This window comes from Macrotis lagotis, chromosome 4 (assembly GCF_037893015.1).
Source record: "Macrotis lagotis isolate mMagLag1 chromosome 4, bilby.v1.9.chrom.fasta, whole genome shotgun sequence".
Taxonomy (NCBI): domain Eukaryota; kingdom Metazoa; phylum Chordata; class Mammalia; order Peramelemorphia; family Peramelidae; genus Macrotis; species Macrotis lagotis.
This window is the reverse complement of record NC_133661.1, coordinates 259442449-259514537: the sequence shown is the minus strand read 5'-3', so window position 1 is coordinate 259514537 and position 72089 is coordinate 259442449. Positions and strand designations below refer to the sequence as shown.

General features: G+C 35.7%; 1 protein-coding gene and 1 pseudogene across 1 annotated transcript; both read right to left on the bottom strand.

Annotated features, from left to right (window-relative positions):
- Nucleotides 1-17130: 17130 nt before the first annotated feature.
- Nucleotides 17131-18191, bottom strand: LOC141520389 (AP-1 complex subunit sigma-1A pseudogene; annotated as a pseudogene).
- An 18181-nt stretch (nucleotides 18192-36372) lies between these two features.
- Nucleotides 36373-65978, bottom strand: LOC141522435 (AP-5 complex subunit mu-1-like). The gene is made up of 8 exons (XM_074235891.1): nucleotides 65250-65978; nucleotides 61802-62441; nucleotides 59284-59511; nucleotides 43349-43488; nucleotides 41522-41607; nucleotides 41314-41432; nucleotides 38677-38773; nucleotides 36373-36514 (listed from the first exon to the last, which is right to left on the bottom strand). Exons 1-8 carry the CDS (start codon nucleotides 65321-65323, stop codon nucleotides 36435-36437), a joined length of 1464 nt encoding a protein of 487 aa, XP_074091992.1. The 5' UTR covers nucleotides 65324-65978; the 3' UTR covers nucleotides 36373-36434.
- Between the last annotated feature and the right edge of the window lie 6111 nt (nucleotides 65979-72089).

Here is a 72089-nt window from a genome sequence, read left to right as displayed (position 1 = left end):
TTTTCACTCTTTAGTTTTTTTCCTATATTTTTTCCTTTGATCTGTTTCTTCTTTTACAACTGTGACTAATATGGAAATATGTGTTGTGGTATAGTACATGTATATTCTATATTAAATTGCTTACCATTTTTGAAAAAGGGAAGAGAGGGAGAGAGAAAAATTTGGAACTTAAAATCTTGTAAAACTGCTAAAATTGTCTTGACATGTAAGTGGAGAAAAATTCAATTAAAATAAAATTAAGAAATAAAAATGATAGATCATCTGGATAATAATATAAGTTAGCTAAATTTGTTTTGGTTCTAACTAGCTTTGAGCTTCTGGATAAAATTAAATTTGATCCCTTTTTTTTAATATTAAACTCTTGAACTTTACCTTATCTTTCCTCTCCTGAAGTTTCATCATGGCATGGAACTGATCCCTTGTCAAATGAAAAACTGCCGGGCAGCTAGGTGGCACAGTGGATAGAGCACTGGCCCTGGAGTCAGGAGTACCTGAGTTCAAATCTGACCCCAGACACTTAATAATTACCTAGTTGTGTGGCCTTGGGCAAGCCACTTTACCCTGTTTGCCTTGCAAAAACCTAAAAAACAAAACAAAAAAACTGCCTTTGAGGTACAAACCTTCCTCTTGGAAGTCCTACCAAGAGGGAAAGACTTTGAATAGGGGCCCAGTGGTGATGTTTGTTGTCAGACTAACTTTACTGAATGATAGGGCTCATCACCAGAGGCTTAACCATGAAATCACTCAGTTAATACATATATGCTAGCCATTTTGCTAAACACTGTTGATACAAAAAGTGTTAAAAAAACAAAGGACAAGAAAAACCATGACTCCTATCTTGATAAAGCTTTATATTTTTTAGTAATAGAAGGTTACCTCAGAAGAAAATCAATAGGATGATAGTGGAAAACTGAGAAAGATTTCCAATAGAAAGTATGGTATAAGCAAAATCTTGAAGGAAGCTGGCAAAGTTAGTAGGCAAAAGTGAGAAGTGAGAACATTCCAGGTAAGAATTAAAAGCCAATTAAAAGGCACAGTCATGAAGTGGACTATTTAGAATCTGTGAAGGGGAGAAAGTATAAGACAACTTGAAAAGGTAGAAAGGTGTCAAATTGTGAAGAGTTTTAAAATTCAAACAGAGAATTTAATGATTGATCTTGAAGTTAAGGGGAATCCACTGGAATTCATTGAGTAAGGTAAGATATGACATGGTCAGACTTATGATTTAGGAAAGTCATTTTGGCATCCCAGGGTATTCCAGTGGGAAGAGATTTGAGGGAGAGATACCAGTCCAAAAGCTTTTAAAATCTAATTGATATGATGTGAGCTCATACTAGGCTGTTGGCTATGTAAGTCCAAGGAAGTGAACAAATAGGAAAGATGTTGTAAAGATGGAAAAGACATAAGTTAAAAAGTTTGAATATCATCAATCAATAATATCATCAATTAAGTGACTAATGAGTTTCAGGCATTATATTAAGCATTGGGGGGGTATAAAGAAAGGCTCCTTGCTCTCATGGGGCTCATAACCTATAGAGGAATATATAAATATATATATATGTATATAAACTATGCACACACAAGCTACATGCAGCATAAATAGGAAATAATAAATAGAAGAAAGGCACTACGATTAAGAAGAATTGAGAAAGACTTCCTATAAAAGGTAGGATTTTAACTGGGACTTAAAAGAAGTCTGGAGGTGGAGATGAAGAGAGAGAGCATTTCATATGTGAGAGATAGTCAGTGAAAATGCCTGGAATCAGAAGTTGGAATGTCTTGTTTGGAGAATAGGAAAAAAGACCAGTGACACTGTATTAATATAGGCCAGGACTCTGTTCAATCTTACTTTTTAAAGTTTTTATTGAAACAATAGACAATATATTTTTATTTGCCATTTAGTGAGAGCTCTGTGCTAGCTTGGCTTTGTTTATTAAAACTCATAGACTGGCACATGAAATCACTCTGCAGAACACAACCCTGACATTGTAGGCAATAGGGTAAAAGCTATAAGAAGGCTAGAAAGGTTGGGGATGGGTTGGTCATGAAGGGTTTTGAATGCTAAAAGTGATAGGGAGCCACTAGACTTTAGTGACCAGAAAGGTGTGGCATAGAAAAATATTTTTTTACAGATGAGTGGAAGATAGACTGCAATGAGGAGATTCTTGTAGCAGACAAAAGCATCAGAAGAAAGGGGTCATCCTTGCTTTACTCCAACATTTTTGTGGAAAGTGGGTTAAGAGCAACTTATTTTCTTTGTAGGTTCGACTAATTTTGTAACACCTACCAAGCCATAGAAAACAAGACTAGTTTTACCTAGGGGAAAAATAAACAAACACACAGCTAGGTAATTATTGTCTGAAGCCAAATTTGAACTCAGGTACTCCTGACTCCAGGGCCAGTGCTCTATCCACTGCACCACCTAACTGCCCAAAATCATTCTCAAGACTTAATTATTCCAGGGGAATAAGACTTAAACCTTTGATGCAGCTTTCTGGTTGCTTAAGGCATAATAATTCTAGTGCATTTAAAATGAGGGTTCCTAAGGCTTGATAAACTCATGGCTACTTTGCTAGTCAATATACTTCTGTGATTTACCACTGGAAATTAATCTGCATGAACCAATGGTTTATCTTTCCATGGCTAGTGTTAACTTCTTTATGCTAAATGTTGGATGTTCTATGACTATCTTGTTTTCTTCTATTCTGAATAACTCAACTGCTCTAAATGATCAAGTGGCTTAAGAAGCCTGACCTCTCATAAAGCAAATTCTTTCAATGGGACAATAAGGAGTCTCTCATTGAACTAGAAGGAATACTCTAATGGGTATTTAAGGATGTTAACATGAAGAATAAATATATTCATTGGGTTCAAATTCATTGACTTCTAGGTCAAATAGCTAGAAAAGTTAAATAATGGGACTAAGGGGAAATGAAAATAAAGACAGCAACTAGAGAAAGTTGTAAATATGCTCTTTGTTTTTAAGGATGAGGCCCAGAAAATAGTGTGGCCATCACAGCAGATTGAGCAGGAGCAAAAATCACAAGATAAGGAGGGCTGGAATTTGGATTCATTTGAGAATTATCTTCTCCAACCCAAATGTCATGCCTCAAACAACAGAAATGCAGAAAGAATGAATAAATGTAGCAGGCTAGGACAGCAATGGCAACAAAGTTACCATTATGTCAGTTACCAATATGACTTCTTTTTAAAGCCATACAAGGAGACAAGGGTAAGGTGGAAATCTGATAGAGATAGCAGGGAAGAGAGGCAAACAGGGATCATTCTGTCAGAAGATGATGATAACTTGCCTACACAGAAATCAATGTATTCTTTTGTTTTGCTTTGGGTTTTTTGAACCACATTACCAACATAGAAGAGAATATCAAAGCAGGGATGAGAACAGGAGGATAGAGAGGATGTGTGTGTGTGTGTGTGTGTGTGTGTGTGTGTGTGTGTGTGTGTGTGTGTGGTGTGTGTGTGTGTGTGTGTGTGTGTGTGTGTGTGTGTGTGTGTGTGTGTGTGATGGTCTGGTCAAATCAAGGAGTAGCAATGTCTCAGAAAGGGAAGAACCTACAGAGGAGTGGTTAAAATGAAGAGGAAAGAAAAGAGGTCTTAATTTTCCTAAGGGTAAAGAGAGATTGTCTTAGAAACAGATGGAAATCTTACTATATTGGGAGAAAGAGAGTTTGGACCTTTGGGAGCAATTAGTATCTAAAAGAGTGGGAGAACGTGAACCCAGGGAAGAGAATTTAAAGCAAATATGTGAAAACTGGTAAGAGGAAAGTATAGATCAGTGACAGGCTGCATATTCAGGGATGTGGTAAAGAAGGGACCACACCATAGAGAATTTTCCTCTATGACACTTGCAATAATTGACATTGTTTTGAGAGGGAGGCAAAGTGGAAAAGGGGAATTCATGAGGTGGACCCTACAAGGCAGTGGCAGAAACCATCTAGGAGGGAAAACCTAGAATGGATACCTTGGAAATTTTCATTACATAAGGAATACAGAGAAGAGAGTTCAGATAATTATTGGGGTCACGAATCAGAGAATAAAATCTAAAATAGGAAGAAAGAGAAAAGGGATAATGAAGATAATGGAACCAATCTCTTTTGGAAAAGGGGGACAAAAACTAATGAATAGGACTAGTTGAAATGGAGGAGAGAAAGGTAGAAAAGAGAGAATACATTTATTTAATTGTGAGTAAAAAGCATGAATGGAGGAAAGAATTATATAACCAGGGAAAAAAGTAGGAGAGAAAAAGGAAACAAATAAAAAAAAGAGGGGAAGAGGTAACATGAGAAGAGGGGATTATGGGTGACAGATAGTCAATGGGAATAAGGTCAACATTTTAAAAAATAAGTAAAGTAACTGAAAGGACATAGTATAGGATCCCTATGGAGAAGGGGGGGAGGAGGAATCATAACTTGGAAAAAGCTGCAGTATTTGAGATGGAGGAAAATGTAACTTTAAATATGAATGGGGCCAGCTAGGTGGTACAAAGGATAGAGCACAGGCCCAGCAGTCAGGAGGACCTGAGTTCAAATCCTAATTGCCTAGCTGTGTGACTTTGGGCAAGTCACTTAACTCCATTGCCTTAAAATAAAAAAAATTAAAATGTGAATGGATGATACAATCAAATAAAAGGAAAAAGAGTAACTGATTAGATAAAAAAGCAAAACTCTAAAATTTGTTGCTTACCTAAAACAAACTTAAAGTTATACATAAAATAAAACTGAGATGGGAAAGGAATTACCATGAATAAAAAAAATCAAGAATTGTCATCATGCTAGCAAAAACAAACATTCAAAAAATTAAAGGGGACAAACAAGAAAAATTACATTATGCTGAAAAGAACCATAGACAACAAATCAAGATCAATAATGAACTTATACATTCCAAATAACTTAGCACTCAAATTCATAAAAGGAAACATCATCGAAGATTCAGGAAAAAATGGATAGCACAATATGACTTTAATAGCCTCTCTCAGTTTTAGATGTCTAATAGAAAGATAAACAAAATGTAAAATATAAACCTGAATAAACTGCTGGAGAAACTAGATTTTTAAAGACTTACATAATCTCCTAAATGGGCCAGCAAAAGAATATACCAATTTCTCAGCACATAGAACTTTTACAAAAATTAACCATGTACTTGGACACAGAAATATTGCAAATAAATGCAAAATAGTAGAAATAATTAATATACCCTTTACAGACTATAAGCAATAAAAATAAAATTGGTTTAGGGACCACAAACAGATAATACAAATCCAAATAGAGACTTAATGAAATCTTCGATAATGAATGGGCCAAAGAACAAATCATAGAAACAATTAACAATTATATAGAAGAAAATTGTCATGTTGTAACAACAGACTAAAATTTTTGGATGAAAGGAAAGCAGTCCTCATAGGGGAAATCATATCTTGACAAATATATATTAACAAAATAGAAAAAGAGAAGATTAATAAGTTGAAATATGCACTTTAAAAATCACAGACTCAACAAATAAACAAAATAATCCCCAAAGAAAATTTCTTAAAAGTTAAAATTGCTACATGATATAATAGGAATAATAAGTGAAACTAAAAGCTGATGCTTTGAAAAGACTAGTAAGTAAATCCTTAGCTAGATTTTTTAAAAAGAGAGAGCAGAAAAATCATATCAATAAAACAGCAAATGAGCAAAAGGTGATACCATAGGAAAAACCAGAAAAATTAAAAGAATAATCAGAAAAATTACACATAATTGTATGAAACAAAACTGAGAACATAGAAAAGAGAAATGCCTTTGAAAATATAAAATATATCAACTATCAGAAGATTTTATATATATATATATATTTATTTATAAATATTACATAATCCTATCTCAGAAAAGGAATTAACCTTGATTGTAAAGGAACCATCAAAGGAGGAAACCCCCACACACACACATCCTAGACCTGATGGATTCATGGGAGAATGCTATTAAAGTTTTAAATAATAGTTAATTCCCATGCTTCCCAAATTACTTTCAAAAATTGAGGAAGAAAGCATCCTACTAGAATCTTTTTGCGTGACAAATATGGTCTTAGTAACTAAGCATGGAAAAAGAAAACAGGAAAAAAACTGTAGGTCAATTTCATTAAAAGAGCAGTGACTCAAAAATTAAAAGAAAATATTATCAAACAGATTACAATGATTTATCCAAAAAATTAATCATTATTATCAAGTGTGATTCATAACAGGAATTCAAGGATTATTCAACATGAGGAAAATAATCAACATGATTAATCATATTAAAAGCCCCAAACATCCAAAACCACATGATCCTCTCAATAGATGTAGAAGAAGCCTTTAACAAAGTGCAGTTCCTGTCATGTGTCAGAGAATCTGGTGCTGATACTATTCCAACTGTTCTCTACAAGCTGGGGGTCTATTGCTTATCCAAAAACTGACTGAAATTTTCCAGGTTTTATGGCATGAAGAGGTTATCCCCCCAATATTTCAAGGATGACTCCACTGTCTATCTCTATAAAGGTAAAGGGAATAGATTGTCCTGTGACAATCACAGGGGTATTTCTCTTTTAGTTATTGTTGGTAAGATTCTTGCCAGAGTACTTCTGAATGACTTACCCTTCACCTGGAAGTTGGTCACCTTCCTGAGAGCCTTTGTAGCTTCAGAAAGGGCTGAGGAACAGTTGATATGGTGATTGCTGTCTGACAACTCCAGAGAAAATTCCAGGAACAGAACAGAGGTCTGTATACAACATTTGTAGATCTGACCTAGACATTTGATACCATCAGTCACAAGGGTTTATGGAAAATTATGGCAAAACTTAGTTGTCTGGAGAAGTTCATCAGAGTTATATGTCAGTTCCATGACAGTGTGCATGCCCAGGCTCTGGATAGTGGACGATGCTCTTTGGATTCCCAAGTCACCAATGGAGTGAAACAAGGCTGTGTCCTTGCTTCCATTCTTTTTAAGAGTATGACATTTCCAGCCATGTTAACAAATGCCTTCACAGAGGATGAACATGGCCTCCAGGTCAACTACCACACTGATGGTAAATTCTTCAACTTGAAAAGGCTACAAGCCAGGACCAAAGTGGAGGGAATGTTGCTGCATGATCTTCTGTTTATAGATGATTATGCACTCAATTCAGCCTCTGAAGCTGAGATGCAGCCAAGTATGGCTTGAATCTCTGCTGCCTGTTGCTCATTTTGGTATAACAATGAACACCTAGAACGTGTTGCATCAGACAGCACCACACCACACCATCCATATTACATCAATTTATTACATCAACCATCAATTACAGCAAATGGAGAAGTTTTGAGCACTGTTGGACAAGTTGACTTACCTTGGCAGTGTCCTTTCCAGGAAGGTACACATTGACAATGAGGTTGACACTTGCATTGCCAGAGCTAGCTCAGTATTTGGGAGGTTCTGAAAGAAAGTATGGGAGAGAAGAGATATTAGACTGACCACCAAACTGAAGGTCTACAGAGCCATGTGCTAACCTCATTGCTATATGTGAAACCTGTTCTACCAGCACCATGTCAGGAAACTGAATCACTTCCATTTAAATTGTCTTGGGAAGATTCTGGAGATCACCTGGCAGGAGAGGATACCACATACCAAGGTCCTTTCTCTAGCTAAACTACCTAGCACTCCAACATAACTACAGAGAGTGCAACTAGATGGACTAGACACATTGTTAGAATGCCAGACATATGCTTGTCAAAAAAATTATTTTAGGGGCAGCTAGGTGGTGCAGTGGATAGAGCACTGGCCCTGGAGTCAAGAGTACCTGAGTTCAAATCTGGCCTCAGACACTTAATAATTACCTAGCTGTGTGGCCTTGGGCAAGCCACTTAACACCATTGCCTTGCAAAAACCTGAAAAAAATTAAAAAAAAACTATTTTATGGAGAATTCGCACAGGGCAAATGCTCACAAGGGGTCGAAAGAAGCAATACTGAGAAATGCTGAAGTTCTTACTGAAGAACTTTAGAATTGATTGCACAACATGGGAGACACTGGTACAGGACCACCCAGCATGGTGTGCCCTCATCCATGAGGCTATTATACTCCATGAGGAAGCTAGAACTGAAGCAGTCAAAGGAAATGTGACATTCCTAAGTTGAGAGTTCCCACCCCAGGTGTTCACATGGATTATTTGTGCCCAACCTTTGGCAGAGAATTCTGAGCTCATATTGGTCTAATCAACCATCGTAGGACACACTGTAATTTGTCAGAAATATAGTGATTTCCTTTTGTCTATAATGAAAGACAAGAACCAAACAAACAAATAAGCCCCATTAAGTATAGGCGCATCTAGTTTGAATATGAATTTACCTGGAAGAAAAGAATTCCTTAGATGACAATATCAGTCCTAAAATATCTGAATAAAGATGGGGAATAGTCCTCACCAGACTCCCTTGTAGAATGGGGCAGTCACTGGGAAATCTCTAAAATATCTTCTCCCCTAGTGAATTGTGATACTTTAACTAGTATAATACTAGTTATGGGATTCCCAGGACGATGAGGTTCTTTTTGTTGGACCAAGGAATATTTAGTAGTTGGCAATATGGGATAAGTCTTGGGATCTACTTTGGCTCTTAAAAAGCTGTACTTTACATTGGAATCAAGCTTTATTATTACTTGCCAAATGGAACAGATTAAAGTTTTTCCAAAGTGGGGAGGTATAAATTTATTCCCTTTCCATAGATCTAATAGATAGAGTATTTCTTGGTCTATTAAGTTATCTATGGAGTCACACTTTATGTCTAAATCCTGTATCCATTTTGACCTTATTTTGGTATAGGGTGTGAGAAGTGGGTCTATGCCTAGCTTTTGCCATACTATTTTCCAATTTTCCCAACACTTTTTGTCAAATAGTGAGTGCTTATTCCTTTGGGTTTGTCAAACAGTAGATTACTGTAGTCATTTACTACTGTTTCTTTTGAACTTATCCTAATCTACAGGCAGTTTTGATGCCTGCTGCTTTATGGTATAGTTTTAGATCTGATAGAGTTAGATGACCTTCCTTTACATTTTTTTCATCAGATCCCTTGGAATTCTTGACCTTTTATTGCTCCAGCTGAATTTTGTTACTATTTTCTGTAGCTCAGTAAAATAGGTATTTCATGGTTTGATTGGTATGGTCCTGAATAAGTAGTTTAATTTGGGAAGAATTATCATTTTTTTATATTAACTCAACCTAACCATGAGCAATTGGTATTTTTCCAATTATTAAATCTGACTTTTTTTTTGGGTGAGAAGTGCTTTGTAATTGTGTTCATTCAGTTTCTGGGTTTGTCTTGGGAGGTAGATTCCCAAGTATTTAGTATTGTTTACAGTTACTTTAAATGGAATTTCTCTTTCTATCTCTTACCCTTGAGTTTTGTTGTTCATATATAGAAATACTGATGATTTATGTGGGCTTATTTTATAACCTGCTAACTTTGCTGAATTTGTTAATTGCTTCAAGTAGTTTATTAGATGATTTTCTCAAGTTCTCTAAGTATGCCATCATGTCATTTGCAAAAAGTGAAAGCTTTGCTTCCTCATTGCCTAGTCTGATTCCTTCAAGTTCTTTTTCTTCTCTTTTTACTAAAGCAATGCTGTCAAAATGAGAAGGAAAGTAGAAAGCTGGGAAACAATCTTCATAACTAGTAGTTCTAATAAAGGTCTCATTTCTAAAATAGATAGAGAATTATACCAAATTAATAAGGTTACAGTTCATTCCCCAATTGATAAAGAATATGAACAGTTTTCAAATGAAGAAATTAAAACTATATATAATTATATGAAAAAATACTCCCATTATTGATTAAAGAAATGCAAATTAAAGCAACAATGAGGTATTACATCACACCTATCAGACTGGCTAAGATGACAAAAAGGAAAAATGATCAATGTTGGAGAGGTTGTGGGAAGATTGGGACATTGGGTATTGCTGACACAGTTGTGAACTGATCCAACCAATTAAGGAGAGTAATATGGAATTATGCCTAAAGAACAATAAAATTGACTATACCCTTTGATCCAGCAATTCCAATTCTAAGCCTATATCCAGAAGAAATAATAAAAAATGGGAAAAAGTCCCATATGTCCCAAAATATTCATAGCAATGGTTTTTGTAGTGACAAAAAATTGGAAATTGAGGGAATGCCCATCAACTGGGGAATGGTTGAACAAGTTATGGGATATGAATCTTATAGAATACTATTGTTCTATAAGAAACTATAAATGATTGTAACATTTTTACAATAACAACAGCATTGCGAATAGATCAACCTTGATTAACTACTCTCAGCAGTTCAGAGAGCTAGGGCAACCCTAATTAGATTGGCTATTGACAATGCTATCCCCATCCAGAGGGGAAAAAATAAAACAAAACAAAACAAAATTCAGAATCTGAATAACACTACATTTACTTTTTAAATATTTTTTTATTTTTCTTTAATTTATTTACACATTTCTAAAATATTCTTGTTTAAGAGTAAACATAATACCCCCTTCCTTTGCAAAAATATAAAACCTCATGAGAAATAAAGAAAAAGAAAGAGAATAAAATGTGTTTCAATCTGTGTTCTGATACCATCAGCTCTGTCTCGGGTAGATCATTTTCTTTATCATAAGTCCACCATAGAAGTTACTTCCATATTTTTCCACAGTTGCTATTGCTGATTGTGATTCCCTCCATCCATTCCTCCCTACTACCATCTATTATATTTTCTCTCTCCTTTCACCCTGTCCCTCTTCAAAACTGTGCTGTGGGGCAACTGAGTGGTGCAGCAGAAAGAGTACTTGCCCTGGGATCAGGAGGCCCCAAGTCTACATCTAACCCCAGAGACCCAGCAACCACTTGGCCCTGTGGCCCAGACAGACCACCCAATCCCAGCATCTTGCCAAAAGTAAAAAAACAAAATGTATTATACCTGACTATCCTCTTCTATGACCTACCCTCTCCTCTATCACCTACGTCCCTCCTACCCTCCCCCGTCCCTCTTCTCTCCTTTTTCTTCTAGATGTTTATACTCTATTGAGTATGCATTCTGTTTCCTCTCTGAGTCATTTCTGTTGAGAATGAAGGCTCCCTAATTCCCCCTCACTTCCCCCCCCCTTCCATACCACTGCAAAAGCTACATGAAATACCTTTTATATGAAATAGCTTAGCCTATTCTATCTCTCCTTTCTCTTTCTCCCAGTATATTTCCCTTTCACCCATTGACTCCATTTTTACAATATATTGTATCTTCATATTCAGCTCTCTCCTGTTCCTCATCTATAAAAGCTCCTTCTAATTGCTCTATTAAATGAGAAGGTTCATATGAGTATTATCAGTATTATCTTTCCATGCAGGAATACATGCAGTTCATCATCATTAAGTCCCTCATAATTAACTTTCGTGTCCACCCTCTCTATGCTTCACCTGAGTCCTGTACTTGGTCAAACTTCCTATTCGGCTCTGGTCATTTCAATATGAACATATGAAATTCCCCTGTTTCATTGAAAGTCCATCTTTTCCCCTGAAAGAGGATGTTCATTTTTGCTGGGTAGTTGATTCTAGGTTGCATTACAAGCTCTTTTACCTTCTGGAATATTATATTCCCAAGCCCTACAAGCCCTTAATGTAGTTGCTGCTAAGTCCTGTGTGATCCTGACTCGAGCTCCAAGATATTTGAATTGTGTCCTTTTGGCTGCTTGTAATATTTTCTCTTTGATTTGGGAGTTCTGGAACTTGGCTATAATATTCCTGAGGGTTAGGGATTTTTTTTTTATCTCTTTCCAGGGGAGATTGGTGGATTTTCTCAATTTTTAGTTTACCCTTTGCTTCTAGGATCTCAGTTCAATTTTCCTGTAGAAATTTTTTTAAAATGAGGTCAAGGCTCTTTTCCTGATCATGACTTTCAGGGAGCCCAATAATTTTAAAATTATCTTTCCTACTTCTGTTTTCTAGATCAGTTGTTTTTTCAATGAAATGTTTTACATTTTCTTCTAATTTTTCATTCTTTTGATGTTGAACTATTGTATTTTGATTTCTCACAAAGTCATCAGCTTCCTTTAGCTCCATTCTACATCTGAAGGATTTGTTTTCCTCAAAGAGTTTTTCTGAAGGATTTGTTTTCCTCAGAGAGTTTTTTTTTTTTATCTCCTTTTCCATCTGGCCAATGCTGCCTTCTAAAGCATTCTTCTCAATAATGTTTTGAACTGTTTTATTCATTTGACCTAAGCTGATTTTTTAATATGTTATTTTCTTCAGCATTTTTTTGAATCTCCTTGACTAAGCTGCTGACTTTATTTTCATGGTTTTTTTCTGCATCTCATTTCTTTTCCCAATTTTTCTCCTATCTCCCTTACTTGATTTTCAAAATCTTTTTTGAGCTCTCTCATAGCCTGAGACCAACTTCTATATTTCTTGGAGTCTTTATATGCAGAAGCTTGGACTTTCTCATCTTCAGATTTAGTATTTTGGTCCTCCATAGGACCAAAGTAATTGTCAATGTTCAGGTTCCTTTTCTTTTCCTGTTTACTCATTTCCCCATCGTGTGCCTGGTTTGGGGGTGCTTCCTGGCTTTTGGGTATTATTGGAACACCGCCCCCCCAACCAACAACCTTAGTGTGTGAGGCTCTGATGCTCTCCTGATCTGTGAATGACCACAAGTGCATACCTCTGCCCCAGGACTATGAGAGGGTCCCTGCTCTATGGGGAGCCTAGACTGTGACCAGGGTCTGAGTGTAGTCAAAGCCCGAGTCCTGTTCCAGGGACAGAGGACAGACCTTGGCAATCTCCCTCCACTCCCTTACTTTCGGTGGACTGAGCACTCAGGGCTCAAGCTGCCTGAAGGCTTCTGCTGGGAGGTTCCTGCTGGGCAGCTCCATGGACCTGCTTCTGTTTCCTAGGATCTGGGCTGCTACAGCTGAGCTGGGCTAAGTGCCATGGCCATGCTGAGGTGTGGGCTTTGTGCTCCCTCAGGCAGAGGTCTCCCTGCTGATCTTCCAAATTGTGCTTGGTGCTCCCTGGGGTGCAGGTTAGGAAACTGCTTCTGCTGCCAAAAACCAGCACTCCTAGGCATGGGGCAGTTTCTGGGAGGCTGAAGTTCCTTCACTCAGCATGGTGCCACCCCTCCAACCCCATGGAACATAGTTTTCCCACTACTTTCCAGGTTAGCTTTGGCTGGAGAATTGCCTAAATGGATTTCTGTGGGTTCTCTCTCTTGAAAATTTAGTTAGAGGGGGCAGAGCCAAGATGGCGACAAGAAGGGATCCAGTCTTAGGCGCTCTGTGATAAAACTTGAAACTAAGGACTCTAACTAAACTTTCGAGAGACAGAACCCACAAAGGGACACATTGAGGCAGTTCTCCTACTCCAGGTAACCTGCAAAAGAGCAGAAAGGCTCTGTTCCCCCTGGTCTGAGGGGCAGCCCACCAGAGGGGTGGCCGGCCAGAGCGAAAGAACTTCAGCCTCCTGGAGGCAGCCCCAGGGTGCTGGGAGTCACAGCTCACAGCAGCAAGGGAGTCTCCTGAGCTGCACCCCAGGGAGCACTGGGCACAAAGTGGGGGAACAGCGGGGGACCTCTGCCAGAGCAAGCACTTGGAGCCCAGCCCTCAGGGCACACAGGGAGCAGCTTAGTCTTTCAGCAGCCCTGATCCAGGAAACAGAAGCAAGCAGAGCCAGTAAGCAGGAGCCCCAGGGCATGAGCCCATTTTGCTGAGGGAGGGGAGTGAAGAGAGACTGCAGAGCTCTGTCCTCTTCCCCTGGAACAGGACTCTGGGATTCTGACTACATTAAGATCCTGATCCCAGCCTAGGCCCCCCCCATAGAACAGCAGGGCTGCCCCAGCCCCATGGCAGAGGGGGGCGCTTCTGGTCATTCACAGACCAGGAGGGAGGACAGAGCCTCACACACTGAAACCCTTGTGGGAGTGTCCCAAAAGCTCAGGAAGCACCCCAAAACCAGGCCCAGGCTGGGAAAATGAGCAAGCAAAGAAACAAGAGGAAGACCATTGAGAAATATTTTGCAAATGAGCCCAAGAAGGATCAAAATACTCAGTCTGAAGATGAGGAAGCACAAGCTCCTGCATCTAAAGACTCCAAGAAAAAGAGAAATTGGGCTCAGGCTATGACAGAGCTCAAAAAAGACTTTGAAAATCAAATGAGGGAGTTGAAAGAAAAATTGGGAAAAGAAAGGAGAGAGATGCAGGAAAAACATGAAAATGAAGTCAGCAGCTTAGTCAAGGAAATCCAAAAAAAATGCTGAAGAAAATAGCATACTAAAAACCAGCTTAGGTCAAATGGATAAAACAGTTCAAAAAGTTATTGAGGAGAAGAATGCCTTAAAAAGCAAAATTGGCCAGATGGAAAAAGAGATAAGAAAACTCTCTGAGGAGAACAAATCCTTCAGACAAAGAATAGAATTCAGGGAGATTGATGAATTTACCAGAAATCAGGAATCAATACTTCAAAACCAAAAAAATGAAAAATTAGAAGAAAATGTGAAATATCTCATTGAAAAAACAACTGATATGGAAAACAGACTTAGGAAAGATAATTTAAAAATTATTGGAATACCTGGAAGTTATGATCAGGAAAAGAGCCTTGACATCATTTTCAAAGAATTACTACAGGAAAATTGCCCTGATATTCTAGGAGCAGAGGGCAAAATAGAAATGGAAAGAATCCAACAATCCCCCCAAGAAAGAGATCCCAAAAAACCAACCCCTAGGAATATTATAGCCAAGTTCCAGAACTCCCAAGTCAAAGAGAAAATATTACAAGCAGCCAGAAAGACACAGTTCAAATATAATGGAGCTGCAGTCAGGATCACACAGGACTTAGCAGCAACTACATTGGAAGCTCACAAGGCTTGGAATATAATATACCAGAAGGCAAAAGAGCTTAGAATGCAGCCAAGAATGAACTACCCAGCAAGGCTGAATGTCCTCTTCCAGGGGAAAAAGATGGACTTTCAATGAACCAGAGGAATTTCAAAGGTTCCTTTTGGAATGAACAGAGCTGAACAGAAGGTTTGATCTTCAGATACAGGATTCAGGTGAAGCATGGAGATTGGAGGAGAGGGGGAAAATATGAGGGACTTAATGATGATGAACTGCATGTATTCCTGCATAGAAAAATGACACTGATAAAACTCATATGAACCTTCTCAGTTAATAGAGCAGGTAGAAGGAGCTTTTATAGTTTAAGCACATGAGGAAGCTGAATTCGAAGATAAAACATGGTGTAAAAATGGAGTCAATAGAACAAAAGGGAAACGTAATGGGAGAAAGAAAAAGGAGAGGGGGAATAGGCCAAGATATTTCATATAATAAGTTTTTTTTTTAATACAATGAGTTATTGCAATGATATGGACGGGGGAGGCAAGGGGGAATGAGCGAACCTTTGATCTCATCAGAGGTAACTAGGAGAGGAAACAGCATATATACTCAATGGGGTATAGACATCTGGAGTAAGAAGGAGGGGGGAGCAGGGGGAAGGGGTGGGGATGTGAATAAAGGAGGAGAGGATGGACCATGGGGGGAGAGTGGTCAGATATAACACATTTTCTTTTTTACTTCTTGCAAGGGGCTGGGATTGGAAGGCCTGTCCACGACCATAGGGCCAGGTGGATTCTGGGCCTAAGAGGTGGTATGGGGGCTCAGGGCTTCTTGGCCCCAGGACCAGGGATCTGTCTGCTGCGCCACTCAGCGACCCTACAGCAGAGTCAGAGTGAAAGGAGAGAGAAAATATAGTACATGGCAGTGGAGAAATAAGAAAGGAGGGAGTTGCGATCAGCAATGGCAACATTGGAAAAATATGGAAGCAACTTTTGCGATGGACTTACCATAAAGAATGCGATCCACCCATGACAGAATTGTTGGTGTTGGAACAAAGACTGAAGCACATTTTTTATTATTATTATTTGGGGGAGGGTGCAGGGCAAATGGGGCTGAGTGGCCTGCCTGGGGCAACATAGCAGGGTGATCTTTGGGTGTCTGAGGCTACATTTGGACCCGGGTACTCCTGGCTCAAGGGCCAATGCTCTGTCTACCACCCAGCCACCCCTACTATTATTATTATTTTATTTTATTTTGGGTCTTTTTTTTCTTCTTTTTGTTTTTTGCAGGGAAGTGGGGATCGGGTGGCTTGCATGTCATGCAGTTGGGTGATTGTTGGGTCTACAGGGCTGGATGTGGGCTCCAGTGCTCATGGCTCCAGGGCTGGTGCTTTGTCCATTGTGCCACCTGGCCATACCTACAATTATTACTATTATTTTTTTTAATTTTAATTTTTTTCTCTCCCCTTTACTTTATCGCCCAAGCAAGTCTATATTCATGGGGGGAGGGGTATTTGGTTTACTCTTAAACAAGAATATTTTATTAATGTAAAAAAAAATTTGTACAAAACGAGAATTAAAAAAATAATTTAAAAATTTGCAAAAAAAAAGAAAATTTAGTTAGAGTCATAATTTTTAAGGTTTTTGAAATATTTTGGAGAGAGCTCCTAAGAGAAGTTGTACTCCTGCCATTATCTTGGCTCCACCCCTTATATTGACTTTTTACAAAAAATCTCTTATGTACATCTTTCCCACAATCCTAATTCCTCATACCGAAAATGCTTAATCTGTAAACATGTTTCACACAAATGTGTTATGTATAAAATTAACCTGAGTGTTTGCAACTGAGGGGAAGGGGGAAAAGAAGGGGAAAGGAAATTTTGTAACTTAAAAATATACATATGCATATGGATGAATATTGAAAAACTTTCATAACATGTATTTGGAAAAATAAAATATAAAAAAAACCCCAAAATAAAGTGGGGTGGTAAAGCCTGGATTTTATGGTCTTCACTTTCACCATATTCACTCACCTTGGTATTGTATTTTTTTTTCCAGAAATAATATTCTTTTTATTTTAGAAGGATACAGAAACAGATAAACACCCTTTTCCCCTCCCTACCTTAAATAAGAGCATTTGGAGTTCCACTAAGTTCCCAACAGGTCCAAGCCTTCCTATTTCCCTTTCCTCAGAGTCATAAGATTTTTAAAATTATCTATATTCTTCCCTACAGCTCAAACCCAATCTGGGGGGGGGGGTAGGGATGAGAGAGCAAGAAAAGGAAAATGTGGGCCCTCCTTAATATACTAGATATTCCTTTCCCAAGAAAAGGATGAAGGCTCAGCTGATTGGAGTAGATAAATGGAAGGGAGGAAATGGAGATTTTTTTTTTCTTTGGGTAGGTGGAGGGCTAAAAACAACTTCCCTTTAACCTTACATATTTATATATTTACAGTATATATGAGAACAAAGGTTTGAGTGAAGTCAGTTCTCATGATGGGGAGGATAAAAGAGAGGGAAACAGACACACACACACACACAGAGAGAGAGAGAGAGAGAGAGAGAGAGAGAGAGAGAGAGAGAGAGAGAGAGAGAGATACATTATCAAATCTCTCTTCTTGGTCATAGTCTTTCTCTAGCCATCCAATTTTTCAAGTATCAACTAGAAAAAGTGAAGGATTAGGAAGTGATGAGAGTTGGAGAAAGAAGGAATGTTTGAAGGATTTCAGCCCATAGTTCTCTCCAAGAGAAAACTGAGAGAACAGGGGAAGGGTATTCCACAGGGAAAAGGGATCTGAATGTTTGTGGACTTTGAAGCAACCAGCCATGCCTGCCAAAGCATGGCAACCCTGCAATGCATCTCCCATTGGGGTGGGAAGCTATGCCAAACCCATCTCCTCCAGGACACTTCGAGGTGACTCACCTTCCTCCTGTAATAGATCTGCTTGTTCTATGGCTTTTAGCACACTTTTCTTAGAAGTATCCTGGACATCACCACCCATCAGAAATTCATCCAAGATGAAGTAGGCCTTCTCAGAGTTGAAGTTGATGTCGAGTTCACATACACTGCCAAAATATTTGTCCAGGAGTTCCACATATCGGTGGATCAGTTCCAGTGTGATAAGCTCATTATCTTGGCCCTCAATGGCACAGCAGAAGTAGAGACTTGAATATCTTTTATAGACTACTTTGAGATCCCTCCACTCCAGAAAGCTGCACATCTTCGGCTTTCTGGCCAAGACGACCTGCATAAGCTCTCGAACCATCTTTTTCCTCTCCTTGTCTGACATAGCCAAATACCATTTCTGTAGCCGAAGCTTCCCTTGCCGGCTGAACAGCAGCATGAACTGCATCATCCTGCAGCCTCGGTCGCGGCGCGACCCTCCTCCGGTATTGTATTTCTTCAGAAGATTGTTCCAGTTCTTGTCTTCCCTTCTGCCCCCTCCCTGCTTTATTCCCTAAACTATAATATGCCAGGCTTCTGTTTTTTTTAGGTTTTTTCAAGGTAATGGGGTTAAGTGACTTGCCCAAGGCCACACAGCCAGGTAATGATTAAGTGTCTGAGACTGGATTTGAACCCAGGTACTCCTGACTCTGGGGCTGGTGCTTTATCCACTGTGCCACCTACCCGCCCCCAACTTCTATTCTTGACTTCAAGGTTATTTGTAATAGTCTTAAGGTCATTTCAGTGATCAAAGTTCCTCTAGAAAACATTTACTAGTTTTCTGTCAATGGGTGGGAATTTATAGGGGCCATATTTACACTATATAGGTTTGGTTGGTTTTGTAACATTTACGAAGCCGCAAAAACTAGATTAGTTTTTCCTTCAAAGTGAAATGAAATTGTCTGGAAACATAAGTGGTTCAGACGAACTAAGGCTTGAACCATTGATGTAGCTTCCCAATTGCCTAAAGCATAAAAAGACCAGCTTACAAGGAGAATGAGCTCTTTGGGCTTAATGGCCTCCCTGCTGCCATATGAGTCAATGTTTTCTTCAGATGGGGCAAGCTGCCATGGCAAATGAAATCATGAGGGGATTCATCCACCTGTATCAATACTGTATCATTGAAAAATACTTTCTTCTTGTTAAATGTTAGATGGAATATATATGTGTGCATGTGGTGTGTGTGTGTGTGTGTGTGTGTGTGTGTGTGTGTGTGTGTGTGTATAAATTACATTCCAATCCTAAACTTGATCCAACAGATCAGCATGAGTCAGGTCTAGATCTGAGCACAAAGCTTTTAATGTTGCTTTGTTCCATATAAACCTATCTTTTAATTTTAAATAAAAACTTTTTTAGTAAATTAAAAATCTCCCTATATCTGTATTTTGTATGGTTTTAAATTATAAATGAGCATTGACCTTATTTTAAAATGTTTTTGGCATCTATTCATATAATTATGTGGGTTTTGGATACTTTTGTTTTTAATGTGATATTGTTGTCCTAATGTTGAACTATTCTTATATACTTGAAATAAATGTAATGTAATTATGAGGAAATATTTTGGGGTAAATTCCTGATCTCCATGCCATATTTGTAGTTAAATTGTGTGAATCATTTTCATTAACTATCTTGGTCAATAGTTCCTTTCATTGTTCTGTCTTTCCTTGTTTTATATTTTAAAACTGAATTTATCTCATAGGAGGTATTTTTTTAAAATTAAATTTTGAAAATAATTTGTAGGTATGGGTATTGTTTTTATAAAAAAGTTGGATTAGGTTCAATTTCACTTCCCCTGCTTGAAACTGAATTATTTAAAATTCCTATTTGAGTTTTGTTAATTTTGGTCTTTTGTATTTTTAATTTAATTCTCTTTAAAATTCTCTATTTTATTGGCATATAACTGTGTATGGTAGTTATAATAATTCTTTTTATTTCTTCTCTGTTATGACTTTACCTTGTAAATTTGATTTTGCTCCATCTTTAATCAAGTTGACTAAACTTATATCAATTTTTAAATTTATTTTTCTTGTGATTTTAAATAGAAAATAATGAGCATATCTCTATACTTAATAGAAAAACAATAAAAAAATTGTATATGAAAGCTTGACTGATTCATCTTGTTTTTATATATGTATGTACATAAAGAGTATATAAAGCAATATAATAATATAATAACTATATATAAATACATACATATAATAAATTCCTCATGTTACTTTCAAAACTGTCCTACTTGTCTATGCTTGTTTCTAAACTTCCGCTTGATCTCTTCTGTTCATTTAAAAAAAAGTTTCAGTGGCTCCTTTTTGGGGGGATCATTCTCTTCTCCCCTCAACCTTTACTTTCAATTAAAAATAGAGAAAAAGAACCACCCTTAGGCCAAATGAATAAAACAAAATGAAGCATAAGTGGAGATGCAATTGATCATTAAATTGATCACAATTCTTATGTCTTTCAAAGTTGTTTTTCTTTATAGTATTGTTGTCCTCATATAAATTGCTCTCCTGATTCCGCTCACTTTACTTCATAACTGTTCATGCTAGCCAAGATTCCCCCCCTCAGTTTTTTTTTAGTAGTTTCGTGCTGAGCAAAAATATTCCATTCAAATTTTTTTTAGTTATTCCCCAACTATTGTTTCATCCTTAGATTTTAGTTTTTTTCTTTCTTTCCCCTCTCAACTCCACTTCCCCTCTTACACCTCTACTTTGGTTGGTATTAATCAGGAAGTTTGTTTTGCTTGCAATTAAACACTTTTTGGTATTTTTCTCCCTAGAAACTGCCTTTTGTCGATTTCAGATAAGGGTGAGTTTCACATTATCCCTTCTTCCATATTTGTATGCTCTTCTTCCTACACATACCTCAATTATGATAAATAGATAATTTTACACACACACTCTTTTCTACTAGTGTACCATATTCATCTTATACTTCCTTTTCTTTTCCCTCTTCAAAACTTCAGAGCAGAACCCATCCATTCTCAGGTAATATCCTTTGAAGATATTAATATTATAAAACAAAACTCTAAGTCAATTTTGACAGATGTGCCACAACCTACAAGCTAAGAATGTTTATTTTGTTTTAGTTATAGTTTTCCAAAACTAGGGGACAGGCAAGATCTGGCCCATAGGACATAATTTGCTAACTTATATTCTAGAGAGAAATTTGTATCTCCCCCCATATTAGAATGTTAGCACTATGTCATAATACTATTATTTAATTTGATTTGATTTTGTGTAATGTGGAAGCTCTGGATTTTGACCATGACATTCTCAAAGCTTTTCCTTTTGGGTTTCTTTCTAAAGAACATTGATGAATTCTTATTATTTTATTTTGTCCTCTGGTTCTAATAGATCAGGGCAATTTTCAGTTAAAAGTTTTTGAAATGTGTTGTCCAGGATTTTTTTTTTTGAGACTAAATCTCCCTGAGGTTCAATGGCAATTCAGGGACCCAATCTCAATACTAATCAGCATGAAAGCTTTAATCTGCTCTCTCATTCTGACCTAGGCCAATTTGGCCCTCCACTCCCATGAGCCCATCATCAGTGCCTTAGTCCACATACCTGATAAGTTTTAGTCTTACTGCAGCTCAGCACTCCCCAACTTAAGCACACTGCCAACCTTAGCCCCTTTAGACTCCCTTCTCCCCACCTCCCCACAACTTGCATGCTTTTTGGCATAGTTCTGAGCCTGAAAGAAATACTTTAGTTTCTTATTGGTTTGGTGTAATTTTCAGATTTTTGCTGGAATTTTGGGAAATGAGTAGTCTTCTTTTAATCAGATAACCATTTTAGGGAAATTAGTTTATCAATTTATTTTGGGTTTTGTTTTGTTCTTTAAATTTTATTTAAGGCAGTGGAGTTAAGTGACTTGCCCAAGGTCACACAGCTGGGCAATCATTAAGCATCTGAGGCCAAATTCGAACTCAGGTACTCCTGACTTCAGTTCTAGGACTCTATCCATTGCACCACCTAGTTGCCCCCTTATTTTATTTTATTTTTTAAAAATCAGATTTTAGTTTTATCTATTATGGTTTTATCTATTTTATCTATTATGTTTTGTTCTAATTTATATATGTCTCTTCTAATTTCCAAGATTTCCTCTTGTGGTTATTTTTTTATTTTAAAAAATTGTACATATTCAGTTTATATCCTGCTTCTATTTTGTTATAGATGTTCTCAGGGATATGATTTTTCTTTTTTTAAAATTTTATTTAAGGCAGTGGGGTTAAAGTGATTTACTCAAGGTCACACAGCTAGGCAATAATTAAGTATCTGTGGTCAGATTTGAACTTAGGTTCTTCTGACTCCAGAGTTGGTGCTCCAACCACTGTGCCACCTATCTGCCACAAGGGACATGATTTTTCCTTTGAGGATTGCTTTAGAAGAAATTTTGGTATTTGATTCATCATTATCATTTACATAGCTATTAATGTTTCTATGATTTGTTCTTTGATCCTTTCATTGTCAGAATGCTCTTATAAAATCTCCATTTAGTTTTGTGCCTTTTGTTCATATTACATGCGTCTGCTTTTTTTCTTCTTCTTCTTGATGCTATAGTCTGTTCCTATTCAGATAGCAGTAAAAATTTTTGATTTCTGAATTTTTCCATAATTTGCTTAGTTCTATATTCTTCCTCATTAATTTCCTATTTTGAGAGGAAGATATCATCTCAATTATTGTTATGTTTTACAATTCAGTCTAATTTGCTTTTATGAATTTGGATGTGATGTCATTATAATTCAGGCAAATATTTTACATTGTGATTGATTCATTGTCTATGGTTACTTTAAGCATAACATAATTTCCTTTATTGCTATTAAATATTTTTACATTTTCTTTGATATGAAAACATGCTTATAACTTGTTTTTTGGAATTTGTTTCATGAATAATTAATTTGAAATTTCTAATGAAACTCACAGGTCTTTTAAAAAAAATACATACATATTATTTATTTATTTTTCCAAATACATGGAAAGATAGTTTTCAAAAATCATTTTTGCAGGATTTTGAGTTTTACATTTTTGTTCCTCCTTCATTCCCTCCCTTCTCCCCCGTCAGAAAGCAATCTAATGCAAATCATACATGTATAATTATATTAGGTTTAGTGTTTAAAGATGGGTTTAAACCTTTCATGTAATCTTCAAAAGTGAACTTCAATATTTCTTACTGCTGATCCAATCATACTTCAATATAGTATACAAATTAATTATTATATTTTTATTATTACTAAATATAATCTTCTGAGTTTCAAAACATGCAATGGAGAGTATTTTGAAAGAATTAGCTTTTGTGCCTGACACTTAACTCAGTTAAATTGATAATAGATACCATAATATGGAGTTTATCTTGTTGACTGCTTCCCACATTCAGTAGTCATAAATTTTACATGAAAGAGGTTAGTTGCAAAATAATGGAAAGAGACTTTTTAGGGGTTAATTGTGCTATATAAGTGAAGTGCAGTGATATCAGCATCTATTCAATGCCCCTGTATATATAAATTATATTTTCATTAATTCCCACTTTTGGCAGAAAAATACCTAAAAACTGCCTCTTGTGTGTATTTTTAGCCTTCTCTGTTATCTCTCCCTCCCCCATAATGATGAATCAGCAAACTATTACAAAATCTCTAAGTTCATTTAGCTACTTCTTATTAAAGCTTCCTTTGAAATATATTCTGCTAGTCTTTTCTGCAATATAGCAATGAATTCCAAATCAAGAGCAGAGGGACTAACCTTAATTTTTTTTTTTTTGATATCTTATTTTCCAGTTACATGCTTTGTTGTTTTTTAGCATTCATCCACTTGCAAATTTATAAGATACACATTTTTTAATCACCTTCCCTTCCCTCTCCCTTCCCCTTGGTAGAGAACAGTCTGCTAGTCCTAATTTCTGTAAAATTAATTAGTTGGATGATAATTTTTCTACTATGTATTTACTTATCTTCTAATCTGTATTATAATTATTGGCATATAGAAATTGTGGTTCACATGGAAGGAACAATGGTCTTAGAGTAAGAAGCTGTGAACTCAAGTACTCATTAAGATATTTACAGACTATGTGACTTTGGCCAAATTAATTAATCTCTCAGCCTCTTTCTTTATTTGCTAAGTAAGAAAAAAGATGTATTACATACCACACAGGGATGTTGTGAGGAAGGCATTTTATAAAATTTAACATGGAACACAAATATTATTTTTTCCTCTACCATATTAAATATTTTCCATCTCCAAAACTCCAAGTCTAGAATAATATTTTAGGCCTAGAATACTATTTTGTGCATAGAATGTATTTAAATAATTAGTGGTTAAATTGCATTAAATCTGGCCTTTTTGAAGTTCACTTTTCAAATTTATAGAATGAAAGGATCAGTCTATGACTATGTATTTGTTTAATTCTAAAATTTGATTACTCTTGAATTGTATTTTCAAGAAAAAATCTTCCCATGAATTAGAATGATTAAATTTTTTCACTTTGAGGGTTTTGGACATCTGGGCATGTATCCCTTCCAAGTAAAAAAAAAGGTTATCAATGAAAGTTATAAAAATGATGGAGCCAAACTAACAACAATGCAGGGTCATTTTGGACATTCTGTGATGAATGGACAATAAAAGTATACCTGCATCACTGTTGAATAATGACCTGACTGGAGTAACCAAAAGGAGACAGGGCAGGAGAAATGCTGTAAGGATTCACTGAAGCATAACCTCAAGCAATGTGGTATAACTGTGGTTGGCTGGGAAAGAATGTAACCAACAAACCAGGCAGTACAGCCATAATGAACTGAGCCAAGATTTTGGGCTCACAATAAGCCTGAGAGACAGTGTCACAATAGTGCTCTTCAAATAGTGCTATAGATGCTAATCAAAGGACACATTTCACATGTGCTGAGTATGGAAAGAAACCTTAGTCTCATATACACATGTCATAATTGCTAAAACTTAACTAGTTTGAAGTGAAACACCATTCTAAAATATAAAATCTTAAAAACTTTTTTGCTTATTTCTATTTTATTATGTTCAGGTATTATAGTTAATTAGAACTATGGCAACAAAGTATTACCTAGTAGATTTTCTTAGAACTATTTAAATATATTTGTAATCATCACATCAAATGATTGCAGATGATGCTTCTAAACAGCTCAAAGATTGTGATCCTTTAAATAATTTCTCTGCTATGTATTTTTTTATTTTCTTGATATGCTCATCAAATTTAAACTTCAATTACAAACTTTCTAGCCCTATGACCAAATGGATATAAATTCTAAATTTGGCAGTAGAAACAATGAAGTTGGAATTTCTGTAGATATGTTCGTATTTGCACTTAGATATTTGTAGAAATGAGATTTAGCACAACCTAAAAGACAGAATATCAGTTTAGCAGTCCTAAAGAGCCATGTTCAAGTATTGCCTCTGAAACATATTAGCCATGTGATTCTTGGAAAGAACTAACCTCTTGGTTTCTCAGATAATTCTCTAATATTATATGAATTACAGAGTAAATGCTGACCTACATGGTATCATGCAATACTTTAGAAATAACAATTTTTCTGTGAGTTTTTTTGATACATTATAGTCAAACCTTCAAAGTTGGAGAAAACTAATACACCCTTATAGATCTATTCTCTGTCTCCCTTTGTCTTTCCTCATCACTCCAAACTATCCCCCACCCCACCCCCAATGCAGCACTTTAGGATCTGGCTTTTGTTACTTTTCCATTCTACTTACAAATTATCCCCTTCATATTCTTTATGGTTTAACCATATTGATTTGCCTATTTTTCCTCACCTATGACCCATTATCTTCCATTTCTTTTGCTCTGTCTCTCAGTTCTTAGATCATGTACATTTTGTCCTTTTTGCTTCAAGTTTATCCATAGGCTGTAACCCTATTTCCAAGTATGCATCATGGAAGGTTCTGCTATAATTTCAGGACTCCCACAGGTATTTAACGTTTTCTGTCAACCTGCTATATGGAGGGGAAAAGTCTAAAAGTCTTCTAGCTATCTGCTTAGACAAAACTGAGAGGGCATATAAAATGTCTGAAGAGATTATCTCTTGCACTCTTGTGCTTTCAGGTGAGAATTGCTTTGAGAAGCAAGGGTAGGGGCAAAAGCAGACTCTTCTTCCATCAGACTGACATATGTCTGTGAACACATGGTAACCCTATTTCATTTGTTTCTCTTGTGCTTATTCTTTCCTGGTCATAGATGAAGGAGTATCTTGATATGGAAGCACTCAGGTGACCAGTGAAAATAAGAACCCTGTCAAAACTATTTGAAGTTAGGGCGGCTAGGTGGTGCAGTGGATAGAGCATCGGCCCTGGAGTCAGGAGTACCTGAGTTCAAATCCGACCTCAGACACTTAATAATTACCTAGCTGTGTGGCCTTGGGCAAGCCACTTATCCCCATTGCCTTGCAAAAATTAAACCTAAAAAAAAACTGTTTGGTCTTACAATCAGAATGCCAGAGTTGGTAGCTGCACCAGGCATCTGAGACAACTCAATGAGGCAGTGATTCACCCACTGGTTATGCCATACCCATATTCTAAGAATCCCAATGTCATCAAGTGGACTGAGTGAGGGAGCTATTTTGTTCCAACTACTGAGTCCCCCTCTCTCCAGGAGAATACTTGTATTCAGGGGAGATAGTGTGTTTCCTTGTCTGGGAGGATCTCCCTAGATAAAAAGCTAATTGAAATAAAGTGGCCATTTGATATTGGGGAGATCTACAGTTACTAATCAACATAAAAAGAAATGTGTCATGGGAACTTGTAAGTCTCCTAGAAACTTCAATCCTTCAGGGTTACCAACTAAGGGTTGGGGAGGGCCTACACACCTGGAATACTCTCCCTCCTCATCTCTGCTTTGGGACTTCTTGGTTTTATTCAAGACTTGGATCATGTACCACCCACCTTGAGAAAACTTTTCTGGTCCCTCTCAGCTACTAAAGTTTTCTCCTTCAAGGTCATTTTACATTTATCTTACATATATCTATATCTATATTTATATATGTCTGTTGTCTCTCCCATTAAAATATAAGTTTCTGGATTGGAGGGACTGATTTTCTTTTTCCTTTTTAGGCTTCTAATGGTATATTTCTCAAAATAGATAAATAAAAGGATCTTTTAATAAGAACTAGAATTTATGCAGTTTTTTTAAAAATATAGTTCAATTAATTTTCACAACCTTTATAAGATAGGTTCTTCCCATTTTACAGCTGAGAAAACTAAGACAGACAAAGATTACTTGTCCAAGGTCACAGAGCTAAGAGTCTGAGCCAGGATTTGAACTTATGTTTTCTGACCAAAGGGTCATTTCTTAAGTTCTTTGTCCACTGTACCACCTAGCAGCCAAACTTGCACTTAGTGTGAACTCCTCAGAACTCCAGTGAGGTAGGATATCATACAATCTCACATCTAATACTATTATTTGCTGTACTTGGAGAGAAATGGATAAACATACCAATAAAGGAGATGATCTTTTTCATTTTATTATGAAATTCTTATATAATTAGATGAATTCACATTTTATGTTTGTCTTTTTAGGGAATAGAGCACTGGTCCTATAATCAAGAGGAGCTGAGTTCAAATCTAGCCTCAGATATCCACTTTTGTGATCCTTGGCAAGTCACTTAACCCTCTTTATCTCAGTATCCTTATCTGTAAAATGAACTGGATCAGGAAATGGCAAACCACACTATTATCTTTTTTAAGCAAATCCCAAATAGGGTCATGGAGACTTAGACTGATAAAACTCAATTAGTTAACTTAACTTTGGAACAACTGTTTTTGAATCCCAGTTCTAACACTTACTAGATGACCCTGGTCAGATCATTTTGTTTTTCTGGATCTGATTCTTTATTTGTAAAATGAGAGGTTTGGATCAGATAACTTTTCAGCTCTAAAATATGAAGATTTACATTGGTTAAAGATAGTTTCCCCAACTATCCAGGAAATGTGGACTGATATTTTTAAAAGTAGTATTTTTATAGACCACCTCTTTACCAGAAATGAACAGCAAGGGTTTATAGAAAAATGATTCTTTTTTTTTTTGGCAAGGCAATGGGTTTAGGTGACTTGTCCAAGGTCACGCAGCTAGGTAATTATTATGTGTCTGTGGGTGGATTTGAACTCAGGTACTCCTGATTCCAGGGACAGTGTTCAATTCACTGCACCACTTAGATGCCCCAGAAAAATGATTCTCAAGGAATATTCAAGACAGAATGCCCCTTAATTTGAATGTAACATTATTTCATATAAAAGAATTGCATAATTTTAACATAATTTATCCTGATATTATATTTTTATATATCATAATGTACCTATGTAATTGTATGTGATTTATGACATAAAATATTATGTATGATGTTTTAATATAAAATTATCCTGAATACAGTTTGATAAGTATAATACAAAATTAATAGATCTTGTCTATTATAAAATGTAGCAGACCTTGAACTTTGAAATAATTCAGCATTATTAAAGAGAGCCTGAAATGGCCAGGGACTCAAGACTCTTCCAGAGTGTTGCTAAATTAAATATTCAACATAACAAAATCCCATACATTGAAGAATATTAGGCCCTGAGCATTTAAAAAAATTGAGTAAGCTGGTTTAGAATTCACCAATTTTCATTTGACTAAATTTTGACCAATTAAAGTTAAAAACATTGACTTTCCATATAATGAAGTCAGAAATCTCTTTAAGATAATGTTGCTTATAAAATATTCAATTTTTATCAATCCATTAATATACAATTTTAACTCAGTCTATATCATTTAAAACTTTTCTTCTGATTTGAAATTTTAATTTTTGAGTAATTACATAGAACTCCACCATCCACAAAATAATTAATTCATAAATCTTTAGAAACCATTTTCATTACCCTCCCCGGGATTGCTTAAATTATTTGCAAATGTAAAAGTGCTACTTAAATGTAAATTCAATTCAACCAATATTTATTAAGTATCTATTAAGGGAAATGCATGACAGAACTGCATGATAAATAAAAATATATTTCAATAGGACTTCTCTAATGTGCTTGTACATCCTTCATCTCAATCCTATCCCATCCCCCCGAAGAAGTAGCTTCTCTGACATGCTGTAATGTTGAAATGGGCTCTCCAGAGTGGCAGGTTAGATATTATTACACTTTTTTACAGGTGCATAAACTACTTCTAAATAGAGTAGAATTTGCTCACATGACTAGTAAATAAGGGAGTCAACACTTAAATATGGATCTTCTCATTATTCATCTAGTGTTCTTTCCACTGCATCATGATTATTAGGTGGAGAAGGGACAGAAGGGAATGAATATCTATAAGCACCAGTAATTATACTAAGCACTTAAAAAAATTATCTCATTTTATCCTCATAGCCATCTTGTGAGATAAGTCCCCTATTGCAATTGAAGAAAGTGAGGCAAATAGTAGTTAAGTGATTTGCCTAGGATTACATAACCAGTATTTATCTAAGTCTGAATTTGAACTCATCTGGATAGAAACAGAATCAAGAGAAAGTGCTCTTTGCAAGTAGACATTATATAAAAAGTATGCCTGCAGAACATTTGATTCCAATTGACTACCATGGATGAGTCTTTTCCCCCTGAATTTTAGTTTGCTATTTGATTTTTTTCATTTAAAAGGAGCATTTAAACCTTTTAAATGATTAGACCTACATACAAATTTGCACAACTGCAGCTTGTAGTGCTTTCATTGCTGGGTTTCATAAAAAAAAAAGCAGTTTCAGCTAAATCTTAACTTTAAAATAAAATTATTATTCCAAGAGATTGTTTCGATATGCTATCCATATTTTCCCAACGTACAGTTTGCATATTAAAAATCCACCTAAGCAACATTCACACATTTTTTAAGTTTGATGTATCATTTTCAATCGATTTAATTTTCTTTGCATTTCAATTCCCCAAATGAAAGTTATATAAAGCACTTTGAATGTTTTTTTTAAAATTCATTTGAATCTTGTTATTTTGAAAAAAGGATTTTTAAACTAAAGAATTTTTTTCTCATTGGAAACGCCTTTCTAAAATCCTTTTTAAATGAAAATTTTAAATAAGCCTTAATGACTTTTCTGTTAATAAGAGCAAGAAGACATTCAGTTTTATAGGCCAATTGCATATATAAGTTATTTTGATCATTGCTACATTGGATTGTTGCCTGAAGAACAGTAAATTCACTTGAGATGGCAGCTAATATTCTTTGAACACTTGAATAAATAGATGTAAATGTTAGCTTTAACGTTCTCTTTGTTAATGTTTTTTTTTTCCCCAAAAAAACCTCTGACTGAGCACCAGCAAGCTGAGTAGCAACATCACAGTGCTGAAAGAATTTTTCAACAGCAATTTGCTTGTTCTAATTTGCTTTTCAAGGTTGGTGAACAGGATCATTATGAAGTCTGAAAAAAGATCTATTTCTATTAATTTGGTCCAGTAATTTCTCTTATTCTAATCATATTTAGTGTATTTGGAATTTCCCTTGGAAAAATTAATTGAATCAAAAATGCTACCAGCAACCTATGTAGTTCCAAATTAAAAACAAAAATCCAGAAAGATACGTTGCATCTCAGCTATACCTGCTGAGGAAGTAAGGAAATATTAAAATGAAAAACCAGTATTATGAAAGTCAGCTTTGTTTTTTTGAAAGAATAAAATAATATTTCTAATTATTTGGTTCATGCAACACAATGCCAAATTATTTATACAATCATGATAAAAACGTTGATCAAAGTTTGATTTTGAACACAGAGATAATTCTTATTTTCTTAATTAGGAACTGTGCATATTCTAAAAGGAAAAAAGACCCTGGACAGTTACTTCATGTTTTAGAAATATGTCAAAAAAGCAAATTTTATAGTATTTTGAAAAGTACTTTAAGAAAAAATATATACTGCATTAACTTATCCCATTGTTCTCTAAATTCTCAATATTTTTTAAAAATCCTAATATTCCTTTCTTCCTTCTGTGGAAAAAATTATATGTATTTCTTCCCAGATCAAATTTTTAAATGGCTTATTTTAGTGAAGCTTTCTCTTGGTCTGCAAAGCTAAATGATGCTACAACTGTTCTCACTAAATGATATACTAAACTAGAAACACCCACATAGATCCTCAGCAAAGCAATAGAGATGTCTATAAATAAAATGGACCAAACCTTCCCTTAAAATGGCAATAACATACAGTTAAAGTAATTATATGGAAATAGAAATGTAGTCCGAGTCTTGTCTTCAGTCATTTTTCTTTTAACCAGCAGAGGGCAGAAAAGTTCTTTATAGAAAAAAAGGCTTTTTTGCCCTAAGAATCATAATTCTTATTAAATATATATTATTTTAAATGACTATTATTAAAAATACGTCAAGCATTCTGATTCTCCAGGGAAAGCTACATAAAATGTTTGGATCTAATGCAATTTGACTTTTAAAATGGGGTTGTTTTAAATAGGTCATCCTCTAGAAAATATTCTATGACCTACATATGAAGGAAAATTCATTAAAGGCATCTTCATCTGAAGCACCTCTTCCCTAAATCTGTATGTGGATATGCATCACATATTAAAAACAAGGCATAATTCAATCATGTAGATTAGACAGTGCCTACTGGTTTAGCATTTGGAAAAAAGTTAGGTATAAAAGCAATATCATTATAAGGATAGTAATAACTGAAATACCTCTGGAAGTGTATTTCTCTCAGCTATTGCTGCTCACTGCAATTGCTCATAGACATGACATTAGTCAGTTGAAACAGCTGGTGAACATTTTTAAGCCAAGCTAAAATTGTCAGTTGATTTAATAAAATCCAAATTGTATGACTATAATAATTTGATTAGTAATGGTTTCGTTTAAGAAGTTTGAAATCTCAAGATGGATTGGCACCCTGGCATTTTTTGGCTGTTCAATTAAGGAAATGAAATCTTTAACTTAAAAATATTTAGTTTCTTTACTTCTCTGAAATGACATAAAATGTGGATGCTTTATCTCATATAAATACTCTCTCTTGAATTAAAGTAGCATATTGACAGATACTGTAGGTACTTTGGGTATTTACAAATATACAGCAGTTAGATAATAGAACTTTTTGCAATTAAATTTTAAATCTATGGCATATATCTTTAAAGTCTTTTTTAACATATACATGCAATTATGTATCTTAACAGGTTTTTTAAACTTATTCTGCAATGTTATTCAAATGACTTGCTATTAGGAGCATATAGCCATGCTTAATAATTAAACATTAGAAAAAAGTTGGGAAAATCCAATCAATTTGCCAAATAAAAATATGTAATTAAGCAGGGACTGTCTTTTGCCTTTCTTTGTATCCCTAGAGCATTAGTAGAGTGCTTGCAGTGCTTAATAAATGCTTGATTTACTGAAAGAAAAGACACAAAATAATTACATTTCTAAGTATCTACATCCTATACAGCAAACTGGTTAGTTTATTAATAAATGATGATGAAGTACTTAAAGATTAAATGTAATATAATTAAGAATTGTTAACCAATATTTAGACTTTAAAATTGATTTTTGGGTAAAAAACAAATGCTAGCTTTAAAAAAGTTTACTACTCTAAAATGGGAGTTTAACTAGAAGTAGAATAGTGATTTTATTTTGAGAAGATACCCTCTGAAAAATGAGAATTTTATATTGCAAATAATGAAATTGGTTATTTTTAACAAAAAATGAAATTATTTTATATTTATCAAGAAAGTTCTCCCAATATTCTGAAATATGAAATAATTCAGAGTATATATGAATAAAGTTTGAGACCAAATTAATCATCAAAAGGAAGAACTGTTTTAGGGAAAACTGAAAAAAAGTATTTGTAGAAGTTGATTTTTTTAGAAACATTTTGCATTCTAAAATTTATTGCCTTGTTTATAGATTCAATTTATGTAATCATTCTTAGCACTGGACATATAGCTTGGGGAAAACTTCCCCTTTCTCCTTCCCCAAGATAAAATGAAATCCAGTAAATATTAAGGTGGGTAATTTTATACTATAAATATTTCTTTCCAAGCTACATCTCCTGACAACATATCACGTGTTACTAATCTGCAAGAAAAGAAATGACAGTGCAACTTCTCTAAAGAGAAGCATTTTCCTCATCTAAAGTAATGGTTCATTCCTTTGATTCTTTGGGGGTCCCATTCTTCATATGTATATGTAAAACAACATTTTAAATTGTATTTGGAATATCTTTTTAAGAATTTACACTTCCAGCAAAGGGAAATGTTTATTCCATTGAGTAAGAAATAAACTTCATTTGGTATTCAATTGACTTTCCAACTTAGTAGACAGGACTTTACAACTTCAAATACGGAAAATAAATTGCATTCTTGGCCCTTGCTTTAAAAGGTTATGAAGAATAAACGCACACCCTGGTAGTGTTCTAGTGATCTCCCTAATCTCAGTTGCACTTTGTCAGAATGAGGTAACTGGTAGTTAAGTGAAATACCCTAGATCAAAGGGGGATTAATCACCAACTGAATCCTTGCTGAATAAACCTGTCATTCAAGAAAATTATTTCCACCGAACTTAGCAGAGGATTGAAGGTATTTGCATAACAGGGACCACGTACTTCAGCCAGGTTAAAAGGTTCAGAATTCATCCCATGTTTAGCTTTTTGCCTCCTTTTCCTTTCAGCAACCCTGTACAATAGTTTCTAATCTGATAATACAGCTAACTATCTAAATGATGTCAGAACAGGAAAGTATTGCAAAGTTTGGATGAGGGATGGATCAATTTCACTTTCAGTAGTAACTCCTAAATCTGATTTGTTGGAATTTAAGATGTAATCCTTAAAAAAGTCCCTTAAACCTGAGGACTGTTTATTAACACCCCCTCTTTGACCTTTGTCTTAGAAACAACTGTTGTGTTCTGGCAGCAGTCCCTGCAAGCTCTTCATGATCATCCTACTTATCTACCTTCCCCCTAAAAGGTGAGGTTCTATGGCTGTCTATAAAGCACTATGAGGTCTTTAATTGAAAAAAAATAGGAGAAGTATAAACTTTACTTTGAAATTTTATTTGAAAACATAGGAAACCACAACTATTATAAACAGCTTTAAAATTTTAAGACTGTCTGGCATCTATAATAATGGAATTATAATAATGTTTCAACAGGCATTATCTGGAAATAATTCTCATAAGGTTCTTTGACAAAGTTGCCTACAACAGGTGAAGAAGATAATCATATTAGATATTAAAAGACCAAAATATACATTAGTTGATGCATTCATCTGCCCAAGGTTGGAACATATATTAGCCTAAGAAATTTTTAAAAAAATATATTTTGAGATTAAAAAGACAAGTTAAATGATCAATGTCCTATTTTTTTCAAATGGACATTTTCTTAACTGTTAGGTACCCTGAAGAAACTAACTATATAATATAGCACATATCAGATTTCATATTCATATTTTAACACTAAAAGTAATTTAGTTACTTTTATATCTAGACTAGGTCCAATATGATTCAGTCTTTCATTGAAAGCAATTCTTGTATTCATTGGAAATCCAAAGCATCTTTCAAGTTTAAAAAAAAATGCAAAGAATAGTTATCAAAGAAAATGAATAAAATCCATATTGAGATAATTTTTTAGAAAATGATTGAAGTTTTAACCCAAGAAAGGACTCTTAGAGCCTCTTATAGCTTAGAATAAGAACATGTCAATCACGATTAAGCTTCTAGAATCGGAATCCCTTTGAAATGCAGCTGTTTCTTCTTTAATTGTGGAAGGGACTCTAAAGAAAAGAAAGGTCCAGCCTTAAAGATGAGTAAGGAATACAAAATAGCTCAGGATTAGTTGTGGAGTTCAAAGGTCGCTAATTACACTAAGGAGTTCCCAGACACAGGGAAAACATTAAACAGGTTACCTACAAAATGGGAAATAGACTTTGTCTTCAGAAATTATCCTGAAGTGACAAGTTTCTAGACAAAATCAAACGTATCAGTGTACTCAGCTGATCTCAATGGGATGAAAATAGGAATTGGTTTAGTTCTGTAGTGTTAGGAAAGACAATTGATAGTATCACATTTCCTTCCTCACATATTTTTAATATTCTTTATATTTTCATTTAGGTTTCTAGAATTGGTTTCAAACTAGAAAATCATGGTTTCTATTTAAAGTTTTCTAAAAAGAGACTGATTATATAAAAATTTCTCACCAATGTGTTTGAATCTCATTTAACTCTCTTTACTGAACTTATAAAATTGGGTAGTTGAATGAAAACCAGTAAAGCCTTTTAGATGGTTTAGTTTTTGATGCTGATCATAGTTGGTCTTAATTTGGAGATGATCTAAACAATGATATTCCTTCAGTGTAAGAGAATTCAAACTTATTGTATGGAAAATGCTGCTTTTTCTCTTCTAAAAAGGCCCGTAGGTGTCACTGCTAATGGGGTAATATCAGTGACAATACTGAAGAAATAGTTATTTTAAATCTTGAGGTTCCCTTCTACCCTCAAGCCATTCCACTCCTCTTCTTCAAAAGAGGTAGATTTTTTCAAGTTTATTAGTCTTCGAAAAGCAAAGCATCATAAATGTTTGGAATTAGTAATCTGTTGTTTTAAAAGCAGTATTATGCTATTTTTGAAATTCAGCTTTAAAAAAGACATAAACATAAAAAATACTTAAGACTTAAGCTAAATTCTCACCTAAAGTCAGCAATACTATTAGTTGCCAAGAAAATGGAAGTTGACAGAGAACAGAGAAAGAAAAATCATGGGAAGAACAGAAATGGTGGATTCTGAAAAAAAAAAAGATCCATGAAAATCTTAGAAAAAGATTTAAAAATATGCAATATATAACTGAAATGTTAAATGATACTTTATGTATAGAGTATGCTTTTTAACTTTTTCGCATGAATTCATTCATAACTAAATTCTTGAATGTAGTAAAATACATAAAAGAAACACGTTAAAATTCATTTTTAAAAATTAAGACAGAAAAGCAGCAGGTTATCAAGGCCTTTTTATAAAGAGGGCCTTTTATTGTCCTTTAAATATACTTAATGTTATTCTAAAGAATAAACTGTTAGAAGATAGCACACTTAAACAGTAGTCATAGAGAACAAAGATAACATCTTCAATCGAATTATGCAGTTTCTTATAAGTTGGAAAGTTCTGACTAATATCAAAAATTTCACATTAAAACAATTCCCTTATTTCCAAGTCTAGATTTTTAGGAAAGTCATTGTTTCTTATGCAGCCACTTCTACTAACATTAGTTTACATTTACTAAAAGGCTGTGTAAGGTACTAAAATATACAGCCTAAAAATCACTGCTATAGACATTTGAGTCCAACTTTCAGAGAGAAATTAAGTGACTTGTCCAATGTCCTATTTGTAGCAGAGTTGTTGGGATTTGTACCCTGGCTTTCTGGCTTTAAAACTCAGGCTCTTTCTATTAAATCATATTCTTTTCCATTGTGTGCTTTAATTTGCTCAAGGAAACTATGAAAAGGCAACAGAGTAGAAAATCAGCTTTTAAAATGTTTTCTTTTAAAACACATAAGACTAATCACATTGCCATTTTAAAAAGAAATAGATCCACGATTCATTCCCACTGTATACATTAAAAAGAGACAATAACTTTATTTTAACCACAGTATATTACCCTGACTGAAATTTTTCTCTTTTTTAAATATTAGAAAATTACAGAAATGATTTATATGCTACTGGTGCAGGAGCTTTGGAATTCCAGATGTAGTAATCAGATGAAATCAATTCACGGCCTAAAAAGGAAACAAGAGTAAAGTTATACATTTTTTTTTTTAAAGCACAAGTTCTTTTATGAAGTTTTGACTTTAAAAATGATATCTGTAGCATTTGAAAGTAATTTCAACAATATTCATGCATATGAATTTCATTTTTCAATATCAATAAGCAATAGAAGTTTTAACCAATTTTAATACCCACTGATTAATTTGCTTATTTTTACTTTATAATATAAAGTATAATTCAAATATTCCCTACATTAGCTATGCCAAATTCTGCCACTTTCTTTAGCATATATATTCTACTTCTAGTCCTTTTCCCTTATAGCAAAATACTTACACTTGAATCATTTCTATTTCTATACAGCAACTTCTTGATTAGTATCCTTTATTCTGACCTTGATACTTTCTTGTTCACTTAAAATATTCCAGTGAAAATAATCTCTCCTGATTACTTGTCATAAAGTTACTCATATGGGTTCCCTTTGCTGGTTCCCTAGTAAAATTTAAATTTAATCCTTCTACAATTAACTTAGAACACTGTTCTTCATTCCCTCTAAAAGGAGAACACCACAGTTTGGAACATTGTAAAAAAGAGTACTGCTCTCCTAACTATGTTGTAATTTTTGAATATTCTAATATGGCTGAATATAGCCCATAATGGTCAAAGAATGAATAATAACTTTTACCAGTATGTCAGGTGTTTAGAAACTAATAGTGGAAGGAAATTGGCCCTTTAAAACTGGCTCCGATATTATGACAGGCGTGTGTTAAACTGGTGACCAAATTTCAGAATATATATCTGAAAATTATTTTTCAATTTATTTCAAATTTTTTAACAATGAATGGTTAAAATGTTTTAGCCATGAAGTCAACTGGACCCAATTTATTCTCAGGAGCAGTAAAATCTTAAATGCTATTTGTTAGCTATCACTAATGCCTTCCACAATGGTTTTTCTTAGCATCCATGACTTATCTCTTAACAAAATAAAAAAACTCCAGTATACTTCATGGTCAACTTTATCTGAAATCAATTAAAAAATAAACACTTATTAAAGGCTTACTATGTGTACTGGCTAATAAAGACAAAAGTGAAACAATTCATTTCAATGCAGTGCCTACTACTGCCTACTACTATGAGCTAAGAATTGAGGATACAAAAAAAAAAAGGCAAAAAAACCAATCCCTGCCCTCCCAGAGCTCACTACTGAATAGGAATGACAAGATGTACATATATGAAATATGCACACCTCTGGGGAGGGAAGCAGCCTGAGAGTGAAGAGAGGCTTTGTGGTAGCACTTTAATCATATCCTGAAGCAGAGATTTTTAGGGATAAAGGAAACACATCTTTAAGAAAAGATGGAGAGAAAAAACAAGAGATGGAGGTAATGTAGAAAGAAATCAGAGCCAACCAAGTAAAGGAGACAAATTCACTCTTGTTCATGAGGTGCCCAATTCCCTATTCTCATCATCTTCCAGTTTTTTGAAATTTTTTAACTCTATTCAAGAATCTCCCTTAGAACTCTCAAGTGATGATTTCATTTCCTTTGGTCTTGTTTCTTTTCCCTGCTACCCCAGGATTTCTATCCACCAACTTAAAAAAAACCCATGTAAAAATTAAAAATAAAAATTCTTTTCTTTCAAAATATGTAATATACATTCTGCACAATTGGATTCAAGTCACTACTTTTTTATTCTATGTCATTTCAGTGTTTAACCTGTATTATCATTTTACAGTTGTTGAACAGTGGCTTTGTGATTATAAATCATATATTTGTATTTAGTATTTGCCTGATATACTAGGTGCTCAGTAGATAGTGATTAGCTTAGATATTTTCTTAAAGGTAAAAAAAACCCATTCATATTATTAAAGTAGTAATTACTTAGTTAAAAAATCTCTATTTACTGCTTATTAAGAAATAAAGAAATCTAGTTTTGGATCCAGATGAACCTCTCATGGCTCTTTCTATTTTTAGACATACAGTTTAGGTGGGTTGCTTTTAAGTCATAAGAAGGCAAAGATTAGAATAAGATGCACTAGACAAGAACAGATGTGTCCTAGGAAGTTATTCCAAACTACCTACATTTAATATACTTGGACTGCATCATAATATATGAACTCTATATGAAATTTTTAATAATACTCTCTTCAGTTCACTTTAAAAATTAGGGAACTTACATGTAGTTATTTTTGGTTTTCCTGATGCAAACACTTGAACTGAATGCTGATCTGCATAACACCCGGTGTGTGTGTAATCTGGGATCCTAAAATAAAGCTGGAAAAAACAAAATTGTTTCTAAATTCAGGTCAATTCATTAAGTATACAATGTAACATAGGTATTTTTCTTTTTGTTTTTGCAAGGCAATGGGGTTAAGTGACTTATCCAAGGCCACACAGTTAGGTAATTATTAAGTGTTTGAGGCTGGATTTGAACTCAGGTACTCTTGACTCCAGGGCCGGTGCTCTATCCAATGTGCCACCTAGCTGCCTCTACAATATCACATAGTTTCTTTACCCACAATCCCAGAGTTTATCTCACATATTTTACTTCACAAATATCAGCATAAAAACCAGGATATAGTATAAATAATTATGATAAATTTAAGCAGACTAACATATATTTATAAGTGTTCCTGAAATGTAAGAGTTCTGTAGAAATATATGGTTGAAAAGAAGGAGGTGGCTGGTCATATAGTGAAAGAAAAAGATTGTGTGTGTGTGTGTGTGTGTGCGTGTGTGTGTGTGTGTGTGTGTGTGTGTGTGTGTGTGTTCTAATTTATTTTTTTAAATGTCCAATAATTTTAGACATAGGATATTTCAAATTCAGTGTCAAAGGTATGGATATTCTGCCAACCAACACTGATTCCAAGCCTTTTACCTGCTGATGTGGCTAAACAAAACCTGTGACATGTTGGCCAACCTTCTAGTGATAAAAAATCTTCAAATTTAGCTAGGTCAGTCCAGAGATGGAAGGTGAAAGGGGAAGATTAGGAAGTAAGCATTTAGTAGCACCTAAGCCTTTTACAAAAATGATCTCATCTGATCCTAAAAATGACTCTGTGGTTTTGTTATCCCTATTTTACAAAGTGCAGAATCTGAGGCAAAACAAAAAGGCTAAGTTACTTGCCCAGGGTCCCAGTTAGAAAATGTCTGAGACCACTTTTGAACTCAGGTCTTCCTGACTCCAGGCTCCACTACTCCATCAGCAGACATATGGTCTAGTACTGGGCTCATATTTCCAGCTTTATCAGCTAGCTAAGGCAGATTAGATCTTTGCTCTCTGAAGGTACAACTTTTGATGAAATATCAGTCAAGCAAGTGCTGAGTAGGCACTGTGCTAGTGTTGGGGGTATAAAGAAAGGCAAAAAAACCCCAAGTCTTAAGGAGCTTATGGTAGAAAATTCCAATGGTAGAAAAATATATATGTGTGTGTCTATATATTATATATAAATTATATACAAGATATATATGGAGTAGATGAAAAAAAGCTATCAGAGGGGAAGGCAGTGGTGGGGGGGGGGGGGGGGGGGGGAGAAAGCATTCTGCAGATGGTGGGATTGGTGCTGAATCTTGAGGCAGGCCTTGGAAACTAAGAGGTGAGAAGGGAAAGTATTCCTGGCATGTGGGTGCAGGGGTGAGAGGTGAAGGGAGGAGCAAGGATAGGGTGACAGCCAGTGCAAAGGTATGGAGATGGGAGATGGAATATTATGTGGGAGGAACAACAAAAGGTCAACGTGAATGGACTGGAAACCTCAACAATGGGAGTGAAAGGTCAAAGGTCAGGTATGCCAAACAAAGGACTTGATAACTGGTAGGTAAAAAACTACCAGGGAGAATCACAAAGTTAGTCAACAGGCATAGATTAAGCTCTCACTTTGAGCCTTACTTTAGGAAAATCTGCTGTACTTCTTATGGAAAATCACTTTGAAAGTTAAGTAGAGGATGTTCTGTAGTCCAGTGAGACAAGATGCAGGGAGATTTATCAGAAGGTGACTCTCAATCTAGGAGAGATGATGAAGGGCCATAAAGGATGGTTTGAAAGGAAGGGGATGTACATGAGAGATGATGTGGAGGGAGAAACACCACATATTAAATATCATTCTACATTTTTGAATGATCTATCATCATAAGAACATCATTTATCATATTGTGCCCTAAAAGGTAGCATGCTATGAAAAGCTACTCGCCGAAAAACTGTGGAACTGACTTATGGTTTGTTGTTGTTGAGTTCTGTTGTCTCTGGCAATTCATGACTCCAGTTGGGGTTTTCTTTTTAATTTTTTTTTAAATTTAAGGCAATGGGGTTAAGTGACTTGCCCAAGCTCTCACATCTAGCCAATTATTATGTGTCTGAGGCTGGATTTGAAATCAGGTACTCCTGAGTCCAGGAAAGGTGCTCTATCCACTGTGCCACCTAGCTTCCCTATCATTCAATTTTTTTTTAAAGCTTTTTGCAAGGCAGTGGGGTTTAGTGGCTTGCCCAAGGCCACACAGCTAGGTAATTATTAAGTGTCTGAGGCCAGATTTGAACCCAGTTACTCCTGACTCCAGGGCCAGCGCTCTATCCATTGCGCCACCTAGCTGCCCCTTCATTCAATTTCATGATAATATCCTTTATTCCTCTTCCTTGTTCCTCATGTTCCTCCCTGTCCCCCAGTTGGAGTTTTCTTGGCAAAGATACTGGAGTGGTTTGCTATTTCCTTCTCTAGCTCTAATAATCTCTTTGTTTTTAATTTCTTAGTGTTTTTTATGTCTTTCTTGTTGAGAGGTTTTTAAAATAGCTTACTCAAATATAAATATATTCAATAACTTACTTTTACATATGTTGTACCTCCAATGCAAATAGTGTCAACTGGTTGCTTTTGATGACTCATAGTATTAAAGTTCACAGTTCCAGAAAGATTAATTTCCAGTGATTTGGGGAACTTTTGCCCTGAAAAATAGAAATTTCATCAATCAATAATTCTAGATTAACATGTACCTGCAATATACAAAACAGGAAAAAAGAAAAAAGCAACTCACCTATAACCCAAATTAATAAACTTTTCTCTCGTAATACTTCCACCTGGCCAAAGTTAACTTTGTATTCTAAATGTGTGATTGGACCTCTGAAAATGCAAAGTTTTAAAAAGTTATGTAAATAAGGTTATGAACTGTTCATAGGAAAAATAAGCAAAAAAATTCATATTGATTCTTAAGGACAACACAAACTCAAATTTCTAACTTGTTTGCCTTCCAAATGAAGCATAACCTGGGTTTTAAATTAGAAGACCTAACTTTGTATGGTTCATTCATTATCTTTATGACATAGGGCAGTTTACTTAGTCTCTATGAGATGTAATTTTCTCATCTGTAAAATGATGGTGTCAAACTAGATGACTATAATTTATGAATGGACATTGGGGGTCTAATGATGACTTATAGGTGGATATATCATTTTTAATTTGTTTAAATAAAGTATCCACTGTCTTCCAAATATTTCATACATTCTTTGATTTTTAAAACAACTGAAACCCCAAATAAAAGTATACACAGTAATGTATAATAATGATTTGACTAATCAGGTCATTTTGAGAAGAACTATATTTCAGAAAAAACTTTTAAAACAGAAAATGGCAGGAAGTGATCTTGAAAACTAATCAGTTTAATTCATCAGATGGTTAGTTGATAGCAAGGTCAGACATGTATATAAGGATTACTAGAAGACAGAGTATGCTCTGCAAACAGTCAGATGTTACAGCTTATATCTATTAGTGCTTGGCATCCACAATCAGGAAAAATAGAGAAATAGATTAAAGCCAAAAATATGAATCTGTGTTTACCATTTTCATCAACGACTTGAATAAAAGTATTCTTGGCATTTCTATCAAATTTGAAGATAGCACAAAATCAGTAGTGACAGATAATACTCGAATCAGAAAGTTGGGATCTAGTAAGATGACACTCAATAGAGATAAATATACAAAGTCTTACAATTAAATATACAAAAAAGATCAAATTTCAAGCATCAGATGAGAAAGATATGATTATAGAGCAGTTGTTCTGAAAAAAGATCTGGGTAGCTTAGTGGACTCAAGTTCAATATGAGCCAGCATGAGATACACCAGTTAGAAAAGCTAATATCCTAGTAGCATTAAGAGACTCATTAGAATTTGAGAGTCTCGTTGCACTCTGCCTTTGTCACGCTTCAAATGAAGTATTGGGTTTATTTTGGGTAGTTACAGTTTATAAGGACATTGTCTGGAGAGCCATATAAGGCTGGAGAGCATCCAAAAGAGGGCAGTTAGGATGGCAAAGGGCCTTGAATCCAGAAAATGTGAGGTCAGGTATTAGGGAAGTTTAGTCAGAAGAAAAGATTAATCTTTCTGGAACTGTGAACTTTATGAGTCATCAAAAGCAATCAGTGGACACTATTTGCATTGGAGGCACAACATACATAAAGAAGAGAAGAAGGGCTGTTCTATGAAGGAGGAATTGGACTTGTTCTGTTTGGTTTCAGAGGACAGAGTTAGGAGCATGGAGAGAAATAGCAAAGAGGCAAAAATTCCTATCAATAGAGGTATCTAAACAGTGGAATGGGCAATTTGGATAAGTGGTGGGTTCCCCCCTTTGGAGGTATTCAGAGACTGATGAATTCCTGTCAGGTATGTTAAAAAGCTGGTTTTGGCTATAGATTGGATTAGATGAGCTTCTAGAGTCACTTCCAATTCTCAAAATCTGTGATTCTGTAATTTTATAATTATAGTTTAAGAACCATCATTATATTACCATGAAAATTCTTACTTGCCTGAACATCCTTTAAAGAGAATACTGCAAAAATAGAGAACTATGTGACTAAATTGTTCCCACCTGTTATAAAATGGTATACGAGCTTCACAGTACTCAAAACAATTTTTCACACTTTCGTGAAGTTTTAAATGGACAGTTATTTTTAACTGTGAATCTTCTTCCTTCAGTTGGTAAAATCCCAAAATTGGTGGGACAGGCACCTAAAAACAAACGTTAGAAAAATTAAATAGTTTAGTATAGTTCCTGGTTGTCTTTCATTCACAAAGAGGAACAAAATGACATCACTATGATGGAGCAAAGGGATATAGTGTTGTCTGACTGTGGTTTGATCAGACTAATAAAAGCTCAGAAGGCTCTACCCTAGACTGAGTACAAATAGCCCATTTGAACATTTGTAGTGGAGATGTCACTAAATTTGCACTCTCATGTTTCTTTTGAGATACTTCAATTATGCTTTGCTCATAGAGTACACAGGTTCTTCTTTGATGAGGTCAAACATGCTATGTAGTATGGTTCTGTGCCACTATTTCCCATGCCACACTATTGATTCCAAAGGTTTTCAGAGAGACCTTGGAAGTATCCTTGTACCCCTTCTTTTGATGTCCATGTGAGCACCTTCATTGAGTAAGTTCTCTATAAAATAGTTTTTTAGGAAAATATATTTGCTATGTGAACAACTTGGTCAGCCCATGGTTGTATCCTGTGCAGAAGAATTTGAACAGTTTAGTACAAGAAAAGATCTTAGTATCCAGTATCTTATCTTGCAAGGTGATCTTCAGAATCTTCCGTTTCCTGGTATGAAGCAGGTATACTCTCCAGGTTTCAAAGGCATAAGACAATGAGGTTAGTATAATAGTTCTGTAGATCTTCAATTTGGTAGGCAATCTAATACAACTCCCCCACCCCCATACTTTCCTTTGTAGCACTGAACTAGCTCTGGCAATGCATGAATCAACCTCATCACCTATGACATAGGTTCTATATATGAACATTCCTTGAAATCATACTACCAAGTGAGTGAACTTATCTACAATATTCGAAATTTCTCCAACTGCTATAATTGATGGTTCCATGTGTGGATGGTATGACGTGGGATGGTGGAGAATCTGATTTTTCTTAGTGTTAATTGTTAGACTAAAATAGCACAAGCAGCAGAGAACTGACACTTTGTTGCAACTCAGCTTTTGAGGTTGTATTGTGTGCACAATCACCTGTGAACAAAAAATCATGTACCCTCCACTTTAGTCTTGGCTTTTTTAAGTTAAATTATTTATATCAGAGCAGAATGAACAATGCTGTGTTCATACTTGTTGAAGGCATTGAATATAGCTATGATAACAAAGAACAGTGTATTTGCTGTGAGTTTTTTCACCAGTAATGGATTTGAATAGTCTGGTCCTTGTCCTAGACATATCTTTTCCTAAGCTCAGTACCCAGCACAATATGTTATTCAGAATATTTGTTAAAAGACTTCTGTGTCACAGATGAAGTGAGGAAGGAACATCCTGAAACCTTCCCAAATTCCTCTCTGAACAATTAGAAAAACTGCCCTGGAACTGCAAGGAATCAGCTTACCAGCCCAACAGGAAAAGTCTGTCTCACTGGGGTGGGTGGGGAGGGCTGTCCAAGAGCAGTAAAAGTTAGGCCCATAGCAGGGGCCATGCAATATACCAACCAGCAAGTGCTCATCCCAGTGACCCCAATCCCAGCACAAATCACCCTATTACTGAACAGTGTTAAAGCCCCACCCAAAGTTGGCCAATGGCAAGATATTACTCTGGGGGTTTATCAGCAGAGATCCTGTTTCCATAGCAACCCAGCGGCAAGGCCCACCCCTCAGGCAGATCAGCAGCAAAATTACTCTAGCAAGTCCTCCTGACTTAGAGGCCCTGTATCCAGGGCAATCCAGTAGCAGGGTCCCACTTCAGGGAGCTATTACATGATCCCTCTTCCAGAGCCAGGAGGACCGTTAACTTAGCAACTCTGCAGTAAGGCCCCACCCCAAAACAACCCAACAGCTAAACCCCACACCCAGGAGAGGCCAACAAGAAGTCCCCCCCCAACCCCCTCTGCCCCCCCCCACCAGTAAAAGCCAGAAAAGAAGCCTACTCTCCAAAGAAAGCAAGCAATTAAGCCCTAAAGCCTGGTGAAAGCCAAGGGTCCCAGAAACAAAAAGCTTGAGACAATACAGAACCATAGCCCAACTCTCATTATACAAAACAGTAGGTCACAAAAAGACAGGGAAAAACAAGCAAAAAAAAAAAAAAAACAAACACCAAGTTTGACTCAGGAAAATTCCTATGGTGATAAAAAGGATCAAGGGAGAAACTTAGAAGAGGACAATAGTGTCAAAATGGCTACAATGAAGCCACAATGAAAAAATGTAATTTGGTCTCAGGCCCCAAAATAATTCCTAGAAGAATTTTAAAAAGCAAATTAGAGAAGTAGAAAAAATGAATTGGGGGGAAAATGAGAGTAATGCAAGAAAATGATGAAAAAAATAGCATAGGAAAAGAAATACAAAAATTTACTAAGGAAATTAATTCTCTAAAAACAGAATTAGTCAAATGAAAAAGAAGTACAAGAGTTCACTGAAAAAAATCCCTCAAAAATTAGAATTGAACAAATGGAAAATAATGATTCTGTGAAACATCAAGAAACAATGCCATGATTTAAAAAAAATAGTCTTGATAACAGCTTTCAAGAAATTATCAAAGAAAACTACGCTGATATATTAGAATCAGAGGGCAAAATAGAATTTGAAAGAATCCATTGATTACCGCCTGAAAGAGACCTCAAAATTACAGTTCCAAGGATCATCACAACCAAATTCCAAAGCCCAAAGATCAGAGGGAAAAATATTATAAGCAGCCAAAAAGAAACAACTCAAATATTGAGGAGCTAGTGACGATTACACAGAATTTGACAGCTTCCACATTAAATATATTATGCTGGAAGGTAAAGGGGTTAGGATTATAATCAAGTATCACTTTACCAAGCAAAACAAAATATAATCTTTCAGGCAAAAAAAAATGGACATTTAATGAAATAGAATACTTTTAAGCATTTTTAATTGAAGATCAGAATTGAATAAAAAATTTGACTCCATATACAAGACTCAAGAGAAACATAAAAAGAAACACAAAAATTTCAATAAAGTTAAATTGTTTAAATTTCTTTGTGGCAAGATAATATCTGTAACTAAACAATTTTATTAATATAAGAGCAATCAGAAGGAATATATATAGACAGAGGCTATAGATATAAAATGACATTGATGGGATCATAGAACAAAAAACAAAATAAAGGGATAAGAAAGAAAACTGCACTGGAAGGAGGAGAAGGGAGACTGAATGGAGTAAACTGTCCTACTTAAAAGAGACTTTTTTTTTTAGGTTTTTGTAAGGCAAATGGGGTTAAGTGGCTTGCCCAAGGCCACACAGCTAGGTAATTATTAAGTCTCTGAGACTGGATTTGAATCCAGGTACTCCTGACTCCAAGGCCGGTGCTTTATCCACTACGCCACCTAGCTGCCCCTTGTCCTACTTAAAAGAGGCAGAAAGATAAATTAAAGAAGATGGGAGAGGCAGTGTTCAGACCAAGTTTAAATCTCATTCTCATCAAAATTTGTTCAAAGAAGGAACACTCAGCTGGATTTAGAACTCTCTTACCCTCTAAGGAAGAAAAAAGGAACAGGGATAATAGAAGGGGGGGGGGGAGGGATTGATAAAAAGGAGGGTATACTGGGAAAGTCTATGATCAGAAATAAAACATTTGTGAGGAAGGGTTGTGGCTGAGAGAGAGGAGGATAAACAGTGAAAAATAGCAGTTATAACTATAAATGTGAATGGAATGAATTCACCCAAAAAACAAAAGTGGTTAACAGAATAGATTAAAAACCAGATTTCTAAATATGTTGTTTATAAGAAATACATTTAAAGCAGAGAGTCAGACACAAGATAAAGGTAAGGGGCCAGAGCATAATCTATTATGTTTCAGCTAAAGCAAAGAAAGCAAGAATGGCAATCATGATTTCAAACAAAGCACAAACAAAAAATGTATATAATTGAAAAATCTTTATAAAGAAACCATATCTTGCTGAAAGATATCATAAGCAATAAAGTCATATCAATAATAAACATATATGCACCAAATGGTATAGCATCTAAAATTCTGAAGCTGAATGAGTTTCGAAGGAAAGAGTTAATAAAACTATACTAGTGGAGGATCTCAACTTTCCCCTCTGAGAACCAGATAAATCTAACCAAAAAATAAAGAATAAAGAAGTTAAAAAATGAAGAAAATTCTGGAAAACTTAGATCTCTGAAAAAAAATGGAATGAGGAAAAAAAAGGAATATATTATATGACACAGACACAAAAACTGACCATGAATCAGGATATAAAAAAACTCACAATCAAATGTGGAAATGCATAAATTCTTTTCAGATCATAATGCAATAAAAATTACATTCAATAGCATTGAGAAGAGATTAAAAATTAATTTGAAATAATCTAATCCTAAAAAACAATGAGTCAAAAAATAAATTAGAGAAACAACTGATAATTTCAGTAAAGAAAATGACAATGAGACACTATACCAAAATTTATGGGAAGCAGTCAAAGAAGTACTCAGGGGAAAATTAATATCTTTATTTGCCTACATCATTAAAGGAAAAAAAACAGACCAATGAATTGAACATGCAATTAAAAAAATTATAAAAGGAAGAAATTAAAAATGCCCAATTAAATTTCAAATTGGAAATCCTGAAAATCAAAGGAGAGAGATTAATAAAATTGAAAGTATGAAAACAAATAAATAAAACTAGAAACTGATTCAAAAAATAAAATAGTTAAGGCACTAGTTAATTTGATTATAAAAAGAAAGAAGAAAACCAAATTACTAGTACAAAAAATGAAAGAAAGAAATTAAGAAAATTGTCGGGTCCTATTCTGTCCAACTAATTTATGACAATCTAAATGAAATGGATGAATATCTAAAAAAATACAAATTATCCAGACTAAGAGAAGGAAAAACAAAATACTTAAATAACCCAATCTTACAAAAAAGAAATTGAACAATGAATAAACTTTCTAAGAAAAAATCCCTAGAATCAAATGAATTCAAAAGAGAATTCTAAGAACAATTAATGACAATACTTGTAGAATATATGAAAAAAAGAGGGAAAGGAATCCTACCAAATTCCTTTTATGGCATAAATACAGCATTAACACCTATAACAAGGAAGAAAGAGAAAAAAATTATAGCCCAATTTCTCTAATGACTATTGATGCAAAAATTATAAAATACTAGCAAAGAAATTTCAGAAACATATCCCAAGGATCATGCACTGTGACCAGGTGAAATTTATAACAAGAATGCAAGATTAGTTCAATATTAGAAAAACTATCAGTATAACTGAACATAACAATAACAAAACCAACAAAAATCATAATTATCTCAAAAGATGCAGGAAAAGCCTTTAACAAAATACCATACCTATTCGTATTAAAAAATACTAGAGAGCAAAGGAATAAATGGAGGTTGCCTTAAAATGATAAGGTAATATTTATCTAAAACCATCAGTAAACATTATCTGTAATGTAAGTTAGATGCCTTCCCAGTAAAATCAGGGTGAAACAAGGATGCCCATTATCAGCTCTATTAGTCAATATTATATTAGAAACATTAACAATAGCAATAAGAGAAAAAAAAGAAATGAATCGCAACTTTTGCAAAGTTGTACAATTCAAAATAACCCACATAAATCATCAGCATTTCCATGTATTACCCACAAAGTTCAGCAGCAAGAGAAAAAATAGAAGAAAATGTAAAATACTTCATTGGCAAAACAATTGACCTGGAAAATAGATTTAGAAGAGACAATTTAAGAATCACTGGGCTTCCTGAAAACATTGTGGAAGAAAAAAACTTGGTCTCCATACTTCTGGATATAGTGAAGGAGAATTGCCCTGATATCAGGGAATCAGAGGGGAAATTGTTATTGAAAGGATCCCTTCCTGAAAGGGATCCCAAACTAAAAACAACAAGAAATATTGTGGCCACAGCCCAGAACTATCAGATAAAAGAGAAAATCCTGCAAGCAGCCAGAAAGAAATAATTTAAATGCCAAGGAGCCACAGTTAGATTATATAGGAGACCTGACTACATCAACATTAAGGGGCCTAAGGTCCTAAAACATGATATTCCGAACAACAAGGGAGCTTGGAATGTGGCCAAGAATTCACTCTGGCAAAACTGAGCCTTCTCTTCCAGGGGAAAAAAATGGATATTGAGCTTAATAGGCAACTTCCAACTTTTCTGGACTTCAAATAAGAGATTCAAGAGATAAATGAAAAGATTAAAAAAGGGGGAAAGAAAAAAAAAAACCTGTTATCCAATAAGATGAAACTGGCTATATCCCCACCTGGGAGAAAGATTCTGTAACTATTAGAGAGAATATATTTAGTCAGAAGTAATGGATACTCATGACTTGTCTGTGACTCTGATAGAATGATTTAAAACAATATTTCCTTAAAAAGGGGGGACAGTAAAGGGATGGGAGGGTGGAGGAGGTTGAATGGGGTAAATCGCATTACATAAAGAGGTCAAAGGACCTATTGCAATAGAGGAGAAGAAGGGAGGTGAGAACTGCCTGAATCTCACTCTCATCAGATTAGGCCTGAAGTTAATACACACACACACACACACACACACACACACACACACTCAGTTAAGACAAATATCTTACTTTTCAAGTGTTAAAATGGGAAAGGGGGAGGGGGAAAAAGAGGAACTAACAAAAGGAAGAAAAGGCAAAGGGAAAGGGGAAAGAAAGAGGGGTTGGATACAAGGGGCAAACACACAGAAGGTGTTGATATTCAGAAACAAAATACTGGGGAATATGGACAAAGTAAAAAAAGGCGGAAAATATAAACAGAGGGAAGATAGCATGCAGGGCAATAAAGAGTTAGTAATTATAACTTTGAATGTGAATGGGATGAACTCTCCCATAAAACGTAAGTGAATAGCAGAGTGGATTAAAAACCAGAATACTATAATATGCTGTTTACAAGAAATTCATTTGAAACACAGATACAAATAGAGTAAAGGTAAAGGTTGGAGCAAAATATATTTTGCTTCAGCTAAAGTGAAAAAAGCAGGGGTAGCGATCCTTATCTCAAACAAAGGGGCTCCAAAATGAGATCTTGTTAAAAGAGATATGGAAGGAAACTATATCCTCCTAAAAAGGTACCATAGACAATAAAGCAATTTCAATACTAAATATGAATGTAGCAAGTGGTGAATCCAAATTCTTAGAGGAGAAGTTGAATGAGTTAAAGGAAGACATAAACAGCAAAACTCTACTGATGGGAGATTTAGATAAGTCTAACCATAAAATAGACAAGTAAGAAGTTAAGGAGGTAAATAGAATGTTAGATAACCTAAACATGATAGACCTTTGGAGAAAGTTGAATGGGGAAAGAAAGGAATATACTTTTATTTTCTGCAGTACATGGTACTTACACAAAAATTGATCACATACTAGGGCATAAAAGTCTAATAATCAAATGCAGAAAGGCAGCAATAGTGAATACATCCTTCTCAAATCATGATGCATTAAAAATCATATACCATAATAGGCCAGGGAGAGACAGACCTAAAACTAATTGAAAACTGAATAACCTCATTTTAAAGAATTAGTGGATCAAACAACAAATTACAGAAAGAATTAATGATTTCATCCTAGATAATGACAATAAAGACAACATACCAAAATGTATGAGTTACAGCCAAGGCAGTTGTCAGAGGATATATTATATCTTTAAATGCTTACATGAATAAATTGGAGAAAGAGGAATGGAGAAAGAGGAAATCAATGAACTTAAACATATAATTAAGAAAATTAGAAAAAGAACAAATGAAAAACTCCCAATTAAATACCAAACTAGAAATTCTAAAATTTAAAGGAGAAATAAATAAAATCGAAAGCAAGAAAACTATTGAATTAAGAAATAAAACCAAGAGTTGGTTTTATGAAAAACAATAAATTTGATAAACCTCTGGTTAATTTGATTTAAAAAAATAAAGCAGAAAACCAAATTGCCAGTGTCATAAATGAAAAAGGTGAACTCAGCACCACTGAGGAGGAAATTAAAGTAAAAATTTGGAATTATTTTGCCCAACTGTATGCTAATAAATTTGATAATCTAAGTGAAATGAATGAATATTTATAAAAATATAGGCTCTCATCAGATTAGGCCTGAAGTTAATACACACACACACACACACACACACTCAGTTAAGACAAATATCTTACTTTTCAAGTGTTAAAATGGGAAAGGGGGAGGGGGAAAAAAGAGGAACTAACAAAAGGAAGAAAAGGCAAAGGGAAAGGGGAAAGAAAGGGGGGTTGGATACAAGGGGCAAAGGAAGAGGAAATTAAATACATAACTACCTCAGAAAAAGAAATTCAACAAGTCATTATTGAACTCCCTAAGAAAAAATTTCCAGGGCCAGAAGGATTCATAAATGAATTCTATCAAACATTTAAAGAACAATTGGCTCCAATTCTATATAAACTCTTTGGCAAAATAGGTGAGGATGGAACTCTACCTAATTCTTTCTATGATGCCAATATGGTGCTGATACCTAAACCAGGAAGAATCAAAAGAGAAAGAAAATTATAGACCTATCTCCTTAATGAATATAGATGCAAAAATCTTAAATAAAATCTTACCAAAGTGATTACAGCAAGTTATCACTAGGATAATAGAATATGATCAAGCAGGATTTATCCCAGGAATACAGGACTGCTTCAATATTAGGAACATTGTTAGTTGAGGAGGAGAAGCCAAGATGGCAGCATGAAGGCAGCATTTCCCAGGAACTCCTTCCCCCAAAAACTCCAAAAGCCAACAAACTATGACTAACCAAACTTCAGAGGGGTGGAACTCACAGAAAGACTGAGTGATACATTTTCCCAGTCCAAGATAACTTAGAAGTTCTGTGGGAAAGGTGTGTTTCACAAGGACCAGGAGTTGGAAAAAGCCCCACTCACAGCACAGCCACGGAACAGCTTAAAGGGGCAGGGAGAGAATTCTGCTACACCAGAATGAGCGTGGAGTGAGGGAGCACTGGCCACAGAACTTGCAGTGAGAATCCGGAGAAAGCAGCCTTCACCTCCAGAGCACAACTCACAGATGGTAAGGGGGTCAGGGAAGACAGCAAAAATTTCTCTGTTCTCCCTCAGGCAGGACTCTGCTAGTTTGCCCACACTCAGATCCAGGTTGCAGTTTGGGCTTCCATACTAAGATAGCCAAGCAGAACCCCTCCTTACAGCTCCAGGGCAGAGGGAAGTATGGTGGTCATCTACATATAAAAGCACAGGCAAGAGAGCATAAGACCTTGAGGTCTTATGTGGGGTGTTTCCCCCCTACAAACCCCCAAAGCCTTGGAAGTACTGTGAATTAATCTTGGGCTGAGGAAATGAATAAACAACAGAAAAAAGAAGAATCTGATCACAGAGAATTACTTTAGTCCCATGGAAGATCAAAACATACTCAGATGATGACAAAACTGAAGCTTCCATATCCAAAACCTCCAAGAGAAATAGAAATGCACTCAGACTACGATTGAGCTCAAAAAAGACTTTGAAAAGCAATTAAGGAAGGTGGAGGAAAAATTGGGAGGAGAAATGAGAGCGATGCAGAAAAATCTTGAAAACAAAATCAAAAGCTTGGTGAAAGAAATACAAAAAAATACTGAAGAAAATAATATGTTAAAAACCAGTTTAGGCCTAATGGAAAAAAAGCAAAACAAAAGGCAAATGAAGAGAAGAATGCCTAAAAAAAAGCAGAATTGATCAGCTGGAAAAGGAGATAAAAAGCTCTCTGAGGAAAATAACTCCTTCAAATGCAGAATGGAAGTAAAGGAAGCTGGTGACTTTGCAAGAAATCAGGAAGAAATAAAACTCTTCCAAAAAAATAAAAAATTAGAAGAAAATGTGAAAAATCTCACTAGAAAAACAAGCAACCTCAAAAACAGATCTAGAAGAAATAATTTATAAATTACTGGGATATCTGAAATCCATGATCAGGAAAAGAGCTTAGACTTCCATTTTTCAAGAAATAATACAGTAAAATTGCCTTGAGATCCTAGAAGCAGAGGGTAAAATAGAAATCTAGAGAATTCACCAGTCACCTCCTGAAAGAGATCCCAAAAGAAAAACTTCCAGGAATATTATAGCCAAATTCCAAGATTCCCAAATCAAAGAGAAAATACTAAAGGCTGCCAGAAACAAAGAATTCAACTACCGAGTTTCCATAGTCAAGATTACATAGGATCTGGCAGCATCTACATTAAGGGCTCGTAGGGATTGGAATATAATATTCTGGAAGGCAAAAGATCTTGGTTTACAACCAAGAATCAATTACCCAGCAAAACTGAACATTCTCTTTCAGGGGAAAAGATGAACTTTCAATGAAACAGGGGACTTTCATACTTTTCTATTGAAACAACCAGAGCTGAACAGAAAGTTTGATCTCCAAATACGGGACTCTGGTGAACCACAGAGGGCATGGATGAGAAGGACTAACTATGAGGAACTTAATGATATTGTATTCCTGAATGAGAAGAAGATATTGATAACTCATATGAACTTTCTCCTTTATAAGAGCTATTAGAAGGAGCATAAATAGACAGGACACAGGAAGGAGTGGAATATAATGGTATAATATAATAAAAATGATGGAGTAAATGGGTGATAAAGGAAAATACTGGGAGGAAGGGAAAGGAGATGGAGAAGAAGCAAAGAAATTTCACATAAGAGTCAAGTAAAAGCTTTTTCAATAGAGTGGAAATTGTGAAGGCAAGGGGGAATGAGTGAGCCATCATTCTCATCAGAAATGGCAGAGAGGAAATAACATACACATTTAATAGGGTGAGGAAATCTATCTTACCCTAGAGAAAAATGAGAAGAAAGGGATGGGATGAGGGGGGATGGGAAGAGGTAAGGGGGGGATAGGTGATAGAAGAGAGGGAAGACTGAGGGAGAGGGTACTCAGATGGGAGAGAGAGAATAGAATAAATGAGAGTAGGGAAGGAATAGAGTGGAGGGGCAGCTAGTAACAGCAACTGTGGGAAAAACATTGAAGCAACTTCTCTGGTGGACTTATGATAAAGAAAGCAACTCACCCCAGAGACCGAGCCATTGGAATCTGAACACCTACTCTTAGCCAATACCAGACGGTTTTGATGACTGGTGCTTTATAATATAATTTTAGATCTGGTAGGACTAAGCCACCTTCTTTTGTACTTTTTTCCCATTAAATTCCTGGAAATTCTCGACTTTATTTCTCCATATAATTTACCTACAATTTTTTCTAATTCATTAAAGTAATTTTTTGGAGTTTTGATTGGTAGGGAATTAAATAAGTAGTTTAATTTAGGTAGAATTGTCATTTTTATTATATTAACTCGGCCTATACATGACCAGTTGATATTTGCCCTGTTATTTAAATCTGATTTTATTGTGTGAGAAGTGTTTTATAGTTGTTTTCATAGAGTTTCTGAGTCTGCCTTGGCAGGTAGACTCCCAAGTATTTTATATTGTGAAGTTACTTTGAATAGAATTTCCTCTTTCTAGCTCTTGCTGCTGTATCTTGCTAGTAATATACAGAAATGCTGAGGATTTATGAGGGTTTATTTTATATCCTGTGACTTTGCTAAGGTTACTAATTGTTTCTATTAGTTTTTTTTTTTAGGTTTTTACAAGGCAAATGGGGTTAAGTGGCTTGCCCAAGGCCACACAGCTAGGTAATTATTAAGTGTCTGAAACTGGATTTGAACAGTAGAATAGACTAGTTGCAAAAGAGATAGCAGGAAATGATTAAAGTAATCTGCTGTTTGATAAACCCAAAGAGTCCAGCCTCTTGGATAAAAATTCTTGGGAAAATTGCAAGTTCATATGGCAGAAACTTGGACTAAACCAACATCTCACACCCTATACCAAGATAAGAACAAATTGGGTACAGGATTTAGACAAAAAAGACAATATTATAAGTAAACTAGGAGATCAAGGACTAGGTTACCTGTCATATCTATGGAAAGGGCAGCAGTTTATGACCAAGGAAGAGATGGAGCACATCATTAAAAACAAACTAGATAATTTTGATTACATTAAATTAAAAAGCTTTTGCACAGACAAAACCACTGTAACTAAGATCAAAAGAAATACAACAAATTAGGAAATAATTTTTACAACTAGTATTTATGACAAAGGACTCATTTCTAAAATATACAGTGAGTCAAATTTTCAAAACAACAAGCCATTCCCCAATTGACAAATGGTCAAAGGATATGCAAAGGCAATATACAGTTGAGGAAATCAAAGTGATCCATAGTCATATAAAAAATTGCTCCAAATCATTACTTATTAAGAGAAATACATATTAAAAAAATCTCTCAGGTACCACCTCACACTTCTCAGACTGTCCAATATGACCAGAAAGGACAATGACCAATATTGGAAGGGATGTGAGAAATCTAGGATGCTATTGCATTGGTGATGGAGTGGTGAACTCATCCAACCTTTCTGGAGAGCAATTTGAAATTCCACCCAAAGGGCAATAAAAATGTGTATACCCTTTGATCCAGCAATAGCACTAAGGGGACTATAACTTGAAGAGAACATGAAAAAGGGTAAAAACATCACTTGTACAAAAATATTCATAGCAGCCCTGTTAATGGTGGCAAAGAACTGGAAATCAAGTAAATGTCCTTCAATTGGGGAATGACTTAGCAAACTGTGGTATATGTATGCCATGGAACACTATTGTTCTATTAGAAACCAGGAGGGATGGGAATTCAGGGAGGCCTGATGCTGAGTGAGATGAGCAGAACCAGAAAACATTGTACTCCCTAACAGCAACATGGGGGTGATGATCAACCTTAATGGACTTGCTCATTTCATCAGTGCAGTAATCCAGGACAATTTTAGGGTCTCTGCAATGGACAATACCATCTGTATCCAAAGAAAGAATTGTGGAGTTTAAACAAAGATGAAAGGAAAAAAAAAAGAGTAACTTATTATGTAATTTTGCTATCTCTTATATTTTACTTTTTCATTAAGGATATGATTTGTCTCTCAAGACATTCAATTTTGATCAATGAATAACATGGAAACAATGTAAAGACTATCAGATTACCTTCTGTGGGGGATGGAAGCTAGATGGGGGAAAATTGCAAAATTAAAAAAAGCTGAAAAAAAAAGGGGGGGGTGGACAGTAAAAAGACAGAAGGATGGAGGAGATTGACTGGGACAATTTATATCACATGAAGATTGCAATAGAGGGGAAGAAAGGAGGAGGTGGTAACTGCTTGAATCTTATCCTCATCAGAGTTGACTCAAAGAAATAATCACACACACACACACACACACACACACACACACACACACACACACACAAACACGCAGTTAAGTTTAGAAACTCATCTTACCTTTCAAGTATTAAGAGGGGAAAGGGGCAGGGGACTAGGAAAGAGGAACTAAGAGAAGGAAGGGAGAGAGGGGAGGGGGGTTGATATAAGGGGGCAAACACACTGAAATAAGTGGTATTCAGAAGCAAAATAATCTGGAACTGGTATGGTAAATGGTATGGTAAAAATGGTAAAAAATAAAATAAATAAGGAAAAAAGGAAAAAAGTATTTATTTAATATATTTCTACTGTTCTTTTCTGAAAAACTTCCCTGTTATGATCATGGTAATATGATATTGCTTAGGGTCAGACATACAATATAGCCCCTTGGATCAAGTGAAGCAGCCCACAATGGTTTCTGATAAATATACATGTACGTGTATCAAGATGTATTACATCACAGCAGTGTTGATGGTGATACACTTACTCATTTGTTCACTTTCAGGATATTATGATATAGCATAGTTTACATGTGCTGGGTTAAGTGGATTTACACATTATATTATCTAATTTTAGCCAAAGTATCCAGCACAAATGGACAAGCACCTTAAAAATTCCTGTAAATGAAGATAATACTAATAATGTGAGCATAAATGAACAACAAAAATATGGCAGAACTAATACATCTCCTAGGTCTTACTTAGTTACTTAATAATTCTGGAAATCAGTCGGCAGAACAAAAACAAAATATTCAAAATTATCAAGATAATCTAAAACATGAATTTATATATTAACAATATATAATCACCCTGAGTGATTACTGTACCTTGAGATATCAGACTGGTATAATATAAAGCCATAATGATTAGCAAAACTTTCAAAAACTAAACCTTTACCCCAGAAATGTCACCCATAAAAATTTGTATCTTTATACTTATAAAAACCTTGGAAAGGAGTTTCCTAACCTGTTTCAAAATCTTCCAAATGAAGAATCTCAGTGAATTTTGTGTCTATTTGTTTTTTAAAAAATGCAATACTTTCCAATTAGGTTACAAGAACAAAGGACTGACATCAGGGAAGACAAAAATTTATTAGTAGAATTTCAACAATAAAAAAAAACCCTTTATATAATTGGTGGGCGAAACTGAAAAAAATGAGTCTCAAGGTTTCTTAAATGTAGCCAATGATGTACTTCTTTTACTTGGATCAATGTATTTTTTGGTGAGCTGTTTTCTTCAGCTGGACAAGTCACTAAAGCCAACTACTGAGATTAACTGAATATAGCTTCAGAAATCAGAATTATGGTATTATAGTTCCTGACTTCAAATCTGATCTCAGACACTTATTAACTGTGTGAGTCTGGGCAAGTCACTTAACCTGTTTGCCTCAGTATCCTCATCTGTAAAAATGGAACTGGAGAAAGAAATAGCAAATCACTCAAGTATCTCTGCCAAAAAAATCTTAAATGGGGTCACAAAGAGTTGGACGTGACTGAAGAATAAAAATTAGTCATATTATTGAGAAAAAAGTTTTATATTTTTAATAAACTTTTAAAATACTGCTTATCTTTTATCTTAATTTTTGTACATTAAAAAAATAAATTTCCTAAATATGTGTCTTTATATACACATACATATATATGTATGAATATATATAATGGATATAGTTTTACATAGTTTTTTCTTATTTTTACTTCAGGCGACATTTTTTTTTTTTTTTTTAGGTTTTTGCAAGGCAGTGGGGCTAAGTGGCTTGGCCAAGGCCACATAGCTAGGTAATTAAGTGTCTGAGGCCAGATTTGAAGTCAGGTACTTCTGACTCCAGGGCTGGTGCTCTATCCACTGCCTCACCTAGCCACCCCCACAGGTGACATCTTTTACAACTGGTTATCAAACTCTTCCAATCTCCTGAGTGTGACTTCAACTAGATTAAAAATGTAATTTGCAAATATTTGACAAAATAAATAAAAATACAATAAAACATAGAAACATAGATGTTAATATATGACATTCTGAATCAATTTGTGAACCACAAATTTTTTTTACAGTTAAAACACCACTTATTTGAGTTTGACACTGCTCTATTAACTATAAAATGTTAGTATAGTAGTACATCTATGCTATTTATAAATAAATATATACATATATAAGGGGTCTAAGTTCAAAATGTTTTTACTGACAAGGGTGTATGATAGATCATTGCTTTAAACAACTAAGTGAGCTCAACTTGAAGTAAGAACATTGAATATTGTGAAAGTTTATTTTCACTCATCTTCTATCTTATGAAACCTTATTTAAATTCTGCTCAGAAACATATTATTTATTAACAATATCTATAATCTATATACAGCAGTAATAAAAAAAAATCAAGAATATAATTCTACCTCTGCAAATTTAATCCCTCTTCAAGAGTTTTCTGGAACAATGAGAAATAAGATGTCTGGTTCAGAATTACTTAGGCTGTCCACAGTAGAACTTAAACTTGAGTTTTTTTTGGCTCTGAGACCAGATCTCTATCTATTAAGCCATATTACATACACAAACACACATGCATATACATAGAAACACACTACTTTACCTGAGATGTATAATAGCACAAGTGGAATGACTCTAAAGGAGGAGTGAATGGAAATTTGTAAGGGCCACTAAATGCAGAATCATCCGTTATATCAACACTGCTGGAAGTAAGAACAGCAGAATCAAGAGAAGTCACACAAGGATGCACCAAAATATCTTGAAGTGGAGATCCATTGGTGGGGAGATTCAAACTGATTGTCACATTTGGCATGACTCCTTCCAAATCACACTTTAAAAAAACCAAACAGGATTATTATCAACAAGTTACTAAAATGATAACAGTAATAATACTTAGATAATATTTTAGGATTTACAATGTGCTTTATATACACTGTATATTTATATACATTTTATATGCTATCTCATTTGAACCTCTAATTTAGACTTTACAGGCATTATTCCCATTGTGCAAATGAGAAAAATAAGGTTCAAGTGTTAAGAGTAGGACTGATGTCCCAATTCCGGCAGTTTATCTATTTCTAAGAAACCTTTGCAGACAGACCAGAGTAGAATAAATTGCTTTTCTTTGCTTTATTGAATCTAAGCATGGAACTTCAAAGACTACTTTGTTTGATCTCAACTCATATTATGATCTATCCTGACTTTTCCCCTAAAATGTATTTATCCTTGACATATACATGTTTAAAATATTCAATCTGTTCTCTAAATTACCCTGCATAGGTGTTCACATCAATGTGTTTATTTTTGGTTATTAGTACTTAGCAGGCAGAAAACAGTTCTATGATCAATTTTCTCTGCATCAAGCACAGCATAAATGCTTTCTGATGATCATGATGTATTTATAAATGGAATATGGTAATGATAGTATATTTGAGCTAGGATTGTACACAAGAGTGGAAACATATGTTTCTCCCCCTGAGGATATGGAAAGAGACTAGATCTGAGACTTTAATGGATTACAGAACTCTTTCCAATATAGCTGGGAACCTTCTCTGTACTTTGGAATCCTAGGGAATTGGCATGGGCATCACAGATAAAGTGACTTAGAATCACATACTTGGTTATGTTTGAAGTAGAACTTGAACCCAGGTCTTCTGGGCCCAGAAACTGTCTATCTATCATCTACACTGCTTCTCTTTTCTCTCCCTTAATTTATTGCAATTCCTTAACAACTGAATGTCATTAATTAACGTTAAGGTCACATACATATAATTCAGTTGTTCCTATTCTTAACAATGAAAAAAACTACTACTACTGTTTCCTTGTATAACTCACTGTTATATTAGCTACTATGTTCTCTTCAATGACTAGATCATTAAATCATTTAAAACCAAAGTAGCATAGTATAATTGATAAGAGCATCAACCCTGGATTTTGGAAAAGTTCAAATCCTACTCTCATACATACTACTTCTCATGGATCTGGTTAAGACTATACAATGAAAATTTGCCAATCAGTATGCGTAGAGGCAATTTCTACCCCTTGATGAAATTAGGGCTCTTGACATACTTCCTCTCCCCCCAAAAGAGAGAGGAAAATGAGAATGGACTTTAGAGACATCCTATCTAGCTCTCTAGAGGAAAAGGAAATTAGGACTAAAGAAAGGACTCATTCAAAATCAGTCTGTGGTAGGGCCAAGTCTATATTTACAAATCTTTTGGCACTTTAACCAGGGCTCTTTCTAAATATAAAAGATAAATTATGTGTGGTATTTTGTTTTTTTCCCCCCTTTTGGGATGCTGATGGTAGAGAAAAAACATTTGCTTTACAAAAACTTCAAAATAATATTTCTTTAAATAGTGAGTTACTATGTTGAACCATAAAGTGCGCTTAATTACCATAACATCATAATTTAATATATTAATATGCTGTCAATATTCAGTAGCTATATACTATTAAGAAAACTTAAATATCAATGTCTATCTAGACATTTATGCTTTGAATCTTCAAAGCATAAAGACTGAAGATGTCAGAAAATGAGACAATCCAAAATATTAAAAATGTTAAAAGCCACAAAATATTTATTTTATTTACTTATAGGTATACTATATATAGTGATTTGACATTCTTAAACATGGTTTTTAAAAGTTAGCATTTGTATCAGCATCGCCATTGTCATTTCAAAATCTTTAACCTTAAACAGGATCCCAAAAAGAGTGTTCATTACTTAATGGTTCATTCAAAGCAAAACAAAATAGGGGGAAAAAAGACTTTTTAATGACTTTAGGTACCAATTTAGAAATTAGTTTTACCTCCTGGAAAATCTAGTGGAAAATTGGTGGAGCATGTAATAGAATCATTGAATGTTAAAGATTATAGAGATGTTAGAGACCACTTAGTCCAAAGACCTTATTTTTTATAAGAAACTCAGGTGGCAAAAGATGGCATGATTTGTCCATCATAAGTGATAAAATTAATAGTTTATACCACTCTAGCACTTAAAGAATATTACTTAAGATAAAATTTAAGCCATTATACTGCAATTACCAAAACAATGTACTTTTACTTTTCTCAACATATATCAATAGATCCACTCAAAATGCACCATATAATCTCACCTTACAGGTTACAGTTCCATAGACCTGCCACATATCTTCTACATCCCGTTTATCATACTGCATGGATTTCACTTTTTCAGTGATAGAAACAGCAACGTGTGGCTTTCCTTTGTAAGTACCAACTTTCCATGCTGGTTGGTTGGGGCTTTGATTTAGTGAAAGATTGCTAAAATTATCTACTGAAAAATTGGTATCCAACAAAGTGCCAAATGGACAAACATGCAAAAGCAAATCAGGCAGTTGATTCACTTTAGTACTAAGATCAGCTTCAGTCTTGGGCCCAGAGTTGATAAAATCAATCAACCCAAAAAGTAGATCAAAGGCTTGTGAGATTCCATTAATGCTAATGAGTGGTGGATAAGTAGACAAAGTTTGCTCAACTAGTGGAACACTAACATAAATCAAGCCATTCTTCTGAAGGGCAAGAACAGGCCACAGTTCTTTTCCTCCTATTGGAAGTCCATAGACTGATGCTTTGCTGATTCGTGAACAGCTATCACGGCTCTCCACAAAATCCTTATCATCGTCCAATAACCTGAGTTCAAAAAGCAGTGCTTTACAGAAGGACTCATCTTCTGGCAGAGGAACATAACTTGATCCATTGAAGGTTTTAGCTCGTTTTTCAACAGTGGGATACCTTCTGAATCAAGAAAGAAAAGCTTATGTTATTCCCAACTCTGGCTGTTCTGTCAAAATAGGAAAAGTAAAGTGAACAGAAAAAATCAACTGTTAATTGCCTGATACTTTATATCTTCTTTATTTTTATCTATTCTTTCACAAAATGAGTTGTCATTTTAAAAACTGAAAATGTGAACAAGCTTGTTTTCTTTATAATTTTTTGTTGTAGAAATGGAAGAAATTTGCCTTAGTTTTATACAGATAACTCAAACTTTTTTAATCTAATGGGTAGATTTAAAAGTAGAAGACTTACAAATTAAACTAAAAACACTCTTTTCATTCTCTCTCTCTCTCTCTCTCTCTCTCTCTCTCTCTCTCTCTCTCTCTCTCTCTCTCTCTCTCTCCCCCTGATCCTGAGGACACAACTTACCAATAAATAAATAAATGTTTAAAAAATTCTTTGTGACTATATATTTTATATACCAGACACATCAGTAATACATTGGGGGGGGGGGGATAAGATACTGTCACTTGACTTTCACATATTCTAGAATATTATATAGTCTTACTTTTAAAAGTTCTTTGCTACTATGGGAATACAGACCAATCTCAAATACTGTAATCATTAACTAGCTGAATGACTTTAAATAAGACCTTTAATTTCCCTAGGCTTTGGTATCTTTACCAAGAAAATAAATGGGTTGAATTAGGGGTCCTCAAGTGTCCTTTTCAGTTCTAAAATTCTGTGACTGAATATAGGGTAATGCATTATATTGTTGACTTCTTGAGGGCAAGGACTGTCTGTTACCTCTCATTATCACCCAGTACTTAGCAGAATGCCTGGCATATAAAAAGTGTTTTATAAATGATAACTGACTGACAAATTGACAAATCAAATCAAATCTAGACCCAACATGGGCATTTCGGTTGGATTTGAGGCTTTCCTTGGAAAAGAATGCAAGCATCAGAGTTGAAAGAGACCTTAAAGATAACTTTGTCCAATACTCTCAGGATGAAACAAAAAAAATGAAGCTACAATCAAAATCCCACAATTTGAAACATATCAGATTTTTAAAAGAAGTGTATGCAGCAGATAAGACCCAAGACCTTGTGACCCTGTATGGAGTTTTCTTGGCAAAGGTATTAGAGGGGTTTGCCATTTTTTTTCTGCAGTTCATTTTGTTGATGAAGAAACTGAGGTAAACAGGGTTAAGTGATTTGTTCAAGGTAACAAAAAAAGCTAATGTTAGAGGTCACATTTAAACTCAAGAAGATGAGTCTTCTTAACTGCAGACCTGTACACTACCCAGTGCCACCCAGCTGCTCTAATCTTGATTTACTTATCCCTAAGGTTTTAAAGTTTTTGCTGTGAGAGGGATAGTTTGCTAGATTAAAAATCATTTGTCTCACTAAATTCTACCAGTGGCTAATTGCCTTTCAATATAAATGCATGATGAAGACTCATCCAATCACTCTTTTGAATTATCAGTGTAAGAACAATGAAGACTTTAAAAAATCCTAATTACCTTACTAAAATGAATTATGTAATTCTTCATAGGACCACAAAATTAGAATTGAAAGGGAACTTAGAGATCATAGCCTGAATCTCTCTTTTGCTGTTGAGAAAAATGAGGCCTGGAGATTAAATAACTAGCCCAAAATCATGGAGGTAGTAAATGGCACATCTGGGATTTGAAGTCAAGGTTCTCTGACTCCAAATCAAAACAACCCTGATATAAAGATTAAAAAGTGAACCTAACCGACTAGAGTGCAAAGCTATTCAAGAAAAAAATAACTAAGCAACAATCTTTGTGTCAAATACCAGGCATTTTCACTGGTGCATTGCCAAGCTGTTTTACTTCATCATCTCCTATTAGAATTCTTCTCTTCTGTTAAGTCACAGCTCATGGGAAATGTTCCTCAAAAATCTTTCCCGAGTCTCCCCAATTCCTACTGCTATCCTTCCTTAAATTTATATTTAATCTATATACTTTTATTCTTCATTTATTTATGAATGTATTTCTTTTCCTGTTAGACTACAAACACTTTTAAATTAAAGGCTATTTTATTAGTGTCTAGTAGGGTGCTTGACATTAATAAATGCATGATGATTGTTAGATTTATAAACGAAATTAATCTTGATTAACCCTCAACCTCCTTTCAGGATTAATACTTTGCTATGATTCTTTAAACAACTAAGCACAGAATTAACTTTTGTTTTTTATTGAGGAAAAAGATGTAAATATTTATCAAATACTGACTCATTTATTTCCATTTTTCATATGCTTAATTGGAAAAAAATGCTGGCTATTCAACCACTAATTAATCCTCACTCCAAAAAGCACAATGTTTCAATTTTCATCTGTTATAAGTCATTGGAATGAATAGGTCCTTAATGATTGATTACCTAAGCACCCCCCAGCACAATCCCAGCAGGTTGTCCGTACTAGGTTTAGTTTGTGGATTAAGAAACTGAAGCCTAAAGAGATGAACTGACTTGTTTAAGGTCTTACAGGTAAACGGTGAGCAGAGGAGTCCAGGTCCTGACTCCAAACCTAGTGTTCTTTCCTTTATTCTCGATCTCCGTTCCGTTCTTTTCTCTAACTCATTTGTCAAGTAAACCAAGCATCTGATTATCCTGTCAATACAGAAATCTGTGCAAGGCGCGAGGCAGCAGGCTGAGTGCTGACACACAGCCCTCTCCAAAGGTTAAAATGAGGGGAGCTGCATTCGAATCTGACTTTCGTCTGCCCCGGGGCAGCAGTCTCCTGCGCCTGGGAGAACAAAACGAGGTAAAACCGGTATCCTGCGCCTGCCCCGTCCCATTTACCTGGAGAATCTTACTGCCCCACCCTGCGGGGCTCCCGGTCCGTGGCTCACCAGCCAGATCGCCCGCTGTGCCATGGCCAGCCGCTAACGGACCGACTCACCGCCAGTTTCGGGCAGCGCCGGGAAAAAAGCTCACGGGGAGAGTGCCAAGGGCTGGCTGCCCGCGGAGGCCCCGAGGGGCGGCCGCCCCCTTCACCGTGGGGCTCCGGCCCAGCGAGGGAACGGGACCCCTTTAATGGCCCCGAGGCCGGCTCCGCGGCACCCGCATCGGCCAAGGCACGCCACATCCGCAGAGGAGGAGGAGGAGGAACGACAGGCCCGGAAGGCTCTGCCTGCGGCGGGGATCCCGGGTGAGAGTCTGGGCTGCGGAAGCGCCACTCTCTCCCTCACGGGGGCACTTCCGGGACGGTGGCCCGCGGGGCTCAGAGGTCAGCGGCTCCCAACGCGTCGCCCGGCGGCCTCTTCCTCATTTTCACTTCGCCTTCCGCCCTTCCCAATCGCCCGCCCCCGGAGGAGTCGTTCCCGGACCGGCGCGCGCAGCTCCACTTCCGGCGTGCGGAGGCGGGGTCAGGCCGAGCGGCGCGGGCGGCGCTGGGAGGTGGCCGCTGAGAGGCGTTAGCGGTTCCGCTTTATGGCCGCCCTCGCGCCGGGCTGGGCCGACGGGGACCGCGGCCGTGCCGGGGCGGCGAGCTAGCTCGCCGCGGGGCTGTGCGGGCGGCTGGGGGGGCACAGCATGTGAAGCCGGAGGCCTCGTTCACAGGGAATCCTGCTGCGAGGCGGAAGCCGGGCGCAGCCTGTCGGCATGGCTACGACGGCGGAGCTCTTCGAGGTGGGTCTCCAGCCCCGGGAGCGGGAGGCTGAGGAGCCGGGGGACCGCGCCAGCCTGCGCCCACTCGCCCTCCCCGGGGATAGGGGCCGGGGGGGAGCTGGGGGCGGGGAGGCTCGGGGTGGGGGAGGGGAGCCCGGGTCTGAGGGGTCCCTGGGTGGGAGGGGGCTTCGCCTCGCCGCTTCTGCAACTCGAACGCAACTTGGAAGGCTCACCTGATGGGAGCAATCCTCCGGGTCACTGGAGGAAACGGGGAGGGCTGGCCACAGGGCAGGAAGGAAGGGCAAGTGACGGCGGCCTCTTAGGTGGGGGGCCCCCTGAATGTGCTTACGTAGTGGGGAGCCATCGGAGCTGGAAGGGAGCCCCGGCGGGGTGACTGCTGCTAGTCGAAATGCATCTCTTTGTGCTGTGCACTTCGGGGCTGGAATCGGGCCCTTTAGTTGTAGAAGTAATAGGAACGCGGGCCGAGCAACGCCGAAAATGGGGCCTTTGTGACAGACAGCCTTTAAACTTGATAGGATGTAAGGATAATGATAATGTTTATGAAGTCAATTGGATTCTTCATCTGGAAACTCCTTTTACTGATCTCGAAAAATAAGAAAACCCCCAAACAAAAGTTCTATATTGCATTTTATCTTGGGGATTGTTACTTCAGGTTCAAAGCTTCAAGTACTAAGTTGCAATAAATGGAATTTACAAACAAAATTATTCTTTTTGGTCTCAAATTAGTTTGGCAACATAATTCATTTAGCTTCTTTAATTCCTCATACCCCATGAGGAACATTATCATATTATCAATAAATAAGTCTTTAAACTTCTAATTAATTTAATTTTGTTAATAGCCTCATGCCGTCTGATGTGGTAGGAGAATTTGTGGTCATGCTGATAGAATGAGTTTTGTTTTTTGAATTGTGAAAAGTTTTTGGAAGAGGGAAAGCATTTGCAGTTTTATTTGAGGGGCCTAATTTCAATGTCAAAATTTGTGACAGTCAACAAACCAGAAAAATACAAGAAAGCATTTGACTGATAATTGAACTCATGGTTTGACAACTCCTGTTGAAGTTATTCTTGGAACTTGACAGTTATTGAATCTATTCTTTGCATTTGGGTTTTAGGTTAGAATGGATGTTTATTTTTTCTACAGATAGTTAAGTTGAAAATATGTTTAGTGGCTTCTTGTTGTTTAAATAATAGTCTCTCTTGTCTTGGAACTTGTCATTTAAGGGATATAATATCATAGAACATGAATATGCCAGTGTTACTCTGTGATGGTAGCAATAGGATGTGTTTGTGTGAGGCAAAATCTTTTTTTTTTTAATTTTTTTTGTTTTTTAGGTGTTTTCAAGGCAAATTGGGGTTAAGTGGCTTGCACAAGGCCACACAGCTAGGTAATTATTAAGTGTTTAAGACCGGGATTTGAACACAGGTACTCTTGACTCCAGGGCCGGTGCTTTATCCTTTGCGCCACCTAGCTGCCCCACGAGGCAAAATCTTAGAGCAGTTCTGCACTTAGAGTTTGATCTTCATTTCTTTTGTTTTCTTCTTTATATTAACTTTCTGTGTCAGCAATTTAAACATTTTTAATGTTAACGTTTGACTATGATAAAATATATATTCATTCAAATATTTAATTTTTTTTGCACAGGAGAGTGATATATTCAGACCTGCACTGTAGAAGTATTTTGGCAGTCTTGTGAAGGGTGACCAGTTAGGAGGGGTTTTTTTTTTTTATGCTATTCTTGTTGAGAGACAATAAAGGAGTGAACTAAGTTTGTTGTTGTTTGTCCTTTGTTTTGTGAAGAGCACCAGTGAAGTCATGGGTGATGTCTTGACCTGCACTTGAATTGGATTTAAGTGAGGTAGAGTTGCACTAAGTTGTTAGCCTCACTCTCACTACCAATGTCATTGAAGTCTAGTAGCAAGAGAGGTCAAGGCAGCTTGGTGATAGCCCAAGATGCAATGGATAGCCTTGGCATCTTTGTTGTCTAAGGTCTAGTGCTCCACAGTACCTGTTTTAGCCATCTTCACAGCCATTGAAACAAATTGTTCTCTTCCACCTATTCCACCCTAATTCACCTAAACTCATTTAATACCTGTAAGTTTTTCTAAGCCTGGTTTAAGCCACCTGCTGAGAGATTTTATCAGGGTATGGCCACTATACTTGTAGAGATCCTTGGAGCTGTTGGGTGAAGATGGATGAGCAGCCCTGAAAAAGAGCTCAGCAAGCCCTCACACCAGAAGTTCTAGTCCTCCCCCCCCCAAAATATACTCCATAAGATCAAATAAAGTAGAAAGGATTAGAGAGAGGACCTAGATCTATGATTTCATTAGGATATTCATAAAGACATTCTAGGTCTCTTTACTAACCTAAGTTATCACATTGTCTTCAGCTTATAGTCTTGGAGAATTGCCTGACTAAGCTTTATGCTCTCCATAGTATCTACTTCAGCTGCCTTCGTGATTTTTTGTAGCAAATTCTCATCTTCTCATTCCATCAGGGAAAAAATCTTCATGTGCTTGGAATAGACATCCCCCAAATCACCAAATTTGATGCTTTTCAGTTACTCCATCTGGTTTTGCCTGATGGCTTAACACCTTGGTAAAACATCTGCGCATGATAAAGCTTCTTGCAATCACAGGTGAGAGTTTTTATAATAGTCATAATAATAGATGAGAAAGAAGGTCTTGAACTAAGTTGGGCTTGGCAGCTATATAGATCCATGGAAAAAGAGGAGGAAGAATAAAGAATGGTGCTAAGGGAGTGGCTAGGTGGCACAGTGGATAGAGCACTAGACCTGGAGTCAGGAGGACCTGACTGCACACATCAGATTCTTAATAATTACCTAGCTGTGTGACTTTGGGCAAGTCACTTACCCCCCCCCCCCCCATTTTTGCCTTGCAAAAACTTTTTTAAAAATGATGCTGTTTTCCTATTTTTTCCCCATTGTCAGGCATCAAACCATTTCTTTTTCTATTTAGACCATCATTACCTTATTTCTACATGTTTTGAATGCAGAGAAAGTTCTTGATATGAGAGGTTATTGAGGTAGAATATTCTTTTGAAATGATTTGACTATGAACTTGAAAAGCTAAATGACTGAGAATTTGGTGTGTTAACAAAAGTTTGGAAGTTTGATAGGGAAAGAATTAGAAAAAATATGAATTCTGTTTGTATTATTAGGTTTAAAATGCTGGTGAGATGTTCAGGTAGAATGTAGAACTGGAGTTCAGAGATGAAGCTCTCTCTATATGTATATATACACACATATATGTATATGTATTTATATGTATATGGGATTTTTCTGTACAGGTATGATAAATGAGTCTATGGGAACAGATGAGCTCCTTAAGGGAGAAAGTCTATGAGAAAGTGCTTTGGGGACACCCCTGTTGTGAGAAACAGATAATTCAGAACAGGAGACCAAAGTCAGCTAGAACTAAGAGAGTGTAGTGTTGTGGAGACCACAAGAAGAAAGATTATTCAAGATGGAGGGAGTGTTGATGTCAAGCTATGAAGAGATCAACTAGGATGAGGACTGCAAAAAAGCCATTGGAATTAGTAATTAAGAAGCTGTTGAGCACCAAGGAAAGGACATTTTGAATAGAGTATTATCACATGGCTGATTCCATTATAAAGCAGAAGAGTATTGTAGTGAATCAGTGAGTAGTAAAAATTATTTTTTTTTTTTTGGTACAAAAACCTAGATGTGTTTACAGAGAGCAAGAGAGAAGTTCATGGATAAGGAGAGACTGAAAATAAGATAAGGGAGGCTGTGAGGCAAGTTTTTAGAGGATACGGGAGAAGGTGGTATCAAGGACACAAGTAGAGGGCATTGACCTTTGCAAGGAAGACTACTTTTATTTTGTGGACTAGAGCAAAAGGGGGAAGGGCAGATGAAGATATAGAGGGGTTTTGAAATGTGAAATAGGAGAGAAGAGGGAACTGAATATAGATAGGAAAGCAGATTATTTGCTAAAGAAGAAAGAAGGGAGCATTTGAAGTCTTGAAGAAATAAAAGGTTCATATCGCAGTTTCCATATCTGTAAAATGAAGTGGTTGGGCTAGAATTCAAATCTAATATTCTATATTTCTACTTGATATGATATAACAATCTGTTTTTTTAGCCTTTGATCCCTCATTCATTTGTCCAGGCTAAAATAGTCAACAAGCACTTATCAAGTGCCTCATATGTCCTTGGCTCAGTTCTGGGTGCTGCATTGACAAAGATGAAAATGAAATTAACCCTACCTTAAGTGGGGTAAATACTGTTACTAGAAGAAACAATGTGTACATAGCTAGGTTTATACAAAGCACATACATTCATTAACATTAAAGTAGCATGTGCAAGATACCAAATGGTATTGCCTCCATACTTTTTAAAAATTACAAAGATATGACTCAGGTGGTATTTGATGATGTTCAGGTTTTACCATATTGTGATGCTGAAAAATCATGTCTGATAAAGAACCTTATAATAATTGACTGCAAATTCTCTGTCATTGTCGCTATTAAATTTCATCATTTCCTTAAGGATTGAATCTTTGTTTTGCCTTTAAAGTAATGGAGCTGGCATTATTTGTAGTGCTGAACTTCAATCAGGAAATTGGCTTTCAGATCCTCCTTCTGTCACTTTATAGCTTTGTGACTATGGGCAAGCCAGTTACTCTTCCTGATCTTCAATTGCTTCTTCTGTGAAATGGGGATGATACTCTAGTACTATTTCACAACACCATTTTGAGAACTAAAACAAATGAAATATAGTATGTAAAGATTTTCAATGTTTAGGAATTAGTTTTTATTATTTTTCCTATATACTTGTGCCATGCTATCTATCCCCTGAAGCTGCCATTCATGTGACTATTATCCTTCAATTGAGTCACTTTTGCTTTAGAATTCCTTTTTTTGTAAGTTTTTCCAGAGCCAGTTTTCCATTCGACTATAGACTCTGGTCTCATGACTTTGTAGTTACAAGTTGCTCAGATTTAATCTGTTCCCTTCATTCACCTCCCCTGTCCATTTGTTAGATTTAGTGCTTCCTCTCAGTGTTAGGGTGCTTGTCTTGGGCCAGCAACTGAAGGGTTTAGGTTAGTGATGTCTTAAAGCCAAGACACCCTGAAGAGAGAGAGAGATTGTAAATCCTGATAGAGGCAGATCTTCAAAAGAAAGTTTTTAGGATACCAGGAATCAGAATGAAGTTTGTTTGTTTAGGATCTGCCTCTGGTGTAAATGAGCATAGATTTCTGAGGTCCATATATGTGTAAGTAACTGAAAGTTAAATTGCGGAAAGTTGATTCTTGCCTTTTGACTGGAGATTATCTTTATGCTCACATAGACACCACCCTGATCAAGGGGTTTTTAGCACTTCTCACCTAGACTCTTGCAATGACCAGTAAGTAGCCTTCTCTTTGGGCATCCTGCCACAAATATCTTTTGATTGTAATCTATCCTTCACTTAATTCTTTCCCCCAATTACATGTAAAGTCAATTTTAAAAAGTTGAAATAGAAAGAGGATTCAATATGAAACCAGGAGCATTGTTTTTGAAAAATTCTGTAATAAAATACTACACATTATTTTTAAAGCTACCCTGCTTTTCTTTGCTTTTTTTTCCTGAGTTGCCTTTTGTTCTGTTATACACTTTTTTTAATCCCTTCTTCCCTACCCCATACTAGAGAAGGCCATCATTAGACACAGATATGTATGTTTGGGAGTATTTATTCACAGTTGTTCTTGAACTAAATCTTACTATTACTGGATAATGTTCTCTTGCTTCTGCTCATTTCACTCTTCATTATTTCCTTTAAGTTTTTGTATGGGTTTTCGAAATCACAACTTGTTTAGCCATTCCTCACTTGATGGGAATCCCCTCAACTTCTAGATTTTTCCCCCCCAACAAAGAGAGCTGTTATAAATATTTTAGAAATATTAGTTCTTTTTCTTTTCCCCGATTATGTTGGGAAAAAATCTAGTAGTGGTATTGCTGGGTCAAAGGGTATAACTCTTCAACCTTAAGTC

Bases quoted from the DNA above. Each gene is read 5' to 3' on its own strand.
- LOC141522435 (XM_074235891.1), bottom strand. From the start codon at position 65,323: ATGGCACAGCGGGCGATCTGGCTGGTGAGCCACGGACCGGGAGCCCCG. The intron at 43,489-59,283 runs GTAAAGTAGTGT...GTTTGTTTTTAG, and splicing joins TGTGCTATTATACATCTCAG to GTGCCTGTCCCACCAATTTT. The intron at 38,774-41,313 runs GTAAGTTATTGA...TGTTTTTTCCAG, and splicing joins GAGGTACAACATATGTAAAA to CTTTATTTTAGGATCCCAGA.